This window comes from Leuresthes tenuis, unplaced genomic scaffold (assembly GCF_036924035.1).
Source record: "Leuresthes tenuis unplaced genomic scaffold, fLeuTen1.0.hap1 SCAF_21, whole genome shotgun sequence".
Lineage (NCBI taxonomy): Eukaryota > Metazoa > Chordata > Actinopteri > Atheriniformes > Atherinopsidae > Leuresthes > Leuresthes tenuis.
Genome location: NW_027325375.1, coordinates 1272609 through 1326526, shown reverse-complemented (window position 1 = coordinate 1326526; position 53918 = coordinate 1272609). Strand labels below are relative to the sequence as shown.

The 53918-nt window shown below is 44.7% G+C and overlaps 3 protein-coding genes across 3 annotated transcripts; 1 reads left to right on the top strand and 2 right to left on the bottom strand.

The window, feature by feature from the left end:
- Positions 1-23434: 23434 nt before the first annotated feature.
- htatsf1 (HIV-1 Tat specific factor 1) lies at positions 23435-29824 on the bottom strand. The gene is made up of 10 exons (XM_072375364.1): positions 29623-29824; positions 29035-29199; positions 28575-28785; positions 28442-28489; positions 28209-28363; positions 27970-28133; positions 26379-26475; positions 26208-26297; positions 24153-24290; positions 23435-24013 (listed from the first exon to the last, which is right to left on the bottom strand). The coding sequence occupies exons 2-10, from the start codon at positions 29197-29199 to the stop codon at positions 23741-23743; spliced, it is 1341 nt and encodes a 446-aa protein (XP_072231465.1). The 5' UTR covers positions 29623-29824; the 3' UTR covers positions 23435-23740.
- A 142-nt stretch (positions 29825-29966) lies between these two features.
- Positions 29967-49314, top strand: LOC140280299 (uncharacterized). The gene is made up of 9 exons (XM_072375599.1): positions 29967-30199; positions 30298-30422; positions 31079-31291; positions 31440-31554; positions 43519-43690; positions 43758-43898; positions 44658-44800; positions 46743-46954; positions 48522-49314. Exons 1-9 carry the CDS (start codon positions 30050-30052, stop codon positions 48841-48843), a joined length of 1593 nt encoding a protein of 530 aa, XP_072231700.1. The 5' UTR covers positions 29967-30049; the 3' UTR covers positions 48844-49314.
- A 577-nt stretch (positions 49315-49891) lies between these two features.
- bnip1b (BCL2 interacting protein 1b) lies at positions 49892-53561 on the bottom strand. The gene is made up of 6 exons (XM_072375512.1): positions 53464-53561; positions 52678-52770; positions 52494-52585; positions 51423-51530; positions 50276-50394; positions 49892-50190 (listed from the first exon to the last, which is right to left on the bottom strand). The coding sequence occupies exons 1-6, from the start codon at positions 53545-53547 to the stop codon at positions 49994-49996; spliced, it is 693 nt and encodes a 230-aa protein (XP_072231613.1). The 5' UTR covers positions 53548-53561; the 3' UTR covers positions 49892-49993.
- Positions 53562-53918: the final 357 nt, after the last annotated feature.

Below are 53918 nucleotides of genomic sequence, written 5' to 3'. Positions count from 1 at the left end.
CCAGTGTCTTGACTCAGTTCTGACAGATATCTTCCTGTTCGTGTCCACCGCATTCTTGCATTTTTGGGCATTCTTTCCATTTCCTATGATGAATATGTATGAGTGGATGGAATCCACCACAAACAGGTCACAGAGGACTCCCAACGCACACACCTGCATACCTGAGTGTCAAGAAATGCATTACAACACTCAGCTGTAGCTGGAAATTACAACCAAAGATATGCCAAGACAAGAGGAAAAAAGATAGTTAACAATGACATGCGAAAAGTGCAGAAAGTGGCGTGCTTTTTAAACTCATTGCTATGCCATTATGTTGAAAATGAGGGTCTTGTATTGTTTTGATTGTGTGTCTTGGTATGGATAGAGCTGATTTTACTTTTTTATTTCTTTCATTCGAAAGTACTGTGTGGATTGAATTTTTTTTATTCTTAATTCTTAAAAACTATGCTTTTAAAGAGGCTATATTACAAATAAAACTCCACTTGGGCGCATGTATTGTGTTGCTTCCCAACTCTAGCATTGGTACAGCTTGGAAGAGGCTACAAGTGGAAAACAAGCTGTTGTTCTGTTGTTTTCTGAACAGTACAGTATCCATCATGACACTGACCTCCAGCCTGAGAGAATAAAAGAGTCAAGTAATTAAAAATACTCTTAGTAACTGCTCGCAAAAAGTATTTCAAGGACAATAACTCAGCTTTATGATTTTTTTGGCTGTTAGCTAAATAAACGCGTTAGCATGATAGTTCAGTTTGGTTGGTGGTAGCATAGACATTATAAAGAGTAGACATTTTTTGGCTGTTAGCTAAATATTGGTGGGTGGTAGCATATACATTATAAACAGTAGACATTTTTTGGCTGTTAGCTAAATAAACGCGTTAGCATGATAGTTCAGTTTCGTAGGTGGTAGCATAGACATTATAAAGAGTAGACGCCGCATCGACCGTTGGGGCGCGACAAATACGGCCGCCATCTTGGACCGGTCATCCTACCCATAGCAGAGTATTCATGATGCCAGAGCACTGTATTCCTGTGCAAATCGGCGGACGATTGCTTACAGGGGTCGGGGATTACTTTTCATAAGTAAAATTCAACATTATTATTGGTTGTATTTTTTAATAGAATATTATTGTACTGTATTTATTTCCGCCACCGAAATCGTAGTCAGCAAACGTTAAGCTAGGCTATGTTTATAGCTGGTGCTATTAGGCCAACTGAGACTTTATAAGTCATATATCCAATAACACAGGCTTATATTACAACTGACACAAGAGTGCTATTGTCGAAATAATGCAAATTTTGCTGATATAACATTGAGCAGCGCATTTTACTCAGGTGACACAGGCTGTATTATTCACAAGTAATTCTTTCATCCTAACAAAAGTCAGATACCTCTCATGTCTCATACCCACTTACTTAAAAATACAGACAACAGAGCATCTGACTGTGGAATAGTTTGCAAACAAGCTTACTTACAATCTTAGCAGCTTTGGTTTATTACCAACAGATATGTGTCAAAATGGGAGTTTTGTTGACCTGAAACCTCTTAATAAATTTGAAGGAAGAAAATAAACTCGACCTCCTTTTTAAAATGTTTTTGTGGTGACTTTGTCGAATCTCCCGTTTTTAATTTGAAGGTTTCCCAAAGATAAATACACGAGGAAGAAGTTGCTCTGTGGAGGGAAGGATTTGAGTCATGAGGCTTCACCACATTGCCAAACTCACCTCTGCTGACCTGCAGAAAGGCAGAAAGAAGCTCTGCAAACATTTCTTTCAGGGCTTTTAGCTCAGTTAAACTTTCATGAGCATCTTTGTGCAAATAGGGTTTGAGGTGGGGTGGCGTCATGTTCTTGTGTTTAACTTGAAAATTTACATTTATTTAGGATTTACATTTATTTCTCTATCGTATATCTGTCTGTCTTCATTTTTTCTGATATATATATATATAAAGATTTTCATTTATTTCAGATAGAGAGATAGAGAATAATCAAATAATGATTAATGTAAATTATTCAGTGTAATTATATTATGATTTAATTGTATTTCGGTATGTTTTGCTTTCAGCAACAATGGTCGATACCATTCATGCCAATAAAGCCAATTTGAATCAATCTTGATATAGATTTTCATTTTTCTTCTGATATATAACTTCTCTCTATTGTGTTTTATCTTATATATGGATGTATAATGTATTATTTTTAAATTTTTCAACTTATTAAAATAGCTGAATTGTACACAATCTACTTCTCTATCATGTATTAGTTTTTATATATGTGTGTATTATATTATATTATAAGTCGTGTGTATTTTGTAAAATAGCCAACCTATCGTCACATACCAGAATATTCTATTACTGATTACAAATTTACTATATTTACGAAAATTAAAATACGCCAAATCATGTGTCTGATATCATAGAAAACCCAGTGAAAATCAGTTTTGTATTCAGTGAGTTATGACATATATATATTAAATTAAAAATATATTAAATGCACTTTGATTAAATTACACTGAGTGGAGCGGGTGACCGGTCCAAGATGGCGGCCCCACGGCTCGTCAGCGCCAATAGGCAGCAGCGGTCGATGCAGTTTCTATTCTTTATACGTCTATGGGTGGTAGTGTGGTCCAAGTTTGTTGTGTGTGCCTATGTGAGCTCTTAGGCTATATACTTTAGGCTCTCTCATACTTTAATTTGACTTTGGCTGCAGTGTAATGGTGTAATTTGTGTCCAAAGTCTGCTGAGCTCACTCCACACCCTAAAACTAGCTGCTCTAAACAGGGCTGCTTAACAGGGTAAAGATGGATGCTGCTTTTTCTTTAAGTTGATGTGTCCCCAGTATGGACTCGGCTGGAGTTTTGTTTCAAAACTTCCAATGATTGTTACCCAAAGCAGAATCATGCAGTAATTTAGCATCTTTTGCCCCTCGGTTTGACAGGAAACAGAGAGAAAGCACCTATTGTGAAACAGTTGAGCTCAGGAAACAAGCTGAGTGAGAAGAAGTTGGAAACACCTTTGATATGACACACTGATGAGGTGAGTATCCACAGCTTTTTTCCTGATTTTTGCAACAGCAATTTCCTTTTTTCACCTCATTTTGCACAGCTGGATGCACACGCACACATTATACAAACATATTGACAAAAGTTCCACTGAAATAAGACGTGTTACATGCACTCACCAGAGCTGCAACACTGTGATGTGTGACAATGATGAGGAGCATCATTAGAGAGGCAAGGCAAACTATTTTTGTTCTGCAAAAACAAAACAAGATTCAACACTTAGTCGCATTCTGTTCGGAGATAAAGTATAAACAAGCAGTGTAATTATGGGCTCATTTTGAAGCAAACAAACCAGTGTCTGTGTCGCTGTTGTGCTGCAAACAAACACAACTACCTTCTTTATCATTGACGAGATGAGACAAAAAGGATGAAAGATACCCCGTCTCACTTGGCAGATGATAAATAAATGACACACACACTGATGCACGCATACACCCACATGCAAACGTGCAAAAATCCCATGCTGATGCACGTTCCAAACAAACGTGTTTGTAGACTGACAGAAGTCTCACATTCAGTCGTTACACAGCTCACGGCTGTCATTTTATTGTTTCTCATCAATACATCACACAGACAAAAGTGTGTTCACACACACTCCTGCCACAGCAAGCTGACAAAATCCTACTAACACAAACAGTGTGACTGCACAACCAGGGAGTTACAAAACAAACTGCCTTTTTAGTTCTGATGAGGCTCCAACAGCAAGCGCTAATGAATACAAACACAGTTAAGATGGATAAAAGGATGTGTGCTCATATGGGGTAAGATTAGCATCAAAAACTGTCAGCTGTGGGCTCTCATGGGAAAGAGACACCACATGCACACATATGATGGCTTTTCTGAGTAAATATCACAAACCATTCAATAATCCCAATTATCAGTGGTTTTTCAGTGGTTAGTTAAAGGTCCATCAACATTTTAGGACTAATTAGTGCTTTTAGCAGCTAGCAAACACTCACTGGAACGCCTGTCGTTTCATAACAGGCTGTGAAATAGTTGGTTTCTTCACCACTTTTGTCCCCCAAGTTGCAACATAGAAAAAGTGGCATTTTTACCCTGAAACATGAAAGAATGACCAAAAAAAAAGGTCTCATCTTGAGTCCTTTGCCCTTTTAGGAGTAAAAAAAAAAAGGCTAAATGAGAGGTGTGTCCCAGCTTTAACAAACACGCCTGAATACTCTGGATCGTGCACGATGTGTTGCACTGTAACGTTTGACATGACTGCATGTTGGCAGACTGGAAAGGATGATGGACAGAGCCATACTGCCCCCTGTTGTGTTAGACAAAGCAGGACACTATAGATCCTCCAACATGAAACGGATCACATGCAGCCCAGGTTTTAGGTGAAGTCATGTCAGCTAACAGCTGAGAGAGAGGGATTTGTCTCAGCTTGACTAAATCTATTCTATTCAGTACTAATATACGCAGATACAAGCAAGTCTTGAATTCAAAATCTCTATTAATCTCAGAAGATTTCCTCATTGATACGGACTGGATTCTGCAGGACAGATGAGTTTGTCTGGAAGCAAATGGAAGCAAACATTAAACTGACTTTGCAGAATCACTTGGATGAATTCCAAGAGGGTCAGATTCTCCTCTTTTTCTTGAAGATTACTTCAAAGTTTATACTGAGAACTGAGAACTGGCGAGGAGACGAGAACAGGTGAGCTGTTGGAAAGGAATAAGCAATCAGAGAGAAGGCCGGCAAACCAGAGGCAGCTGGCGTAAAACAGTCAGGAAACAGAGAGGAAAAGGGGAATTTATAAGAGTTTTTCACAGGCAGTGAAGTGCAAGAGTACAGAAAACAGCTCCAATCGTTAATATTCTTAACAGCAAAATGTAATAAATGCATCAAAAGTATTTAGTTTGATGAAAAATGTATCAGTGGTTGATGCTTTATCATCAGGTTAGTGGGAAAAACTGATTGGGAGGCAACCGCTTCGATCCACTGGGTGTGATTACTAATCACACCAAACGTATCTGTACAATTCATTATTTATGGACAGATAAACAGTTGATAAACAGTTTTGTACTTTATATGCAGTCAGGTGGTTTCGGTCCCCATTCTGGAGCCAGAATCAGGCCTTCGGGGGGGTTCAAATGATTAAAAAGAAACTGCTTGTAAAATGAGGTTTTTTCTTTTTCTTTTTATTTTCGTCTTTGTATTTTTGTTTGTGGCTTAATTTAGAGGAAAAATTCATTCAGATCTGCTAATATCTGAGACGAATCTTTATCAGGTTCATCTCACTTCGAAAGTTCATTTTAATCTGGTTTAACAGCACAGATTAAAAATAAATAAAGTACCTTGAATGTTTGCATAATCTACTTTATATGCAGGTGGTTTCGGTCCCCATTTTTTATTCTGGAGCTAGAATCAGGCCTTCGGGGGGGTTCAAATGATTAAAAATGAGGTTTTTTCTTTTTCTTAATTTATGAAAATGTGTTTACATTTATTTGTGTCCCAAAGAGGAAATAATTCATTCAGATCTGCGAATATCTGAGACGAATCTTTATCAGGTTCATCTCACTTTACTCTGGTTTAACAGCACTGATTAAAAATAAATAAAGTACCTTGAATGTTTGCATAATCTAAGCAAAGCAGAGCGGGACAACAAGTGTTTTATCATTGATATAAAATACAGATGCAGCCGGTATTATTTTCCTTCAACTCTCAAAGTAAATCTCCCAGAAGAATGTTCCGAATAAACCCACATTGCTCAGTTTCCCTCTCTTCTTCTCTTTCTCTGGTAAATGTATTCAAACTTGGCCTGCTTGCTTGCTCCTGCAGCAGCAGAGAGCTTCACTGACAGAGAAAAGGGAAGGTGTGGGAGGGAGGAAGAAACTAAATGAGACAAAGTAGAGATGAAAAATAGTCACTTCTGACAGATCAGCGACAGAAAACAGAGACTCGAACGGAGAGATTGATAGCGGGCCGAGGGAAAGATAAAGAAAAGACAGACAGAGGCTGGAAGGAGGGAGATGTGTGATGAGAGATGAAGCTGGCAGCAAAAGTGAGTGAGAGGTTGTGGAGAGGAGATGAAAAAGTGGAGGAAAGGTTCATCTCTCTCCCCCACTTCCTTCGAAACCCATCCCTCCGTCTCTGTTTTGGCCGGTTGACAACTTAGTAGGAGTCAGACGACCATCTGTCTGTTGGAGAAAAGTCTTAACAGCTACTCCTTCTCTTCCCACACACTCTCCTCCTCCTTCTCGGGAAGCTCTTCCTCCCAGTTCTGACGGCACTCGGGAGAAAGAAAAGCAGACAGAGCCAACTGACAGACAGGATGCTAATACTCTAATATGTTAATCCTGCTTTGCACTTGTATGCCATCCATGCTGTTTGAAAATGTGTGTGTGTGAGACCTGGCCCCTGGGTAATAAACCAAAACAAAGCGAGCTTTAGGCCTGCTGGGCCTGCAACAGTACTTGAATACCAAATCAGCCAGCAGAGATCACTGGGGGAAAGGTGTGCTGAGAGAGAGAGAAACTGTGTGTAAATGTGTGTGTGTTTTTCTGCAGATTGCGGAAAGCAGCCTTGTTTTTCCAGCAGTGACCGTTGTTCAGTAACTCCTGCTTCTAAAAGTAGGAGAGCAACTTCGCAACAGCTTTGGGCACAGATGGATGCGTTTCTAAAAAAGAGAGGGAGATTGATGATGGGGGTGCATGAAAAGCAAACAAGAGCGGGTATTTATAAAAAGATATAGACTGCCATGGAAAGGATGGTACAGTTAAAATGCTATTTCCACCAGTTTCACTTCTCTGTTGCCTGACACACACACATGAAAACACACCCATCGCTGCTTTTTTCTCCTCTCTCTCGCACCCTTGTCTGTCAGCCAGCCCTTGCCTTAATGTACCACACACACAATTACTACTGATTAATCCACCACTTAACTTTCTGACCCCACTCAGGCAGCACACATGGATACACGCACCACTTAACATGCTGGCCCTGCCCCGGATCGCTGGCCTCTCAGGTACCCAGCATGGAGCAGCGATGCTCCGGGGCAGCTCCGCTGAGACCACTGCTGCTTGAAGAGGAGAGTAAAAGTGTGAGAGAGAGAGAGGGAGATGAGAAGATGCCGGTGCCAGCCCCAGAGGGACTCGCATGCAGTCCCTATCCTCAGGGAGCCTCGGCACTTTAGGAGTGGCACTACAGGGAGTTGGATTGGGAGAGGGCCCGGATCATCCTCAAGGGGCCCAAAGGGAGGATGGATTGAGCTGTGGCAAGAGGAAAAAAAGATTCAGTGTAATGAAGGAAGGATGCGTGTAACGCCATCAAAGACCTGCTACATCAAAGGTAAACTAAGCAGACGGTATCCTCACCGAAGTGGGAAATATTAACACAGATGGAGAAGGAAATTAAAATGGGTAATTACTCCATTTGTGTTCCCGAGTTATCTTTCATATTGTGCTAAATTCAGTGAGTAACAGGTTCAGTGTGGAGTTATCGGGGAAAATCAATTATAAACTTGAACAATAACCCGCTTAAAGACTCAGGGAGCACTGGAGTTAATGCAAAATGCTACGGGAACAACCCCCGTCACAGTCTCCATAAAGAAGTGTCCAACAAACTCACCGGGCGGTTTCCTGACGTCGGGCCTCAGTATTTCAGAACTAAGTAACCAGAGATCTAAGAGCCAAAAACAGCAACTGAGATCTTCCAGGTTTGCCTCAGAAAGCAGCCATCTTCTGCCCTTCATCGCTCCTCTGATAGATTGCAAGCTTCTCAAAGGAGATTCTGGTTTCCTCTACTTTGAGGGTCACAAAAGCAAGAGGAAAGCAGCGATTTTTACAGAGAGAGATACTTGCTCTGTACTGGATCATTTTACTCCATCTCTTTCCATACTGTTTTACTCCAGAAGACGTCCTGCAGGGGGACAGTTTGTGCAGTGGAAACTCCTCACCTAAAGTATTTTCCAACCATGGACAGTGATACATCTGTAATTATAAAAATGACCCCTCATCTTCTTGCAAGTTAACTTGGCAAACAGGGATATATCTACCTCTTTAGCAGCTTCTTGCCCCATTATGTTCACCAGCCTGCTGTTCAACCAAGCTCTGGCTCCACTGTCCATATCATTCACACACTGTTTACTATGCCTGTTACCCTGTGATTCTACGACTGGTCAAACTGAGTAAACAGTTGGGCTGAGGTTCACAGTTTGAGCCTGTTACCCTATGATTCTACGACTGGTCAAACCGAGTAAACAGGGGCTGAGGTTCACAGTTTGAGCCTGTTACCCTATGATTCTACGACTGGTCAAACCGAGTAAACAGTTGGGCTGAGGTTCACAGTTTGAGCCTGTTACCCTATGATTCTACGACTGGTCAAACTGGGTAAACAGGGGCTGAGGTTCACAGTTTGAGCCTGTTACCCTATGATTCTACGACTGGTCAAACTGAGTAAACAGGGGCTGAGGTTCACAGTTTGAGCCTGTTACCCTGTGATTCTACGACAACAAAAGAGATGTAAGAAGTAATTAAAGTAAGAGTCCTTTTTCCTGCGTGGTGTTCACAGCCCCAGGAAACATTAACGCCATGAGAACAATCTAAAGCTGAGCCGTGGTTTTACATGTGAAATACATCCCGACCTTGTTGGGAAGGTGTCCCCTTTTCTTTCAGGGGTCATGGAGAGGTCATCTGCCGCAATGCCCTAATATATGCGAGGAAATCATTCTAATAGTCTAATAATCAGTGCTGCTGTCTCTTTATGTTGCTTTCTCACCTGTTCTGAGGTCATGAAGTAGATTTCCTGACACACAAATCATATGTGATCTGGATTTGTAGATGTGAGCCGAGAGGTTAAAGCAGCTCAAGGAGCAGAGGGAATTCAGTGATGTGAACGTAGTAAAGAGAGAGAAGCGATTCCTGGATAAAAGGCTTCAGTGTGACAGAAAGGTGGCAGAGAGGGAGCAATAGATCAAGGCCTGCTGGGACCACAGGGGCAAAGCATGGCTGGGGCGACAGTAAAAGATGGCAGGAGCTTGTGAAGCAGAGAGGATACTAATTATTTCCAAGGCACTGATGTGAACACATCTGGGCCTGATGTTCTTATGATGGATCTGTGAACATGTATATCACGGAAACCCAAGAGGCCTTTCTCGGGCAAAAGAACTACGATGGTGTGACAGTTCAGGGGTTTGGTGGGCTTCAGCATTTCCCTCGACTCCCATTTCATGTAAGGGGCACAGACCCCGAATACTGAGTAGAAATTGAAATAGATAAATAATATTCGTGATTCCAGGATCATCACAAAGGGTGACAAAGATGAAGGAGCAACATGGAAGCTGAGACTTTTCCTTTAGGCCTTTTTGAACTCATATAAAGGCTTATGATGGCCACTTTCTCTTCTTGTTGTTCCTCATTCAAAATCCCAGTTGTTAGTCATGCATTACATAAAGGAAACTTGTTTTTATCTATTCTCATATGCTAAACATGGAAAGAGGCTCCGATTATCTCAGCATCTTCAATAGAATCTAACCCCTGAAACATCTTTTGGTTTTCTTTGGTCATTTGTGGAAGATAAACGAGTTCAAACTTACTTAAGATGTAAAATTCAACAACTAAAAGTGAACTTTGCTTTGAGAAGCTTGTTGTTTTTCCGCTAACCTTGACTAAGCACCTTTAATACCTAACAAAGTGGCTGCATTTACAGAAAGAAGGAGGTCAAAATGAAGGTCAAGATAAGAAAAGGAGGTGAAAATGCTCGGAGTTGAGAGTCCATTCCCTTCTAACTCCTTGGTCTTGGTTATTTGGTTAATTGTTGATAAGCCAGCATTGTAGAATGATGTTTTTCCCTTTTCCATTTACATAATATCCGTTATTGATTGCCTCAGAACCATAAATGACAATATGCAGCTGTAAGTAATTTCCTGTGCATTGGAAATGGACTCCAAGAGATAATATGTGTATCAAAAAGTGACAGGAAGGCCTTAGGAATGAAAGCGAGTTGGAAAAACTTTGTTTGAAGCTTCTTATCGTGTTTCAAATATCTACTTCAACATCTTTAATTATCTTAAAGGGGAACTGCGGTGTTTTTAAACCTTATTTCTGGCATGAAATACGTTGAAATCTAGTCACTGAGAACAGTTTGGTGAAAGTCGGCGTCCTTCGGAAGATATTTAGATAACTGGAGATCCATATAACGGAGTGAACGGGGCTTAGAGGATGCAGCCTCTAAATAAGGCATTATTTGTCTTTATTTCACCAATACTTTAAGAAGAATGAATGAATGAACGTGTGCTATAGCTCTGTTAGCTCATAGCTGCTGTTATGTGGCTACTTGCAGCTATAGGAGAGCTAACGGAGGGATTTCTACACAGGCACTCTACTGGGACCACTTCATCCACACGCCCCCCTGCAGCACAGTTTATTCACTCCGTGCTCTGTGACAGTCGGCTAACTTCACACAGAGTTTGCTGCTGATAGTTTTGTGCAACATGGCAGGATATTTATCAGATTTTAACAACGTGAACGACGACTTTGAGTAAGATGGACGTTCTTACCGGAGTGAATAAACTGTGCTGCAGGGGGGCGTGTGGATGAAGTGGTCCCAGTAGAGTGCCTGTGTGGAAATCCCTCCGTTAGCTCTCCTATAGCTGCAAGTAGCCACATAACAGAGCTATGAGCTAACAGCAGCTATGAGCTAACAGAGCTATGAGCTAACAGCAGCTATGAGCTAACAGAGCTTTGAGCTAACAGCAGCTATGAGCTAACAGAGCTATGAGCTAACAGAGCTATGAGCTAACAGCAGCTATGAGCTAACAGTAGCTATGAGCTAACAGAGCTATGAGCTAACAGCAGCTATGAGCTAACAGAGCTATGAGCTAACAGCAGCTATGAGCTAACAGAGCTATGAGCTAACAGAGCTATAGCACACGTTCATTCATTCATTCTTCTTAAAGTATTGGTGAAATAAAGACAGATAATGCCTTATTTAGAGGCTGCATCCTCTAAGCCCCGTTCACTCCGTTATATGGATCTCCAGTTATCTAAATATCTTCCGAAGGACGCCGACTTTCACCAAACTGTTCTCGGTGAGCAGATGAACGTATTTCATGCCAGAAATAAGGTTTAAAAACACCGGAGTTCCCCTTTAATTTTTGTCACTGCACAAAGTAAACTACCATGTTGCTAATTTTCTTCTCATGTGGATTCAGAAGCTAAAACAGCGCCTCTCACAGAGAAATACTGTCTTGAATCAAGACTAGCCTCGATGATATGGACAGTTCAAGCCTTACACAGTAAGTATTTAATGTTCACAGGGTTCGATACAGCAGCAGATCTCTTGTGTTTTATCGTTTTCATGCTCACAGGAGGCCCTCTTTATTTCCAGGGATCTTATTAGATTACAGAAACACTTGCGTCGCATTTCAGTGAGACGTGAGCCGCTGCTTCTGAACATTTGCATCTTCTAACTCAGCTGCACTTCCACAGAAAGCTCAGGCAGGAACTCTGCTACGGTTTCAATAAAAATCTCACGGAAAAACACCAGAATGTGGGCAAAAACCAGAGGTTGAACAGGAATCCTGCACCGAACAAAGCCGACAAACTCTGAAATGATATCTGTGTGCAGTCCATTAATGAGATATTGACTCCGTTGCGACTGTGCTCCATTGTTTATCCCACTTATTTATTTATGAACTTTTAATGTGCGAGTTCAGCCGAGTTCCTGCAAACACATGGCGAACAAGTGAGGCAGAGCGATCAGTGTGTGCCATTAACTCAGGATTGTTTTTTTATGTTATTTTCATTTGGAAAACGCAGATCCACTGTTCATTTCCATTTCCACATCCCTCATTCTCCTGCGATTGATGCCAGCAGTGCTTCGTACCTCTCAGTGTGGCTGTCTTCCACCCCCCCCCACCCACGCTACACCCCACCCGGCCCGCTCTCTCCTGGCTGCGTCAGCACCAGCACTCGTTGGGTCTTTGTGTCTACTTCATATCATCTTGTTAAAAATTAAAGTGATTCTACTTCCCTCCGTCTTTCTCCCTCTCTCTCTAATGCTAATCTGCTCCCCGTTGGACCGGTATGCAGATGAGACGCAAATACAGCGAAGGCTGATGAATAGTGATGAGGCCACAGCGCACGTACGTGCACACACCTGAGCAGCCCTGGAATGCCCTGTGGTTTACCTGCCTGTCTGTCACTCAGAGCGGCGGCCTGCTGAAAGAAGCTTTGTGTGAGAAAAACCCTTTGAAATAACTCTTCAAACCAAAAAAAGTACAATTATGACCAAAAAACGACTCCTTTGTATGAGTTTCATTCATAAATTATTATTATTGTTATAAATTATCAGATGATTTTATGTCCATGTGACATTATTGTGGTTATTAACTTGTGTTTCCCTGTTCCAGCAGGTATCCTTTGAATGGTGTTATGGTGTTTTCCCCCCTCTTTTCCCTCTTTTCTGTCTTCTCAAACCCCAGCTGGTCGAGGCGGATGGACACCCTTCCTGGTTCTGGTTCTGCCAGAGGTTTCTTCCTGGTTCTGGTTCTGCCAGAGGTTTCTTCCTGATTCTGGTTCTGTCAGAGGTTTCTTCCTGAGTCTGGTTCTGCCAGAGGTTTCTTCCTGGTTCTGGTTCTGCCAGAGGTTTCTTCCTGGTTCTGGTTCTGCCAGAGGTTTCTTCCTGAGTCTGGTTCTTCCAGAGGTTTCTTCCTGAGTCTGGTTCTGCCAGAGGTTTCTTCCTGGTTCTTCCAGAGGTTTCTTCCTGGTTCTGGTTCTTCCAGAGGTTTCTTCCTGGTTCTGGTTCTGCCAGAGGTTTCTTCCTGGTTCTTCCAGAGGTTTCTTCCTGGTTCTGGTTCTGCCAGAGGTTTCTTCCTGGTTCTGGTTCTTCCAGAGGTTTCTTCCTGGTTCTGGTTCTGCCAGAGGTTTCTTCCTGGTTCTTCCAGAGGTTTCTTCCTGGTTCTGGTTCTGCCAGAGGTTTCTTCCTGGTTCTGCCAGAGGTTTCTTCCTGGTTCTGGTTCTGCCAGAGGTTTCTTCCTGGTTCTGGTTCTGCCAGAGGTTTCTTCCTGGTTCTGCCAGAGGTTTCTTCCTGGTTCTGTCAGAGGTTTCTTCCTGGTTCTGCCAGAGGTTTCTTCCTGGTTCTGCCAGAGGTTTCTTCCGGTTCTGTCAGAGGTTTCTTCCTGAGTCTGGTTCTGCCAGAGGTTTCTTCCTGGTTCTGGTTCTGCCAGAGGTTTCTTCCTGGTTCTGGTTCTTCCAGAGGTTTCTTCCTGAGTCTGCCAGAGGTTTCTTCCTGGTTCTGGTTCTGCCAGAGGTTTCTTCCTGGTTCTGGTTCTGCCAGAGGTTTCTTCCTGGTTCTGGTTCTGCCAGAGGTTTCTTCCTGTTAAAGGGAGTCGTTCCTTTCCACAGTCCCTCAGGCTCAGGACGGGAGATTGGACTGAAGACAAGTTTCGGTCCAATCTGTTGGTTTCCTTAGCTCGGATATTATTTTTGAATTGGCTCCATATGAATTAATTGGATTATGATTACAATGAATTGAATTCCAATTGGCTTGAATTTGACTTTATTACTTAAGTGCCTTGAGATGACAATTGTTGTAATCTGGCGCTTTATAAATAAAGCTGAATTGAATTGAATTGAGTTTCATTCATAAATGATGGTGAAACCCAAAGGTACTATCGAGCTTATTCACTAAATCTCACCTTTGTCCATCTTATTAAAAACAGAAACCTACAAACCAGAAGTAAAACAAAGCCTGTTAGTTTGTTTATGCATTTAGCAGATGCTTTTTTTTAGGGTAAGGGGGTCTTGCATAAGGACCCCTACTGGAAATAGTACCTTTCATGCAGGGGATTTGACCCCAGATCATACCACTAAACTATCCAGTCCCATTACATTAGTTACATTTACTGTGAACCCCACTAAAGTACGTTCCTCATTGCTTCTTCTCTCCCTGAATACCTCTGAAGGTTGAAAATCCCCTTTGCCCCATGGGAAATGTCTGGTTTCTTGCTTGGGTGACCCGTGTCGTGCTCTGCTACATACATAGAAAACAAAAGTAAGAAAAGCCCATCTGTTCCCACTAACATTGTGCTACTTATTGGAAAACAGAACGTTTTCTCACAGTCAACATTACTTGTATTAGTGATTAGTGACACTAATTAAGAGGAACGACGAGAGAGTTGGAAAATATTTCCACCACTTAAAGATCACTGCAGAGACTGTGGAGAATCCAGCATCGATACGTAACACCAGAAGGTTTCTCTAACTGCAGGAAGCCAGGCTTAAAACATGTAGGAATGGGCCCTCCGTGGGAAATAAGCAGGTTTCTGCAAAGGAAAGGAAAGGAAATCACAAACAGAGTCTGTCATGCAGAGAAAAAGAGACAAAAACAAGATGTAGAATTTCATTTAGGATGGACCATCCTGAAACATCCCATAGTTCTGCTGCTATAGGCCCAGCCTGCTGGGGGACCTCATCTGTCACACCTTTCCTCTCTTTGCTCTCTTTTTAATTTCTCAAATGATTTTATGTCCCTGTGACATTATTGTGGTTATTAACTTGTGTTTCCCTGTTCCAGCAGGTATCCTTTGAATGGTGTTATGGTGTTTTTCCCCCTCTTTTCCCTCTTTTCTGTCTTCTCAAACCCCAGCTGGTCGAGGCGGATGGCCACCCTTCCTGGTTCTGGTTCTGCCAGAGGTTTCTTACAAAAAAAAGCGCCAGATTACAACAATTGTCATCTCAAGGCACTTAAGTAATAAAGTCCAATTCAAGCCAATTGGAATTCAATTCATTGTAATTATAATCCAATTAATTCATATGGAGCCAATTCAAAAATAATATCCGAGCTAAGGAAACCAACAGATTGCACCGAAACTTGTCTTCAGTCCAATCTCCCGTCCTGAGCCTGAGGGACTGTGGAAAGGAACGACTCCCTTTAACAGGAAGAAACCTCTGGCAGAACCAGAACCAGGAAGAAACCTCTGGCAGAACCAGAACCAGGAAGAAACCTCTGGCAGAACCAGACTCAGGAAGAAACCTCTGGCAGAACCAGAACCAGGAAGAAACCTCTGACAGAACCAGAACCAGGAAGAAACCTCTGACAGAACCAGAACCAGGAAGAAACCTCTGACAGAACCAGGAAGAAACCTCTGGCAGAACCAGAACCAGGAAGAAACCTCTGGCAGAACCAGGAAGAAACCTCTGGCAGAACCAGAACCAGGAAGGGTGGCCATCCGCCTCGACCAGCTGGGGTTTGAGAAGACAGAAAAGAGGGAAAAGAGGGGGGAAAAACACCATAACACCATTCAAAGGATACCTGCTGGAACAGGGAAACACAAGTTAATAACCATAATAATGTCACATGGACATAAAATCATTTGAGAAATTAAACGGGGGAAAAAGAGAGCAAAGGGAGGAAAGGTGTGACAGATGAGGTCCCCCAGCAGGCTGGGCCTATAGCAGCAGAACTATGGGATGTTTCAGGATCACCTGAGCCATCCCTAACTATAAGCTTCATCAGAAAGGAAAGTTTCAGCCTGATCTTAACAGTGGAAAGGGTCATAGCAGCCGGTTCTTTCACAGTCTTGTGTCCTGCATTCATACAGAATGGTGCGGCTGCTGCGGTGCACAGTGCCACCTAGGCTCATTTGGCTGTTACTGCATGCATCTGCAGCCTCTTTTTCACAGTAACAGCAGAGTTCTGCTGTTAATGACAAGCATACATATAAATACTCACACACAGCTGCAGAGTAGGCTGTTTCCTGTATGCCGTTCTCAGTGTGTCCACATTGCTGTTCCATCTGCACAGGCATTTCCTGTCCGACCTTGAAATCAGCCCAAACGTCACACACATACGCGCTCAATCCCCATTTCCCAACATGCTCATCCCCCGACAAACAGGCCCATACGTTCACGTAAGCTCTGGCAAGACTCAGATTCAAAAGCAACTTGGCAAAAACAGATGAATAAACACAACAAGCTTATAATCCGCCATTATAAAACAATAAACTCAAAGTCAGGGCAATATTTTCATGCCTAGAAGCTAAAATACAGCACAAGCTGCTACTTTACAAGCGCTCCGAGTAACTCTAATCTGCCACTTTCACACTGGGAAGCTGTGATGTCATCAATGAGCAACCCAGTGCCGCCACATGTGTTTCTGTTCAGCAGGAAAGTTATAGCAGAAAAGGTCAGGTCACAGATAGTTTACCACAATATTATTCATGTAAGGGAAAGTGGAAATGATCCCTGTGTGTGACTTCACTCTGTTTACACGAGCGTGCCCCACATGCACTGATATCGCCAGCAACTGAAACCACCTACACACACAGGGAGAAACTGGATTTCATAAGGTGATGGAAAGGAACCGAGCCAGAGTCCGACAATTAGCAAAGATTTAGAATAACAACTGAGGGCCCGAGGCGCAGTGTTAAAGCAAAGGAGACATAATAAGGGTCAGAGTTATGATTCCAATTTACAGCAGAAACAGAGACACTGTTGTAATGTTTGAATATTCAATGCCAAATGCTTGCTAGCTTTCGCTTGGACATGCATTCTGGTTGTATTTAACACTGACTTGATGAGGAATATTAATTAAAATGCTCCCCGTTAAGTTTTAGTTATAGGTATTCTATAAATGAATGCCACTGGCTGAGTTTTAAGACCAAGGGGGGCAAGAGAAACCAATAGATATACTCAGAGGAATACCTGAAACTAAGATTTCTATTGTTTTATAAAAGATTTATACTGATTTATACCGCTGGGATAGGCCCCCCGCAACCTGACCGGCGGATTAAACCGGACTTTCTCCTTCTAGGAGACAAAGATCTAGTCCAAGATCATCTACCAAAGCTTCAGTGTGTAACAATTGAGGGTTTCATGCATCACCTGACAGTACTTTTCTGTCAAAGTATCACATAATACTGATTATTTTAGACAAAGATCTAATATACCAGATCCAAAGTATACAGTCTCTATTAATTCCAGCCATATTTTTGGCTCTCTTAACAGTAAAATCACATGATAATCACAATCTCTGTGGTTTAGAATCAGCTTTTTATATCTACCGGCCAAATGCTGGCTCCAAAGATGGACAAATAGTTTTAAAAGGATTTTTCTGACCTGCTTGGAGGCGTGGATGAGGTGGTGGGGTCTGGTTGCTAACCATCTGCAACTCATTTAGGTGTCATTATATCCTGCCCACCAAGCCATTAAGAGTTAAGTCTCTGTTAAGTTGCTGTTAAAGGGGAACTCCGGTATTTTTCAGCCTCTAAATAAGGCATTATCTGTCTTTATTTCACCAATACTTTAAGAAGAATGAGTGAATGAACGTGTGCTATAGCTCTGTTAGCTCATAGCTCTGTTAGCTCATAGCTCTGTTAGCTCATAGCTGCTGTTAGCTCATAGCTGCTGTTAGCTCATAGCTCTGTTAGCTCATAGCTGCTGTTAGCTCATAGCTGCTGTTAGCTCATAGCTCTGTTAGCTCATAGCTGCTGTTATGTGGCTACTTGCAGCTATAGGAGAGCTAACGGAGGGATTTCTACACAGGCACTCTACTGGGACCACTTCATCCACACGCCCCCCTGCAGCTCAGTTTATTCACTCCGTGCTCTGTGACAGTCGGCTAACTTCACACAGAGTTTGCTGCTGATAGCTCTGTTAGCTCATAGCTCTGTTAGCTCATAGCTCTGTTAGCTCATAGCTCTGTTAGCTCATAGCTGCTGTTATGTGGCTACTTGCAGCTATAGGAGAGCTAACGGAGGGATTTCTACACAGGCACTCTACTGGGACCACTTTAGATCTAATTGTATTTTCAACTTTGTTAAATCTGTTTTCTACGGTGTAGTTTAAGTCCTTTAGATGTTAAGATGTATTCCTTTAGATTTACAAGTAATTTGTTTATTTAGTTATTTAGTTAATTCTTTGTTTGAGTGATTATTAGATTAACTGTTAGGTTCTGTTTCTTTATTTGTTAGTATGTGTTCAAACTTGGTCTGATCAGCCAGTATTTAAGTTCTCCTTTGTTTCCTGTTTGTTAGGTCAGTTTGGTTCTTTGTTAAGTTATTTATCATTTGAACAGTTGGTTTGAAGTTATTATAACTTTAATTTGTTTTGTTCATTTGACCTCTTTTAAGCTATGAGCTAACAGAGCTATGAGCTAACAGAGCTATGAGCTAACAGCAGCTATGAGCTAACAGAGCTATGAGCTAACAGAGCTATAGCACACGTTCATTTATTCATTCTTCTTAAAGTATTGGTGAAATAAAGACAGATAATGCCTTATTTAGAGGCTGCATCCTCTAAGCCCCGTTCTCTCCGTTATATGGATCTCCAGTTATCTAAATATCTTCAGAAGGACGCCGACTTTCACCAAACTGTTCTCGGTGAGTAGATGAACTTTCAGGCCAGAAATAAGGTTTAAAAACACCGGAGTTCCCCTTTAATGGCTTCATCCAAATGTCCACCCAAAGGAAGGATTACCAAACCTCTTACAGACTCACCTGAGGTCACAGCTGTGGAGCTTCAGGTGAGTTCATGAGGGCTGGAGATGGTGTGAAAAACACTTTCAGACAGCACAAGCCGTCTGAAACAAAGTCTCATCTATTATGCATTTCACAATCAGAACTTTAGGCTATTAATAATTTCCTGTTTGTACCATTTTAGCTGAATATTTTAGATGTTGGCAAAATGTCAAAAGTCCCCCCAAAAAACCCCAGACTTAATAAATCCTTTATGGATGTTGGACCGAACACACAAACAGCTACAAATATGTGATGAATAACCATCCCAGCCAGCAGCAACATGCATAAACCTTTATCTGGTAGATTCCCAACTCCAGTCTTTATACGTAGCAATGTGCAGAAAACTATTATATTATATGTATATTCTGGTTAAACAAACTTCCTAATTGGTTGCAAAGGATCTGTTATGACTTTGATGAATGCTACAACATTGTCAGTGGTGACAATAGCCAGCTTGAAACTTTAGGACCTTTTAATCTCTCACAAACAATGTTTGCATCTATAACCTCACACAATAAGGTGTAGCGGACCTCGAAGGCACCCAAAAACAACCTTAAAAAGGCTTGTAACAATAGAATAAAACCCTTTTATACATGCGTACCTCTTACTGTTAAAGGCTTTTTAATTAGTTTTATTTATCATGGATTCCCTTTCATTTATGTCCATCTGCTACAGGTGCAGATTCTTACTGGAGTCCAGTGATTTTGATGTTGCTGAAAGTCAATTTGCCTGATTTATGGACCAATATTCCACAGACTTCAGGTAGGTACATTTAAAGAAGATCCCCACAGGGTTTAATAAAGACTGAACCTGATGAATTAAAGGTTTCTACCAGTGCTAAGGTCACTTATGTCACTTATGGCCTCTTCAGCGGGTCAAACTTTGTCTAAAAAATGGGAGAAAAGTTTTTTCACAAACCCACACACCAACAATAAACACACCCTTTTCCATAAAAGATCAACTTTGTGTAATTTTCCCAGTGGAGTGGAGCATCTGCAGTGGATCAGCCCTGCATTTCCTTCACTCCCTCTTTTCTCTCTCTATCTCCTGCCCACTGGTTTCCTCTCTTTTTCTCCCTGTTTTTATTCTATTATTATCCTCTGGCCTTTTTCTCTGATAAGCAACAAGTGTAACTGGTCAGAAATGTCTAAACTCACTGGCTCCAACAGCTGGGTAGAGACACAGGAAACCATCTCCACCCGTATTCTTACAGATGTGTGTTTTCACTTAGTGTTTGCATTGTGTGTCCTTGTGCTTTTCTTCAGCCATTTCCACGGCTTTCTTAGACGGTTGATGCAGTTTCAGTTCATTATAATCAACTGCTTCTCTGGTGGATAGATTGTGGGAAACAGATGCACAGAAGGACATTGGTTGGTGCTCTTTGGCTTTGGCTTGCTAACAGCCTGCACTGCCAGCTTTTAAGCTCGGTGCATGACTTTTTGAACACCCCACATGCTAAAACTCCTGGCTCACGCCGTGGAAGTCCCCTCTTTGCATGCTGCTAATGGAGCGGACCTGTCTACACACAGAATTTCCCATGGCTGATCATCATCTACAGTCATGGGCGCCTTCCACCCCCTCCGTGTCGCCCAGCCTCCATCCCAATGCAACAAGGAAGGAAAACAAATCAAACAATTCAGTGTTTCCCATTATTCTCTCTGTCAGCATATGGTTCCAATCAGCAGAGTGTGTGTGTGAGACAGCATGTGAATGTTTTATTTTCCATACATTACTCCTCAGATACAAAGCTCTTTGTTCACACTCTCTCTGGCTCCTCCTTCCTCTCACGCCCTCGCCATCTTCCATCTCTCCATCTCTCTCCAAGTCTTTGATTCTCAGATATAAAGTCTCTCTTTCGCTCTCTCTCCCTCTATTTTAGTCTTGCTTTTCTTGGCTGCAACTCAGACCTCAGGCAGACCTAGAGGTCTTTTTCCCAAGCGATCTCCAGGGTGGACTCCAGGGAACAGAACACACACTCACAAACACACAGCTCCTCACATGCTCTGTCCATTTCCTCCTCTGTCTCCGCTGCTATCCCATATCATTCCCTGTCTGCACCTCCTTGTTGATTCATACGTTGCTGCTGTGAAAGTGTGTTGGAGTCGTGGTTTACTGGAACACAGTGTTCACAGTCCAGCGCTGAGCTCCAGGCTTTGAATAACTTCTGCACCATTCTGCACATTGTGTTAGAGTTTGATGTGTCCAGGTGACATTTTCTGGAAGTTAAGTTCTCTTTTACAACAGAGACCTTTTTTACAACTGCAAATACAGACAAATGTGGGCTGAGCAGACCTGTAGCTGGACTGAGGAATGCTTCACAATGAGTTTAACAATCAATACTCAAGGATATTCTGAGAACCGACTTGTTTAAACTGCAAAAGCTTTGCGTTGAACTTAGCTCGACTAAATGTGCTCTGCCAGCGGTAAAGTTATTCAGATCAGTTAATGTTGATCGTGACTGAGCTGGGAGAGAATCCAGTTCAGGAAGGGTTCGGTTTTAGCACAAAGTGACGCTTTCCCAACCCTAACCAGGCACTTTTATGCCTAAACCTAACTTATCCACTTCCAAACTGCGGCTGAAAGAGGGAAGTAAAGTCTGACTGAAAACAAAAATTAGCTTTCAAAGTAAAGTTCTTGTAGAAAGTGTCACAAACTCCTCCAAATGCGTACGTTTTTGACCTGTTTAGTGTTATAATCGTTGCTTTTATGACACCTTCCAGAGGTGCTAAAACCAGAAAATGTGTCCCAGGACACCTGACAGAAGCATAGCTTAGAAAAGGCAGTTCTTTACTTTAATGTTTGCCAACCTGCCTCTAACTTGGCTGCTTGGTTCAAAACACGTGGGAGACTAATCATAAACAACGCATTTATCCATCTAATATCATAAAACAATGCAAACTCATGCAAAATGTGTTGTATCAGAGCAAAATACAGCTTTTTAATACAGTTTGTTGTGTGGTTAGATTAAAAAGCGTCTCTATCTCTTCAACATTATTAAATTATTCACACTTTTTTCTGTTGTTTGAGACTCCAACAGAACTTAGATTATGTCATAAACCCTGTTTCCTGCATGTCTTGCTGTGGAAACTGGAAGCATGGTAACCAGCACTGAAACTGAAGCTTTCCACATGGACTATAAGACAAGAAGCTGCCCAGTTCAGTTCAGTCCGAACCTGCTGGACAGTCAATGCAGACTCCCAGAGACCCACACTGTGCCAGACCAGCCATCCTGGGCCTGAAGGATGAAGCTCAAGAAGTGGAACTTGCTGCCATGAAGGAGCAAAGTCCAGCAAAGGGAAAAGCCCAAATCTGAACCCAGTTCTGCTGTCAGGAAATGAGCTGATCTGGATGAGAGTTGAAAGCTGAGAACTTCAGAAACACCTTCAGGAGGCCCCCGACAAACCTCTAATGGCCTTAAATGTTGAACTGGACAGGAGGAAGGGCCGAGTGAGCATTAACACGAGGACAAGGTGAGCTGTGAAGTGAAGGAAAAGGCAAAAAGGATCACAGGAACGATGGAGCAGGAGTGAAGAAAAACGAGGGGCGCAGACCTCCTTAAACCATCACAATCTGAGCCTGAAACCTGATGGTTTTCTGGAAAACTGTCCACTAAACTGTATTAACTAATGTAATAACTAACAAACTACTTAAAAGGTAAACCTTCTGCTCTGTTTATCAGTGATTTCAGTTAGAAATAAAACTGTGATTAAAGAGTTATTCAAGCCACCTCACAATGGGGATTAGATCATTTTACTGGTGACACATCGAGTCATAACAAAGCTTCAGAAAGCTCGTGCAAAAAGCTAAAAAGGACAAAGCAAAGAGGGATAAAAGAGGATGAAAGAGAGACAGGAAAGAGAGAAACAAAGGCGATGAAAGACAATGAGAAGACAGAGATAACAAGAGGAAAAAAGGAGAGGGGGGGGAGGCAGGATGGGACGGGAAGAAAGCATCAAATCCAACATTTTGGGTTTTTTCCTGGTTCAAATGTTCATTTCATGGTGAAAGCTGATGATGGAGAAAATACCAAACTAGAGTCATGATTTATCAGCTTACTGACACTTTTACAAGAGGTGGGTCAGGCTTGCAAATTCAGCCGAAATGATCAAGAAAATGGATTCATTGGCATTTTTTATTGAGACAAGAAGGCTCAGAAATGGTCAGAGCACACGGCTAAAAGTTGGGAGAATTGGGTTTTTTGGGGGGGAAACTTTAAAAAAAAAACCTGAAAATATCCAGATTTTTGTTCTCTTGCTCTATTGCAAATGTTTGAGGGTATCTGGGGTTGTTTAATATGAAGGAAACCTGTCTGAGAAGATGTCTTCTGAAGGAAAATACCTCATTTTGCATATTGTCAAAGAATTGGTCAGAAATAGGAATTAAAACCGCGGTTTTAGTGGACAGTCCAGCCGTGAACCTGAGGAGAAAAGCTGAAATATACCGAGGATGAGAGGCGGCTTTGTCCGAGGAAACAGCGGGGTTACAGCGCCCCCTAGTGGCGAGGCGGGGTCTTTACATTTCTTCACAGAAATCAGTGTTTTTTCATTACCACGAAGTTGTTGGATTCTAGTATGTTTTATAAGAAAATATCTAAGCTTTCGCTGCCATAAATATACATATTTGGGTCTGCTGTGATTGGAGGAATAATAATGATTCTTATCATCAATAATTACCCTTTGAAAAAGCTTTGGTGTGACCGCGCTCTCTAAGCCTGAATGCTGTAGAAATAACATAAACCCGATGTTACACAGCCACACAGGATCGTTTTTATACCGGTTTCTATTCCAATGCTCCAAAACCAAAGATTTAAAGCACGTCTGAGCTGAGTCTGTCTTCCATCTGCACAGAACAAGTGTTGGAGGCAACAAAAGGCCTTTATTTACATGTGAAACATGACCCAGCAACATGAGTTTACACCCAACAGTCCCTCTGAGATGCAGTTTCAGGGAGAAAAAGCTGCTCAGTGTGAGCTTTTGAGTCATTTATTCAGTTCTGGGATCTGCACTGGTTCCGTTGCTGAGCTGCAGATCACATGAAAGACAGAAAGAAACGGCAGCCAATCAGAGTTTAGTCTCACCGGTTCACTCATATGGAGCTCAGGCTGTCTAACCAACAGGAAGCAAGGAGAGAAGACAAAAATCATTTATTTTCTACATTACAACACAGCTTCTCCCCAATTCTCAACAAATCCCTTTAAAGCTGGAGGCTGGTTCCCTCTAAGGCTTCAGAGTCTCGGCTTTCTCCTCGTCGTCACTTCCTGCCAGGCTGCTATCGGTGGAGTCCACCTCCTGCTCTGAGGGCGGCGGCTCCGTCTGTGGCTGCTGCTCGGGTCGGGCGGCGCTGGACGCCTCTCTGGGCTCGCTGGGCTCTGTGGCCGGGCCGCTCTCTGCTGCTTTCCCAGGAGTGCCGTCGTTTTTCTGCTGCCCTGCATCCAAGAAGGTCGACCAGCCCTTTAGCCGCTCCTCCCGCTCACGCGACGTCTCTTCGACCTGCGAATTCTCCGCAGTTTAGCATGTTTTCATCCACCCGACCGGTTTCACGTTAAAGAAGATTAGAACGTTTGTTTCTACCGCTGTGGAAGTCCAACTCCTCCAGCCGAGAAAGCTGAAAATGAGCAGAGAATCTCACCTGATAGTCTGTTACTCCATCCCACAGCTGTGCAGACAGCTGCCTTCCCCCAAACCAGCGGCCGTTGAAGGACAGAATGCACGCATCGGCTTGCTCCGCCTCCTTAAAAGCGATCGATGCCACGCCGTCCGGGTGTCTCTGCAGCACAAACACAACCATCCTGAAACATCCCATAGTTCTGCTGCTATAGGCCCAGCCTGCTGGGGGACCTCATCTGTCACACCTTTCCTCACTTTGCTCTCTTTTTCCCTGTTTAATTTCTCCAATGATTTTCTGTCCATGTGACATTATTGTGGTTATTAACTTGTGTTTCCCTGTTCCAGCAGGTATCCTTTGAATGGTGTTATGGTGTTTTCCCCCCTCTTTTCCCTCTTTTCTGTCTTCTCAAACCCCAGCTGGTCCAGGCCGATGGCCACCCTTCCTGGTTCTGGTTCTGCCAGAGGTTTCTTCCTGAGTCTGGTTCTGCCAGAGGTTTCTTCCTGGTTCTGGTTCTGCCAGAGGTTTCTTCCTGAGTCTGGTTCTGCCAGAGGTTTCTTCCTGGTTCTGGTTCTGCCAGAGGTTTCTTCCTGGTTCTTCCAGAGGTTTCTTCCTGGTTCTGGTTCTTCCAGAGGTTTCTTCCTGGTTCTGGTTCTTCCAGAGGTTTCTTCCTGGTTCTGGTTCTGCCAGAGGTTTCTTCCTGAGTCTGGTTCTGCCAGAGGTTTCTTCCTGGTTCTGGTTCTGCCAGAGATTTCTTCCTGGTTCTGGTTCTACCAGAGGTTTCTTCCTGGTTCTGGTTCTGCCAGAGGTTTCTTCCTGGTTCTGCCAGAGGTTTCTTCCTGGTTCTGTTTCTGGTTCTGCCAGAGGTTTCTTCCTGGTTCTGGTTCTACCAGAGGTTTCTTCCTGGTTCTGGTTCTGCCAGAGGTTTCTTCCTGGTTCTGGTTCTGCCAGAGGTTTCTTCCTGGTTCTGGTTCTGCCAGAGGTTTCTTCCTGGTTCTGGTTCTGCCAGAGGTTTCTTCTTGGTTCTGGTTCTGCCAGAGGTTTCTTCCTGGTTCTGCCAGAGGTTTCTTCCTGGTTCTGGTTCTGCCAGAGGTTTCTTCCTGGTTCTGGTTCTGCCAGAGATTTCTTCCTGGTTCTGGTTCTACCAGAGGTTTCTTCCTGGTTCTGGTTCTGCCAGAGGTTTCTTCCTGGTTCTGGTTCTGCCAGAGGTTTCTTCCTGGTTCTGGTTCTGCCAGAGGTTTCTTCCTGGTTCTGCCAGAGGTTTCTTCCTGGTTCTGGTTCTGCCAGAGGTTTCTTCCTGGTTCTTCCAGAGGTTTCTTCCTGGTTCTGGTTCTGCCAGAGGTTTCTTCCTGGTTCTGGTTCTTCCAGAGGTTTCTTCCTGGTTCTGCCAGAGGTTTCTTCCTGGTTCTGGTTCTGCCAGAGGTTTCTTCCTGGTTCTTCCAGAGGTTTCTTCCTGGTTCTGGTTCTGCCAGAGGTTTCTTCCTGGTTCTGGTTCTGCCAGAGGTTTCTTCCTGGTTCTTCCAGAGGTTTCTTCCTGGTTCTGGTTCTGCCAGAGGTTTCTTCCTGGTTCTGGTTCTGCCAGAGGTTTCTTCCTGGTTCTGCCAGAGGTTTCTTCCTGGTTCTGGTTCTGCCAGAGGTTTCTTCCTGGTTCTGGTTCTGCCAGAGGTTTCTTCCTGGTTCTGGTTCTGCCAGAGGTTTCTTCCTGGTTTAGGTCTAGTTTCGGTCCAATCTGTTGGTTTCTTTAGCTCGGATATTATTTTTTAATTGGTTCCATATGAATTAATTGGATTATTTTGAAATTAATTCATTGGATTTCATTGGATTATAATTACAATGAACTGAATTCCAATTGGCTTGAATTGAACTTTATTATTTAAATGCCTTAAGATGACATTTTTTGTAATCTGGCGCTTTATAAATAAATGAATTGAGTTGAATCGGTATGAGCTGGAACTTACCAAAGCTTTTAAGGCAGTAACATTGTTTTTAGTTGCTTTTAGCTTCCATAACTATAAATAAAATCATAGTTTGATATAATTATAATATAAATAAACTGGATTGAACTGGACCCAGACTTACATCAAAAAGGATGACCTTCTTCACTTCTCCAAACTTCTCACACTCTGACCGCAGATCGTCTCGATACTCGTTCAGAACCAAAGGGTCTTCCTGTAAGGGTCACCAAAGGTCAAAGGTCAGGGCTCAGGCGCAGTGTGGGGGGGGTGAAAGTGTGTTTGTGCCCCTCTGCACCTCAAAGTCACTGGGATGGAACATGTTCCTGATGATGATGACCTTTTCGTGCCTCTTCCTCAGCTCTCCCTGCTTCTCGGGCCTCCAGTCCAACTGTCTGCATGAACACAAGCAAAGACCCTCAAAAAGGATCAAAAAGGATCAAAAAGGATAAAAAAGGATCAAACCATCTCCCTCTCAGGATCTATGTCGACTCAACCAGACAAGACGCCATTTTCATCTCTAAGAGGTAAGGTTGAAAGGCTTTATTAGGCTCTGCTGGACACATTTAGTGATTACTGACAGCGTCTTTAGCTGGTTTTATCTCATGGATGCAGAGATAAAACAGAACGGATCCGGATCAAATCAAGAGTTAAAAGATTCCCCCAAAGGTTGGATTTTCTGTTACGCTGAATATGAAAGTGTCGCTGTTTTCTTGCTTAATGCTGTGAGATGGCGAGACTTTGGGCCATTATCCCTCCATCTCTTCTCTTTCCAGTGGAAGGAAAACGTTTTACTGCACATGCAGCCTCTAAATAAGGCATTATCTGTCTTTATTTCACCAATACTTTAAGAAGAATGAATGAATGAACGTGTGCTATAGCTCTGTTAGCTCATAGCTGCTGTTAGCTCATAGCTGCTGTTAGCTCATAGCTCTGTTAGCTCATAGCTGCTGTTAGCTCATAGCTCTGTTAGCTCATAGCTGCTGTTAGCTCATAGCTCTGTTAGCTCATAGCTCTGTTAGCTCATAGCTGCTGTTAGCTCATAGCTGCTGTTAGCTCATAGCTCTGTTAGCTCATAGCTGCTGTTATGTGGCTACTTGCAGCTATAGGAGAGCTAACGGAGGGATTTCTACACAGGCACTCTACTGGGACCACTTCATCCACACGCCCCCCTGCAGCACAGTTTATTCACTCCGGTAAGAACGTCCATCTTACTCAAAGTCGTCGTCAAAATCTGATAAATATCCTGCCATGTTGCACAAAACTATCAGCAGCAAACTCTGTGTGAAGTTAGCCGACTGTCACAGAGCATGGAGTGAATAAGCTGTGATGCAGGGGGGCGTGTGGATGAAGGGGTCCCAGTAGAGTGCCTGTGTAGAAATCCCTCCGTTAGCTCTCCTATAGCTGCAAGTAGCCACATAACAGCAGCTATGAGCTAACAGCAGCTATGAGCTAAAAGAGCTATGAGCTAACAGCAGCTATGAGCTAACAGAGCTATGAGCTAACAGTAGCTATGACCTAACAGAGCTATAGCACACGTTCATTCATTCATTCTTCTTAAAGTATTGGTGAAATAAAGACAGATGATGCCTCATTTAGAGGCTGCATCCTCTAAGCCCCGTTCACTCCGTTATATGGATCTCCAGTTATCTAAATATCTTCCAAAGGACGCCGACTTTCACCAAACTGTTCTCGGTGAGCAGATGAACGTATTTCATGCCAGAAATAAGGTTTAAAAACACCGGAGTTCCCCTTTAAGCCACCTGTGGCTTTAAAACCGCCCGCAGACCAACAAATAAAGAGAATAAACATCATCTGACAGAAATGCTTAACAAATAAAGACCCGTCACTCTGGTTTTTAAAGTGAGAATAAGAAGAAGCGGCTTTACTTCTGCTGCTGCTGGAGCCTCTTCCTGTAATCTTTACTTTTCTTCTTCTTCTTGCTGGCATCGTACTGGCCTTTGAGCTCAAACCGGGCCGATTCCACATGGACTCTATAGCCCCGGAGCTCCGACTCATCGATCAGACGCAGGGCCAGCGCCACCGACTCCTTCTGCAGGGAACCACAAGCACACGTGAACATCGTCACCTCACGGCAGCGGCGTCCCATCAGCACCGCCAGGCTAACCTTGAGATAGCAACAGAGGCCGTCTCCCTTCAGGTTTCCCTCTCGGTCCTTGTAGAGCTTCACTTTGTACTCCTCGGTGATGGGGTCCCGCATCACGATGCCGCACTTGGACATCAGCTCGATGAACTCATCGGGGGTTATGTCCGGCGGCAGGCCTGAGGAAAAGCAGGAGGACGGCGAGACGTTAAGAGAGGAGGCGGCGGCACAAAGGTGCCGGCGTCGGAGGAACAAACCTGACACATAGACGTTTGTGTTCTTGTCCTGGTCAACATCGAACCATCCTGCAGAACCAGAGAGAGGAGGGAAAGCATCAGAAGCAGCGTTCGCCTGAAGCTGAGCGGCACAGAAAGCTGAGGATGTGTTTACCTGGCTCTGCTTTCCTCTTCTCCCCCTTCGCCTTGGCTTCTTTCTCTGCTATCGGACCGCTGTCTGCTGGCTTCTCCTTTTCCGGGGGCTTGCTCTTCGGTTCAGGCGCCGGGGGGTCCGAGCTGCTCAGAGCTGCATTGTTAGCATCTGGATCTCCTTCTTTAGTGAAGCCGTAGTTGGCCTGGTAGGCTGCGATAAAGTCCTCCGTTATCTAGAGACACAAAGCAGACCTGCTTAACATTAACAAAGAACGCTTTTGCATCAAAAACAAACTTATTGGTCAAATTAAAGTCAGGCAGTGGAGCTGGGAATAGAAACAGGTGGTGTGTTTTTATGGGTCTAGAGTTTGGACCAGCCACAGTCAGCCAAAAGGACAAAAACAACACATCTGGCTTAAAAAACAGGAACAAACAAGAAAGACGTGAAGCACAGGGATCCCATAGCTGGAGGAAGGTCATACTTTGGGGAACCAGGCCTTCTTTTCGTGGTCCCAGTCATACACAGTCCCATCCTCTGGATCCGTGTAGGTGTAGGGATCAGATCCGTCCTCCTTTCTCTGCCCGTAGAGCTCCTGCATCCGCAGCTGCTCCATAAACTCTCTGTTTGCATTGGGTTCACTGCTCATCTGCAACAACAGAGACACATGTCAGAGTCCTGGGTGTCCTGTGCCTTTCAGCAGAGCATCTCAGCTGCTGGACCTGTCTACCTTCAATAAATAAATCATTTATTGACCACTTTCCACACATCACAAGAGCAGAAACTCTGATGTTGTACTGCCAGAGTTAATAAATGCAAATGTATTTGTTTGAGAGAGAAAACGTGATGTATTCTTCGTAGTAAATGTACATGACCGAGCTGCTGTTCTGCTAATATCATGTTGTTACCAACCCTGCAGCTCATCCCATTACTGACTGGGCTCAATGTTAGCTCCCTCAGGCATATTAAACCATACGCCTTCACCTGGGTGCTGGGGTTCAGTTCAAATGGCGATCATTTGCTCATACAGGGTAGTAAGATTGTGCATGTGAGCCAACACGACGAGCGTTACCTTCGGGCGGCGCGAAAAACAACGAAATACACTCCTGCGGTCGGGTGCCGTCGCAAATTCAACGCGACTTTTGTGTTTTTACGAGGGTTTCGAATAATTATTTTGTGTATTTCCAACTGAACGGCATTTACAGCCTGCTACCCCTTGGGTTCATCCTCAGTCCGCGACGATAATTGAACGTATTTGTATACTTTATAAGTGTTTCCGAGGTCAGGATTTACTGCGCATGCGCGGCAAATAGAAACGAGGCGTTCGATTTGCTTTTCAGCATCTACCGATTTGAGCGTTCTGGGCGCAGAGCGAGCAGCCGCGGTGCCCGGGGTTTGTCGACAAAACCAAATCGAACGCACCCATCTTGTAGCAGTTAAGCTAGGCTTCCTTCAATGCAGCTAACAGATAAGTAAGAATATATCCAGTTGGGTTTGGAATGGCGGAGGGCAGCAGTAATGTGAACGTTAACCCGGGCACCCTTCCTCCGGGAGACCCGCAGCTCATCGGTATGATTGTGGAGCATCTGAAGAACAGAGGGCTTTTTGACGAGTTCCGTCGGGACTGTTTGGCTGATGTTGACACAAAGGTACGACATTATCTCTGCTTCTGGCTTTAACTTCAGAGTAAGTGGAGCTCCAGGGGGGCTTTTGCTTTTGGCTGAGCTGACCCAGCTGTCTTTTCCAGCCGGCTTATCAGAACCTGCGGCAGAAAGTTGACAACTTTGTGGCCTCGCACCTGAGCACGCAGGACTGGAACCCGTCCATCAACAAAAACCAGATGAGGAACGGACTGAGGCAAAGCGTCGTCCAGTGAGTGGGAACTTTCACTTTTATACAATATACTTTCCTTTCTGGGTTGTGGTGCTGCATCAGCCTCTCGTGCATGTGATCTGGTGTATTTTTGTCCTTCAGATGCTCGTGTTTCGTGGCCCAGATGTGTCGAACCTGGCCTGTTAAACAGGGAAATGCATTATTAAACTTCCTCTTGTGGGGAAAACCAAAGTTTTACACCATAAAAATGTTTGCAGATGTTCACTCAGGTGCTTTAAGACTTAAAACTGCACACATGTCGCTACATATTGAATATGTATAGTCCCGGATATAAAGAAATCACCTTAAAGTATTCTTAAAGCGCTCATTTGAGCCCTGATTACAGTTTCCTTCCTTTACTTTGCGGCTCCAGCGGAGAGGTTTATACGCTTTGATGTCCCAGAAGCTTTATTTTTCACTTCTTTGTTTTATCTGTTACTTCATGGTGCAAAATTAGGCATTTCTGGGAGAAAATGCCTCGTTTTGCACACTAAAAGCTGTTTAACAGCCTCATAAATGGGGGAATAACCGAACTATCGCTTTCATTATCATGCACCTGATTAAACTTCATGGATACAGACTCCAGCTGCTCTTAGTTCTTGTTATAGTTTGAGAAAAAGCTTTGCTTTTGTCACCCCTTTGTGCTTTTCTCTCAGGTCAGGCATGCTGGAATCGGGTGTGGACAGAATCATAACTCAGGTCGTGGATCCCAAGATGAACCACACCTTCCGGCCTCACATAGAAACCGCCATCCACGACTTCATCTCAGGGGACCGGCGGGAGGACGGCGCCCCGAGTTCCAACTCTGCAGCACCTGAACAGACAGAAACCCAGGAGGCAGCCTGTGGCTCCGGGCCCAAAACCCCCTGAAGGGGAGTCAGAAAAACTGGGGAAAAGTGCAGGTTCAGGATGAATTTAGAGACGGAGTTAAGGACTCCTTCCTTTCCCTGTTGCTCCAGGCGCACACGGCGTTCACGGCTCACGCATAAATCTGTGTGACCTTTGACCTTGTGAAAGGTGCAGCGTCAGAGAAGATGCCGGAGGCGCCGATTTTCTTCTGCCTCTGTTGAATGGATTGGAATCGGGAGCCTTTCATTGGCCGTCTGTGCTGCGAAAAACTGCCGCTGGGGAGGTTTGAGCAACGCCAAATGGCGTGCTGTCACGGCGCTGCACGGCTCTGCCTTTTGGATGCGTCAGGATTAGGATTTGTCTGGTTCTGGCCTTTTTACGTGTTCTTGGACAGATTTTTTTTTTTTAATTCAGTTGTATATCATACACATTTTCCAGTAATATGCTTTTAGGCTTGCGAATAGTTTGGACTGATCCAAATGATGCGGGAATCAATCAGAAATGGGTCATTTGTTGCAGATTTCTCTCTCTTGCATCACATCTCATGTTTCCTTTTCTCGTGCATGTATTTAGCATCGATGGTGCACACTATTTGCTCTAATAAAGACACCTGAGCTCATGTCTCTGTCTTCTTTTACTGGTTCAGTGGCTGTCAGAAAGTGTTGTTTCAGGCCCATAAGACTCCATCACCATCAGATACACTCGGTGGGGTGATTATTCAAAGAGCAAATCCACCAAAAACCTTTCCTTTTTGATAAAGCTTATAGTTAGGGATGGCTCAGGTGAGCCTGAAACATCCCATAGTTCTGCTGCTATAGGCCCAGCCTGCTGGGGGACCTCATCTGTCACACCTTTCCTCTCTTTGCTCTCTTTTTCCTCCTGTTTAATTTCTCAGATGATTTTCTGTCCATGTGACATTATTGTGGTTATTAACTTGTGTTTCCCTGTTCCAGCAGGTATCCTTTGAATGGTTTTATGGTGTTTTTCCCCCCTCTTTTCCCTCTTTTCTGTCTTCTCAAACCCCAGCTGGTCCAGGCGGATGGACACCCTTCCTGGTTCTGGTTCTGCCAGAGGTTTCTTCCTGGTTCTGGTTCTGCCAGAGGTTTCTTCCTGGTTCTGGTTCTGACAGAGGTTTCTTCCTGGTTCTGGTTCTGCCAGAGGTTTCTTCCTGGTTCTGGTTCTGCCAGAGGTTTCTTCCTGGTTCTGGTTCTGCCAGAGGTTTCTTCCTGGTTCTGGTTCTGCCAGAGGTTTCTTCCTGGTTCTGGTTCTGCCAGAGGTTTCTTCCTGGTTCTGGTTCTGCCAGAGGTTTCTTCCTGGTTCTGCCAGAGGTTTCTTCCTGGTTCTGGTTCTGCCAGAGGTTTCTTTCTGGTTCTGGTTCTGCCAGAGGTTTCTTCCTGGTTCTGGTTCTGCCAGAGGTTTCTTTCTGGTTCTGGTTCTGCCAGAGGTTTCTTTCTGGTTCTGGTCCTGCCAGAGGTTTCTTTCTGGTTCTGGTCCTGCCAGAGGTTTCTTCCTGGTTCTGGTCCTGCCAGAGGTTTCTTCCTGGTTCTGGTTCTGCCAGAGGTTTCTTCCTGGTTCTGCCAGAGGTTTCTTCCTGGTTCTGGTTCTGCCAGAGGTTTCTTCCTGGTTCTGCCAGAGGTTTCTTCCTGGTTCTGGTTCTGCCAGAGGTTTCTTCCTGGTTCTGGTCCTGCCAGAGGTTTCTTCCTGGTTCTGGTCCTGCCAGAGGTTTCTTCCTGTTAAAGGGAGTCGTTCCTTTCCACAGTCCCTCAGGCTCAGGACGGGAGATTGGACTGAAGACAAGTTTCGGTCCAATCTGTTGGTTTCCTTAGCTCGGATATTATTTTTGAATTGGCTCCATATGAATTAATTGGATTATAATTACAATGAATTGAATTCCAATTGACTTGAATTGGACTTTATTACTTAAGTGCCTTGAGATGACAATTGTTGTAATCTGGGGCTTTATAAATAAAATTGAATTGAATTGAAACCTTTTTTAATTAAAAACCCTTCATTCTTTTTCTTTTTATGTCAGGAGTAACATTGAAAATACAGATATTTACTTAATCGCTGCCTCTTTGAACCACGAGGCAGAAGATTATGTCATGAAAGGGCAAATATATCAAATTACAGTGGTACTTACTGTGCTTGAAGATATTTTTTTCAAAGAAGATTTCACATCATTTGTTCTGTGACTTTCCCAACAATGTAGGATGTAACACTTTAGCTGCATTAAGACCTGGGAACCGTTTCATTTTGCATTCACATGAGTCGGGGACCTCAACAGGGAGAGAAGAAAAACAACAGCACCAAGAAGCTAACATGGAGAGCGAGGAGGCCACCGTGTTCATGGTCTGCATGGCGGTGATATTAATCATGGACGATCACATCAGGCGTCTAAGATGGAGGCTGGAAGAGCGGACAGCAAGAGTCAGGAGACGAAGAATCCAGCAGCGGGCGATACTTCTTCCTTTCATGGAGGAAAGAAGGAGAGCAGAGCGCCGCAGACAAAGGAGACGAAGTTTAACTTATTAAACAGGCGCCGGTGGGGTCCGTGTCGTATGAGTAAACATTTCAGACAAGGGGCGGAGCTACCAGCCACCAAACACCTACGTCATGTTCCTGTGGAGCCCAGAAAAGACCCTGAAGGAGCTGAAATGGTTCCAGGAACTGAGGGCCGCGGTCCCTAGTTCCTGAGGGCCGCGGTCCCTAGTTCCTGAGGGCCGCGGTCCCTAGTTCCTGAGGGCCGCGGTCCCTAGTTCCTGTATGTCCGAATGCACGAAAGAACGTCCCTATTTCTGAAAAGGTTCTAGGAACTGCAAAAGGTTCCTACAGTGGGAATGCACCTATGGAGTTTTTCGGATAGTGTTTGTCTGGACCTGTTCTCCTTGGGAGACACTACCAGGGGCATTTAGCTCCAGACAAAATACCTCTGGAGATCACTAGACCATGCAAGCCCTTCCAGACCCGGCAAGGCCACGATCCAGGAAGGGCCAAGTAAAACCATGATTCATTATTCAATCTGTGTATACCTTTGATTACACCCCATATGTAACCTCATAATGTTAAAACCACTACAGTTCAGCTCATAGTTACGAAAGTGAAAGTAGCTGACATCCTTTCCCTGGTTGGGTCAGGATTGCTCGCTCTGTGGTTGTCTGTCCCTTTCTCACAATCTAGCTTGTCTTGAAAATTCAATTTTAAAAATGGCATTAAAAATATATCTGCGCCCAAATCAATGTATTCTCTGTTCACCTGTTGAAGAAGCAGCTATGAAATCATGAAAATGCTTTGGCATGTACAAGTCTCCTTTGTACAAGCATGTACAAAGGAGACAAAGTTTAACTTATTAAACAGGCGCCGGTTGTGTCCGTGTCGTATGAGTAAACATTTCAGACAAGGGGCGGAGCCACCAACCACCAAACACCTTCGTCATGTTCCTGTGGAGCCCAGAAAAGACCCTGAAGGAGCTAAAATGGCTCCAGGAACTGAGGACCGTGGTCCCTGGTTCCCAAGGGCCGCGGTCCCTAGTTCCCGAGGGCCGCGGTCCCTAGTTCCCGAGGGCCGCGGTCCCTAGTTCCCGAGGGCCGCGGTCCCTAGTTCCCGAGGGCCGCGGTCCCTAGTTCCCGAGGGCCGCGGTCTCTAGTTCCCGAGGGCCGCGGTCCCTAGTTCCCGAGGGCCGCGGTCCCTAGTTCCCGAGGGCCGCGGTCTCTAGTTCCCGAGGGCCGCGGTCTCTAGTTCCCCAGGGCCGCGGTCCCTAGTTCCCGAGGGCCGCGGTCCCTAGTTCCCGAGGGCCGCGGTCCCTAGTTCCCGAGGGCCGCCGTCCCTAGTTCCCGAGGGCCGCGGTCTCTAGTTCCCGAGGGCCGTGGTCTCTAGTTCCCGAGGGCCGCGGTCCCTAGTTCCCGAGGGCCGCGGTCCCTAGTTCCCGAGGGCCGCGGTCTCTAGTTCCCGAGGGCCGCGGTCCCTAGTTCCTGTGTGTCCGAATGCGTGAAAAAAACGTCCCTATTCCTGAAAAGGTTCTAGGAACTGCAAAAGGTTCCTACAGTGGGAATCCGCCTCATGTGGGAGAAGCACATAGTTCTACGGGTCCCAAACTTCAGTGATTTAACTTCAGCTAAAACATCAGATTTTTACTGAGATCCTGAACCCAAATAAACAGTTGGGACAAAAATACTACAAGTGGTCATTTACCCGTGAATACAATGATGCAGTCTTACATATTTGTGTGGCAAAAGTTAATAAACCTCCTTATTTAACGGCCGTTGAGATGGCAATCAGGTGCGAGTGCATACCTGTTGCACATTTGTAAAAGTACTGGCATCCCACCCAGGGTGTTCCCCGTCTTTCCCCTGATGGCAGCTGGGATAGACCCCTGAACCCAGGTATACAAAATGGAAGGATGGACGTTAGTAAAGGTGTGTCATGGCAAAGTCAAAGAAGGTCTATGAGGTTCTCAAAAGTCCACAATCAGACAAATAAAGACTATCTTTACTCATCCAAGGCGGTCGACCAGCAGCGAGTCAACACAGGATAACTAACAACCGAAAGCACTCGAGTCCACGATCAAAAGAATAACAATGGCGTGCATGCAGGGCTGCAAGGAGAAAGCCTTCAGTCCTCAGAATGAACCTGCAGCTCGCCACAGATCCTGTGGCCAAGCCAGATTTATTTTCCTTTCTTTTTTTAACAGAGAAACTGGCAAGAACTTCAATCAACACATAATGAAAAGATGGAGCTGCTGCTTCTCCTGTATTACGCAACACACTGGAGGGGAAGGTAAGGTTCAGCATCTTGGCCAAGAACGCTTCCACTTGGAAAGCTGCAAATCTGAGCAGCCATCTTCCAACCTAAGCCAGCCACTCTCCTCCTGAGCTTCAGCCTGCTGCACATGGATTTCAAACCAGATTCTGAGAATAAATGGCTCGTGGAAAAGAACGATAAGTCATGATACCACAGCAATTAATGGGATACTTTTGTCTTATTCTAAAGTTCTCTTCATCGACTTTTAGGAGATGTTGGAAAAGAAAATGCACTTTTTCTTCACTTTACTTTTGTCCTGTTAGTAGAAAAAACCATCAGCCCACAAAGAACACATGTGAGAAGTGCAGTTTGATGCAGTTGCCACAGATTTAGCTGTTAATCCTGCTCTGGGATCAGTTTCAGAGAAGCGGAGTCGTTCAAACACAGGACTTAAGTGCAAACATGAAGGGTTTAAGAGCGGCCGTTTTTGTAGGGCTTCCCAAACTTTGCGTAACTATTGATTTAAGGGCTTGTTTTCAGCAGGAGAGAGATCTACGGGAACGTCAATATGTGTCTCTGTAAAGCACCGAGCTTTGAATTTAGCCGTTGCCATCTTTGTTTTTCACATCAGAACTAACACTCAAAAGATAGATCCGCACATCTGGAGGCACTTGAATGCAACTCAGAGCTGCAATCCCATTAATTAACGGGTACTTTTAGGCTTTAAACAGATGATTTAAATAAAAAGTCATCACTAAATGGGTTTTTATGAATGGGGACATTAGCATAAGAGGCTAAAACTTTTTTTGTATCCGGCTAAAAACATTCTAATATTTCCATTTGCATATAAAGGAAGGAATACCCAAAAGTTTATCCAACTTCTTAGTGGAAAACTCAGTTAAAACTTTGCTTTAAAGCAGTTTATGCTTTGAATTAAATCAAATGAAATCAAGTGTAAATTAAAACAAGCTTTTAAAAAACTGAGGAAATTAAAGGAGGCGCATTTTTACCGTAGCTACACCTGAGAAAGTTAAAGGAGGCGCGTTTTTACTGTAGCTACACCTGGGAAAGTTAAAGGAGGCGCGTTTTTACTGTAGCTACACCTGAGAAAGTTAAAGGAGGCGCGTTTTTACTGTAGCTACACCTGAGACAGTTAAAGGAGGCGCGTTTTTACTGTAGCTACACCTGGGAAAGTTAAAGGAGGCGCGTTTTTACTGTAGCTACACCTGAGAAAGTTAAAGGAGGCGTGTTTTTACTGTAGTTACACCTGAGAAAGTTAAAGGAGGCGCGTTTTTACCGTAGCTACACCTGAGAAAGTTAAAGGAGGCGCGTTTTTACTGTAGCTACACCTGAGAAAGTTAAAGGAGGCGCGTTTTTACTGTAGCTACACCTGGGAAAGTTAAAGGAGGCACGTTGTTACCGTAGCTTCACCTGAGAAAGTTAAAGGAGGCGCGTTCTTACTGTAGCTACACCTGAGAAAGTTAAAGGAGAAGCATTTTTACTGTAGCTACACCTGAGAAAGTTAAAGGAGGCGCGTTTTTACTGTAGCTACACCTGAGAAAGTTAAAGGAGACGTGTTTTTACTGTAGCTACACCTGAGACAGTTAAAGGAGGTGCGTTTTAACTGTAGCTACACCTGAGAAAGTTAAAGGAGGCGCGTTTTTACTGTAGCTACACCTGAGGAAGTTAAAGGAGGCGCGTTTTTACTGTAGCTACACCTGGGAAAGTTAAAGGAGGCACGTTGTTACCGTAGCTTCACCTGAGAAAGTTAAAGGAGGCGCGTTCTTACTGTAGCTACACCTGAGAAAGTTAAAGGAGAAGCATTTTTACTGTAGCTACACCTGAGAAAGTTAAAGGAGACGTGTTTTTACTGTAGCTACACCTGAGACAGTTAAAGGAGGCGCGTTTTAACTGTAGCTACACCTGAGACAGTTAAAGGAGGCGCGTTTTTACTGTAGCTACACCTGAGAAAGTTAAAGGAGGCGCGTTTTTACCGTAGCTACACCTGAGAAAGTTAAAGGAGGCGCGTTTTAACCGTAGCTACACCTGAGACAATTAAAGGAGGCGCGTTTTTACCGTAGCTACACCTGAGAAAGTTAAAGGAGGCGCGTTTTTACGGTAGCTACACCTGAGAAAGTTAAAGGAGGCGCGTTTTTACCGTAGCTACACCTGAGAAAGTTAAAGGAGGCGCGTTTTTACCGTAGCTACACCTGAGAAAGTTAAAGGAGGCGCGTTTTTACCGTAGCTACACCTGAGAAAGTTAAAGGAGGCGCGTTTTTACTGTAGCTACACCTGAGAAAGTTAAAGGAGGCGCGTTCTTACTGTAGCTACACCTGAGACAGTTAAAGGAGGCGCGTTTTTACCGTAGCTACACCTGAGAAAGTTAAAGGAGGCGCGTTTTTACCGTAGCTACACCTGAGAAAGTTAAAGGAGGCGCGTTTTTACCGTAGCTACACCTGAGAAAGTTAAAGGAGGCGCGTTTTTACTGTAGCTACACCTGAGAAAGTTAAAGGAGGCGCGTTTTTACCGTAACAATAACCTGAGAAAGTTAAAGGAGGCGCGTTTTAACTGTAGCTACACCTGAGAAAGTTAAAGGAGGCGCGTTTTTACCGTAACAATAACCTGAGAAAGTTAAAGGAGGCGCGTTTTAACTGTAGCTACACCTGAGAAAGTTAAAGGAGGTGCGTTTTTACCGTAGCTACACCTGAGAAAGTTAAAGGAGGCGCGTTTTTACCGTAGCTACACCTGAGAAAGTTAAAAGAGGCACATTTTTACCGTAGCTACACCTGAGAAAGTTAAAGGAGGCGCGATATTACCGTAGCTACACCTAAGAAAGTTAAAGGAGGCGCGTTTTTACCGTAGCTACACCTGAGAAAGTTAAAGGAGGCGCATTTGTACCGTAGCTACACCTGAGAAAGTTAAAGGAGGCGCGTTTTTACCGTAGCTACACCTGGGAAAGTTAAAGGAGGCGCGTTTTTACTGTAGCTACACCTGAGAAAGTTAAAGGAGGCACGTTTTTACCGTAGCTACACCTAAGAAAGTTAACGGAGGCGTGTTTTTACTGTAGCTACACCTGAGAAAGTTAAAGGAGGCGCGTTTTTACTGTAGCTACACCTGAGAAAGGTAAAGGAGACGTGTTTTTACTGTAGCTACACCTGAGAAAGTTAAAGGAGGCGCGTTTTTACTGTAGCTACACCTGAGAAAGGTAAAGGAGACGCGTTTTTACTGTAGCTACACCTGAGAAAGTTAAAGGAGGCGCGTTTTTACTGTAGCTACACCTGAGACAGTTAAAGGAGGCGTGTTTTTACCGTAGCTACACCTGAGAAAGTTAAAAGAGGCGCGTTTTTAACGTAGCTACACCTGAGACAGTTAAAGGAGGCGCGTTTTTACCGTAGCTACACCTGAGAAAGTTAAAGGAGGCGCGTTTTTACCGTAGCTACACCTGAGAAAGTTAAAGGAGGCGCGTTCTTACTGTAGCTACACCTGAGAAAGTTAAAGGAGGCGCGTTTTTACCATAGCTATACCTGAGAAAGTTAAAGGAGGCGCGTTTTTACCGTAGCTACACCTGAGAAAGTTAAAGGAGGCGCGTTTTTACCGTAGCTACACCTGAGAAAGTTAAAGGAGGCGTGTTTTTACCGTAGCTACACCTGAGAAAGTTAAAGGAGGCGTGTTTTTACCGTAGCTACACCTGGGAAAGTTAAAGGAGGCTTAGGTATAGCATGTTTTTACAGAGAAGGCATCCTGGTGACTCTTAACAAAACTGATGAGCTCTCTTTGAACTGTTGCACTGAAGAAATAGTGCCAAAATGAGTTTTATTAAGCAATTTTCTTCTGTGAAACGTTTAAATGAATCTATTTTCTATCCCCTCTTAATCCAATTCAGGTCACGGGGGAACCTGGAGCCAACCTATTATTAAAGATAATGATACTACTCATAATAAAGCAGAATAGTTTGAGTGTTATCTCTTGCTGTTAGCTAACCGCTGCTGTAGCGTCTCTTAAAAAGTACATAGTTTTCTGTCAGTTCTGCGAATGCACAGATGCAGACATGCAGAATGCTGTTTACAGGACATGAGCATGTGGGCGTGAGTACTGTTTGCACAGTCTGTGCATTAGTGTCCCATTTGGGATATATCTGTGTGTGTGTATATGTGTTAGGTGAGGGGTCATTGTATGGGTGGTCACCAGAGGTTGTGCGACTGAAGCTGTGTTATTTTGAAGCAGATGGAGCTTGAACAAGCAAAAAAAAAAAGGTTTTCCAGTGAAGATATGAGCCCCAACAGGGCCCCCAAACGGCCACACATCTAAACACTTTCTGTTCTTCTACCTTGACCCCCCACTGCCACTCAAGCCCAGTTGTGGTGCTACAGAAAACCACTTCTGTAACACGGTTAAAGCTGTATAAGTCATTTAATTTAGTCCAGATATATTAGGAGGACAGTGCTGGTTGGTTGTGCCTCCATGTTGGTCCATCGGTTCTGACAGGCCTTTTCTCTAGTTGCATTTATGATATTCCAGAATGGCGCCGCCCTGGAGGCAGGCGGCCTGCTGCAGTGGCTCTTCTTCTTCTTCAGATTTTCTTCTTCTTGAGCTTTTTTTTTTAAAACACAGTTTCTCTGTGCTGGTTTGGATGCTGTGCTGCTGAAAGGAAGCACTTCTGCTCGTAACTCTGGCATTATTTTGCATCCGTTATGATGGATAACCATGGCAACGGGAGAGTTGTTAACCCTTCGGAGCAGCTGACTGAGCTTTCCAAAGTCAGAGTCAGATTTATCTGTAGCACATTTCATGTACAAAACAATTCAAAGTGCTTTACATCAAATAAAAGCCAAAAAAATAAAGCATTAAAAATATGTAAAAGAAAGAAATAAAATAATTAAAATGAATAAAAACAATCAACAGTCTCCAAAGCCACATAAAAGCCTGGAAAAAAATACCTCAAATCAAGATGAGTTGAAGAGGAGACGTCCGGGATACAAAGTGGGAAGAAAATGGAGAAAATGGTGAAAGAGGGTTAAACCCTGTTTTTGCCTTGATCATCACCTCGCTGTTGCCAAGCAACAAAAACAACACCCCAACCACCTTCGGACTTTAACACTGGTTCATACTGCAGCAACATAACTGTCCTCTGGGGATTAATAGGGTTTTATTGTGCTGAATTTGAGTGAATTTGCACCAATTCAATTCAATTCAATTCAGCTTTATTTATAAAGCGCCAGATTACAACAATTGTCATCTCAAGGCACTTAAATAATAAAGTCCAATTCAAGCCAATTGGAATTCAATTCACTGTAATCATAATCCAATTAATTCATATGGAGCCAATTAAAAAATAATATCCGAGCTAAGGAAACCAACAGATTGGACCGAAACTGGTCTTCAGTCCAATCTCCCGTCCTGAGCCTGAGGGACTGTGGAAAGGAACGACTCCCTTTAACAGGAAGAAACCTCTGGCAGAACCAGAACCAGGAAGAAACCTCTGGCAGAACCAGACTCAGGAAGAAACCTCTGGCAGAACCAGAACCAGGAAGAAACCTCTGGCAGAACCAGGAAGAAACCTCTGGCAGAACCAGAAACAGGAAGAAACCTCTGGCAGAACCAGAACCAGGAAGAATCCTCTGGGAGAACCAGAACCAGGAAGAAACCTCTGGCAGAACCAGAACCAGGAAGAAACCTCTGGCAGAACCAGGAAGAAACCTCTGGCAGAACCAGAACCAGGAAGAAACCTCTGGCAGAACCAGAACCAGGAAGAATCCTCTGGGAGAACCAGAACCAGGAAGAAACCTCTGGCAGAACCAGGAAGAAACCTCTGGCAGAACCAGAACCAGGAAGAAACCTCTGGCAGAACCAGAACCAGGAAGAAACCTCTGGCAGAACCAGAATCAGGAAGAAACCTCTGGCAGAACCAGACTCAGGAAGAAACCTCTGGCAGGACCAGAACCAGGAAGAAACCTCTGGCAGAACCAGGAAGAAACCTCTGGCAGAACCAGAACCAGGAAGAAACCTCTGGCAGAACCAGGAAGAAACCTCTGGCAGAACCAGAACCAGGAAGAAACCTCTGGCAGAACCAGAACCAGGAAGAAACCTCTGGCAGAACCAGGAAGAAACCTCTGGCAGAACCAGAACCAGGAAGAAACCTCTGGCAGAACCAGGAAGAAACCTCTGGCAGAACCAGGAAGAAACCTCTGGCAGAACCAGAACCAGGAAGGGTGTCCATCCGCCTGGACCAGCTGGGGTTTGAGAAGACAGAAAAGAGGGAAAAGAGGGGGGAAAAACACCATAACACCATTCAAAGGATACCTGCTGGAACAGGGAAACACAAGTTAATAACCACAATAATGTCACATGGACATAATATCATTTAGAAATTAAACAGGGGGAAAAAGAGAGGAAAGTGAGGAAAGATAAGAATGATGAAATGATGTAAAAGTAACTTGTGCTGTAATTTCTCCGTTATGTGAGGCTGAGTCCAGACAGAGTTAGTCTTGTTCTGGTGGGTTCTGATGTGTTAAATCCATCCCTCTGAGGCCAGGAAAGCTCCTGCTCTGAAGTGGGAGCTGAAAAAGACCCTTTAAAAACATAATGAACAGTCAGCAACAGTTTAATATCCAACCTTATACATGCTGTGGATTTCTGCTGTGGTTTAAAACTAAAGGACCCTGCCCTCCATAGAATATTATTTACTGATCAAATAAATCAGGTGAGATACGGAGTATTCCCTCATAACGTGTCTGTTTGACTTCTATGACAGAATATAACTGAATCAAACAGCTGTGGAGGCTTTCTGAGTCTTATGGGGACTCGGGGGTCCCCGAGGGTCATGAAGGGGAAGTTCTTACTCACAGGAAGGAGCTGAAAATTAATCTAAATAGTTTCTAACATTTCACCAAACATCTCATCTGTGTGCACGTCATCTAAATAAGGCCCAAAAACAAGGAGTCCACTAGATTTGCGGGGCCCAAAGGTGAGGCCCTCGTGTTTAAAGGGATTTTTGAGGCTGAACGCTTGGTTTCATGGTGTTAGAATAAGGTTAAAGTCATGAAATGCAAGTGTGTTTTGCACCTTTGGGCCACCGTAGTTTATTTAACGTAATTTAACAGAGTTTTAAATAATTCCTCAACATGTGGCATAAATAAAGCGTTATTTACAGCAGATCATCCCTTCATCAACAGGGTCTTGCTGTAAAGTGCTTCAGTTTCATATGAGAAAGCTTTGGTTTGATAGAAGTGGAACAAACGTGATTTGAGGAATTCAGGAACAGTTTAGAGAACCTGACCCTCCTCTCGTACATTTCGCTCATTTGCGTCATACGTTCCTCTCCTCACGTCGCCTCCCGGCCCGGAGAGCAGCTGTGAGCCTTCCGACAGGCGCGCGCGCCAGCTCGAGGTTAATTGAGAGCGCTTTTCTTGAGTGTCTGACCCCCACAGAGAGATCCCCCCCCCCCCCCCCCCTGCAGTCCTCGCCCTGCCTGCTCGCGCTCAGTTGGTTCTCGGCACATTTCATGCCTCAGCTGAATTTTTACCTCTGTAAATCCCCCACTTATCTACGACAAACTTTCAGCTCCACGTGTGCTGCGCGTTCACGGGGCTGCGCTGTGATTGGTGCGGGCTCCAGCTGCTTTCACCTCGGTGAACGCGCAGTTCTGCGGCTTTATATCCCTGCCTTCATGCCGCTGCCGCATTGTGCGGCCACACTCCTGCTGAACATCCTGAGCAGAGAAAGCGCGTGAGAAAGGCTGAACTGTCACAGACATGCGGCTGAATCCGTGCGCTGCGCTGCTGCTGCTGCTGCTGCTGGCGGCGTGCCCGCGGCTGCTGGCTGTGGATCTGCGTGATGTTGAGGAGAAACACGGGAGCCACGTCAAAAAGCGCCTTTCTCTGCAGAGCACAGGTGAGTTCCAGCCGCGAGGTGACACTTTTCTCCACACTGCAAGCCCGCGGCGCGTTAGAAATGAGGATACGGGCAACGTGCACGTTTATCTTTGTTCCTCAGGTCATGATGTGCGCGCCTCAAAGCGCTACTTGCTCGTGCAAAGTTTGGGAAACGGTTCCTAGAACTTCCCTGCTTCTGTCAAGCTTTAAAACGCGTTAGGGATCTAGTTCCCGCTGCATACGGCCGAAAGCATATCGTACACAGCCGTGCGTGTGGGCAGTGGCGCGCGCTGCTCTCTGTGGACACTTGTGCTCTGTTGACAGCTGTAATCCAGCGACTTCATCCTGTCCGGGCAGCTCCTGCAGGCTGCACATCATCAGCAGCAGGATGGTGGAGACCTGGAACAGGAAGAAGCCCCAGAGCTGCCTAAAGATCAACCAACCCCCCCCCCCTCCCAGGGAGGGATTCAAGACAATAGTAGTTGTTTAAAGTTAGAAAAAAGACTCCTGTGGGATAAGTAACTCTGATTAATCGTCATTTAGTCTTTAAACAAGCACCAAACTGAAGTGAAGCGTCCATGAAGTCGGAACCGCCGTTTGGTCACATGCTTTGAGCTTTAAGGCAGCAGAAACCTGCAGATTATAGCTGATGTAGTGCAGTGTTGGAACATGTCATTAGTGCACCGTGTCATTGTGATAGCCTCTAAATTTAAGGCGTGCGATGCCAGCTCTCCTCTGCTGGCAAGTTGCAACGTATCCCTGTGTCTTTCCCCCCCAGCGGAGATCCAGAGCTGCCTGGTGGGTTCAGGGGACGTCGGCTGTGGGATGTTTCAGTGCTTCAACAACAACTCCTGTGAGATTCAAGGGCTGCACCACATCTGTCTCACTCTGCTGCACAACGCCGGGCGCTACGACTCCCAGGTGGGGATCAGCACCTCCAAAGGTTGGTCATCGGTGGCTCTGCACTCACCGGCTGCAGGAAACCGAGTTCAGCTGGAAGTTTGTGCAGGGTCAGATGAGACCTACCCGGGTACATGTTTTAATTTCCTTTAATCCCATCAGTCGTTCAGCTCATTTGTGAGGAATGTTTGTTGAATGAGGATCACTGTATAGCTATGCATGGGAGCATGAGGTGCAGAACAATCTGAGAGGGCATCTGAAATGAGAGAGGGAACAGCTTGTCCACTTTACTAGAATAGAAATGTACGAGAAAGTAATGCAAGTCTTATATGTCCCCAGAGTGACCGGGAGCAGAAGATGTCCTTCAGAAACCGTATGTCAAGGCATTTCGCTCAGATTTTTATCCAGAATATCTGGCTAAAGTAAAGGCACAGAAGCTGCCAAAAGTAAGAAAAAGCTCAGTTTTAACCACGTCTGCAGGAGCTGAGTGGAGTCCAGGAGCGTCCCATCCATTAAAAAAACTAAATGTTTACTCAGAGTCTGGTCCTCTCAAGAGAGATTGATTGGTGTGAATCATGCCTCAATTACAAAGGATTCCACTGGACCTTAAAGGGGAACTCCGGTGTTTTTAAACCTTATTTCTGGCATGAAATCCGTTCATCTGCTCACTGAGAACAGTTTGGTGAAAGTCGGCGTCCTTCAGAAGATATTTAGATAACTGGAGATCCATATAACGGAGAGAACGGGGCTTAGAGGATGCAGCCTCTAAATAAGGCATTATCTGTCTTTATTTCACCAATACTTTAAGAAGAATGAATGAATGAACGTGTGCTATAGCTCTGTTAGCTCATAGCTGCTGTTAGCTCATAGCTGCTGTTAGCTCATAGCTGCTGTTAGCTCATAGCTCTGTTAGCTCATAGCTCTGTTAGCTCATAGCTTTGTTAGCTCATAGCTCTGTTAGCTCATAGCTGCTGTTATGTGGCTACTTGCAGCTATAGGAGAGCTAACGGAGGGATTTCTACACAGGCACTCTACTGGGACCACTTCATCCACACGCCCCCCTGCAGCACAGTTTATTCACTCCGTGCTCTGTGACAGTCGGCTAACTTCACACAGAGTTTGCTGCTGATAGTTTTGTGCAACATGGCAGGATATTTATTAGATTTTGACAACGTGAACGACGACTTTGAGTAAGATGGACGTTCTTACCGGAGTGAATAAACTGTGCTGCAGGGGGGCGTGTGGATGAAGTGGTCCCAGTAGAGTGCCTGTGTAGAAATCCCTCCGTTAGCTCTCCTATAGCTGCAAGTAGCCACATAACAGCAGCTATGAGCTAACAGAGCTATGAGCTAACAGAGCTATGAGCTAACAGCAGCTATGAGCTAACAGCAGCTATGAGCTAACAGCAGCTATGAGCTAACAGAGCTATAGCACACGTTCATTCATTCATTCTTCTTAAAGTATTGGTGAAATAAAGACAGATAATGCCTTATTCATTCCCAGTAGGAGGAGCCGAGCTTCTACCAGAATGGAAGACATTTGAGTACCTTTGACCAAACCAAGTTAAATTTTGCTGTTGTTTTAGCATCCATATAGTGCTGCGGGGAAAAGGCTGCATTTCATCATTGAAACATGAAAATTTCATAAAAATGCTATAATCCAAGATGGCCGCCACCCCGTGACGTCACCTATCAGTTTTAAGATATAGCCTTTTGAAATTTATTTGTCAAAATCAAGGATTTTCGAAAAACCTCCATTTTATCTCATTCTCTACAAAAGGGGATCTTTAAAGTATCTTAGCTGATGCTGCTGTAACTGTATAAAACTTAAATGGACATCAAGGATCTACAGAAGCTAACAGAAAGGTTCCAGCAGAGCTAAATCGCCATGAGAATACTACAGATGAGTAAAAGGATGTTGGTACTGCTCAGAGCTGCCCACTGACCCCTCCTCTTCATCCCAGGGTAAGTCCTTTGTGAAGGACGCGCTGCGGTGCATGGCGACGGGACTGCGGCAGCGCTTCAGCTGCGTCAGCCGCCGGTGCTCGGCAGTTAAAGAGCTGGTGTTCTCGCTCCAGAGAGAGTGCTACACCAAGCACCATCTTTGCCTCGCCCTGCAGGACCACGTGGACACCATGGGGAACTTGGTCCAGTTCCACCTCATGTTCCCCTCAGGGTGAGACACACACACATGTGAACGGATACATGCAGCAGGCTCTTATTAGCGTGAGATTTTAGCTAATTATGGTCAGGAGATCAGGCCAGAGGAGTCGGACTCACCTCGGCAGCCTCTTCTGGGGAATTTATTCTGAAATTCCCAAAGACAGCAGACTGTATCCTCTTCCATGTTCGGACAACATGGCCGGGGTTCAAACCCCCGTGCTGTGACCGCCACACGTGCCGCCCTCAGTCCGCAGGCAGATTAGTTTGAACATGGAGCGCAGAGCTGTTGTAATTTGTACAAAATGGAAGAACGAGGATTTTCAGTGTCTTGATGAGGTCAGTAAAACCTTCCCTGTCAGATTGATCATCTGGACAGTGTGACGCAGTGTTAGCGGTGCCGCTAACGGCAGGAGTTAGTTAGCGGTGCCCCGCTCACCGCAGGAGTTAGTTAGCGGTGCCCCGCTCGCCGCAGGAGTTAGTTAGCGGTGCCGCTCACGGCAGGAGTTAGCACGCAGGAGTTAGCGGTGCCGCTCACGGCAGGAGTTAGTTAGCAGTGCCGCTCGCCGCAGGAGTTAGTTAGCGGTGCCCCGCTCACGGCAGGAGTTACCGTGCAGGAGTTAGCGGTGCCCCTCGCCACAGGAGTTAGTTAGCGGTGCCCCTCGCCACAGGAGTTAGTTAGCGGTGCCCCTCGCCACAGGAGTTAGTTAGCGGTGCCGCTCACGGCAGGAGTTAGCACGCAGGAGTTAGCGGTGCCGCTCACGGCAGGAGTTAGTTAGCAGTGCCGCTCGCCGCAGGAGTTAGTTAGCGGTGCCCCGCTCACGGCAGGAGTTACCGTGCAGGAGTTAGCGGTGCCGCTCACGGCAGGAGTTAGTTAGCAGTGCCGCTCGCTGCAGGAGTTAGCGGTGCCGCTCACGGCAGGAATTAGCACGCAGGAGTTAGCGGTGCCGCTCGCCGCAGGAGTTAGTTAGCGGTGCCGCTCGCCGCAGGAGTTAGTTAGCGGTGCCGCTCGCCGCAGGAGTTAGTTAGCGGTGCCGCTCGCCGCAGGAGTTAGTTAGCGGTGCCGCTCGCCGCAGGAGTTAGTTAGCGGTGCCGCTCGCCGCAGGAGTTAGTTAGCGGTGCCGCTCGCCGCAGGAGTTAGTTAGCGGTGCCGCTCACGGCAGGAGTTAGCGGTGCCCCTCGCCACAGGAGTTAGCGGTGCCCCTCGCCACAGGAGTTAGCGGTGCCCCTCGCCACAGGAGTTAGCGGTGCCCCGCTCCAATATGGATGCCAGACTGCTGGGTTCTTCTCTAGCTCTGAGGGCACAACATTAACTCCTTAACCGAAGTGTGTCAGAGTGCAGAACTCTTCAGCTTTACTTCTGAAAGAGCCAGACAATTAACTTAACCGAAGTGTGATGTTCCGTCAGTCGTTGCCCCCCCATCCCAGCGCTTTTTAACGTCTTTATATTCAAAATGAGCATGCATTAATAAAAAAACATCGTCTGTACCGTCCACAGTTAAAGGCTGAGTTTGAATCATTTACATTTGAGGCGTCACAACTTCACCTCTGAGTCAGCTGTTAACTTGTGCCCCCCCCCCCAGGCCCTACGTGGAGCTGATGAACTTCCTGTTGAAGTGTGGCGACGGCGTCCGGGCGTGGGTCGGACGCCGGCTACGGGGACAATGCGAGCAGCACTGGGGTGCGCTGTGCGGCAGCTTCACCAACCTCTGCCCTCAGAGCCAGCCCGACGGCCCCCAGCTCACCACCACCCCACAGGCCACCGTAGCCTGGCCCATCACCGCCCGGCAACAGCTGCAGCAGCCAATCAGAGCGGTGGAACCGGCGGACGGCGTCCGGCAGACTGACAACGCCACCGCATCTGGTTCCCCTGTGCCTGAGCAACCCAACGCCACCGCTTCATAAGCCAGGCGGCTCCCAGAGGTGCACAGGGTTTAGAAAGCACTTATAGCGGCTGTAGAATTGGTAAAAATGCTTTTTGAAGAGTTTTCAGTGTCTGAAATCAGGGCAGCGTAACTTACTCAGTCTGTTGGGTAAATGTCTCACATTTACTTCTCTGAACATGTGATTTTGTACCTGGATAAAAGCCAGTTATCTACCTCAGTCCAACCTTACAGTTACCCACAACCCACCTGCTCAGGTGCAGCTTATGGATCCAGATCAGAAACCCGTCTATTTAAGTCTGTTTTTGTATTTATGGGCTTTGTTATTCTGAGCCCAGGCTGCAGGAAAGTGTTTTTAACGTGTTTTTTAACAGTCACAAAACAGGCCACGGCAAAGAGATGTTTGTTGTTTTTTATTTTTATTTAAATGAATCTTCAAAACTCAACTGTAAGGAGTTTTAATTGGAATTAAACAACGATGACATTAAAGTGACAGATGTGTTAATTAAGTTCCTGTTTGGTATCTGAAATGGTTTTGAGCGTCCCTCCACTGTCCTTCTTTACTGAGACGGAGCTTTTGTTCAGCCTCTACTTCGTCTGACTCCAGCTGCAGATGCTCTGCAGGACCCAGGCCTGTGAGCCAATGGGGTTTGGCGAAGGATTTCTACCCCACGCCACTCGATAGAGGCAGTTATCAGCTGTGCTTCGTGTCTCAGAGCTAACCCAGAAGCCTTTCCTCTCTCTCTGAACATTTAAGGTCAAGTAATCTGTTGAAAAGCAGCCTGACTGAAGGGAAAAAGGCACATCGATCTGTAACGACAGCATCTTTCCAGCAGCTAAGCCACTCTGTCCCTCCTGAACATACGTTTAACTGAAATGGAAGAAGGTTACTGCATCCTGGGAAGCTTTACGGCTTTAAAGTCCTAAATCTATATCCAACAATCGTATCAGCTTGTGTCACATTTCATGAACTCCTGAGGGGACAAACTCATGATTCAATCCAGATAAAACCGCATCAGGCAGTGGGCAGCTTCATTCATTCCAGTTTAGGCCGGTTTGTAAAAAGTAAGTTTCACACCTGATACAAAGTGAGCAGTTTCCATGAGAAACAGTCCAGTCTTCTGTGGTCCAAGCTTCGACTTTATACCTCCTAAAACCAGAAGGACACGCATCTAAATGAAGGGGAACAGACGCTTCTTGAGGATGTACAGCACGGTGGCGAAGAAGAGGGCCAGAGCCAGGAAGATGAGCAGCTTGTCTGTCAGCTCTCGTCGGTTGTACTTCAGAATCAGCTTCCTCCCCAGGTGGATGGTCCCCGTCATGCTTTTAAACTCCTCGTTGGTTTCCTGCACGGTCCTGGAGGAAGTGGCTGCAGCGAGGCAGAAGAAGACGAATGAAAAGTGGATTAAAGACACTTCAAACATGACAAAGAGAGTTGATCTGTTCATGCTTACCCAGAGAGCCAATGGTGTCCTCACTCTGATTCACCTGCTCAGCCATCATCCTGCTTATCGACATCAAACTCTCTGTGATGTTGCTGCTGGTTTCCACCAGACTTTCTTTTGTTGCCTTCCTGATCGAAACACACCAAAGATGGAAGAAGAGGGCGTTATCTTCAGAGCCCAGAGGTGTGCCACTGAGAATGTGTTACATTGTTCTTAGAACTAAAAGCTTGTTGTTCAGAAAATCTGTTCATCAGGAAGCAGCTTTATATCTGGCTTTATTTGCTTTTTGAATCACTTGAGTTGTTGGATGTAAAGTCAAAACGAATCAGTAAAAACCAGAGTGACGTCATAAAAATCAGAGTGATGTCATAAAAAGTGACATCATTAAAACCAGAGTGACGTCATAAAAATCAGAGTGATGTCATAAAAAGTGACGTCATAAAAACCAGAGTGATGTCATAAAAACCAGTGTGACATCATAAAAAGTGACATAAAAACCAAAGTGACGTCACAAAAACCAGTGTGACGTCATAAAAAGTGACATAAAAACCAGAGTGATGTCATAAAAACCAAAGTGACGTCATAAAAAGTGACATCATAAAAACCAAAGTGAGTCATAAAAACCAGAGTGATGTCATAAAAACCAGTGACATAATAGTGACTCTTAACGAGGCTGAGCGGACAAGCAAATATTTCTGCTCCTCTCTCAAAGTTTTCTTACATTTGAGGTCCTACTGAGATCCCTTCTTCCAAGGAGTAAAACGACAGAAAGTTTTAAAACAGGACCAGGAAACTGATTTTTTTTTTTAAAGATGATGTAATAATTACAAAGCAGCTTCCACAATTTAAGTAAGAAGTTTGGCCAAATGATGCTATAACGCTCCACATTAGTCTGTGTGACATAAAACACGATTTAATTTGTAAAAGATTAACTGACCAATCAAAGCCAGCTGGGGTCCTTTAAAGGTCAGGTGCTACAGAACAGAACTGCTCTTTTTTTACATTTCTGCAGGTGAAAAACTGGATTCTGAACCTTTAAATAAGCATCGACTCCTCCCTTCCTGTTCAGTAACCCAGTGACACATTTCTGGGCTCTGGCTGCTCAAAGCTAACCGGCTTCATCACAGGAAGAGAAACGCCGCAGAGCTTTACTCACCTCTGCCTGGTGCTTGGGTTTTCTCCACCGTCCAGCAGCTCATTCTTCGCCATGTTGTCGATGGAAAGCTTACAGGCCAAGTTAGCTTTCCTCCAAGCTGTCTGGTTACTGGAATTCACAGAAAAGGAAACATGGAAACCTTAGAGATCTGCAGGTGGAATATTTTTATGCTGCTTAAACAGATCAAACCCGGCCCAAAAGCTGTCGTTTAGACTCCCAAAGTCCTTTCAGCTTCAGAAATTAACCGACTGCACATTATTATATTTATGATACTAAAAAATTAAAAAAAAAAAAAACATTTTATGAGATTAACTCGTCTGGTTCTGTCTGTGTGGATCTGCAGGTTCTCCCCGTGTATGTGGGGTTCTCTCCGGGTTCTCCGGGTTCCTCCCACCATCCAAAAACATGCTGTTAGGTTAACTGGTGAATCTAAAACTGTCCTTAGGAGTGAGTGTCTCTGTGATGGCGCCCTGTCCAGGTGACCCCGCCTCTCGCCCCATGACCGCTGGGATAGGCTCCACCCCCCTGCAGCCCGACCGACGGATTAAGCGGGTAGAGAAGATGGATGATTATTGTGGTTATTAACTTGTGTTTCCCTGTTCCAGCAGGTATCCTTTGAATGGTGTTATGGTGTTTTTCCCCCCTCTTTTCCCTCTTTTCTGTCTTCTCAAACCCCAGCTGGTCGAGGCGGATGGCCACCCTTCCTGTGTCTGGTTCTGCCAGAGGTTTCTTCCTGGTTCTGGTTCTGCCAGAGGTTTCTTCCTGGTTCTGGTTCTGCCAGAGGTTTCTTCCTGGTTCTGGTTCTGCCAGAGGTTTCTTCCTGGTTCTGGTTCTGCCAGAGGTTTCTTCCTGGTTCTGGTTCTGCCAGAGGTTTCTTCCTGTTAAAGGGAGTCGTTCCTTTCCACAGTCCCTCAGGCTCAGGACGGGAGATTGGACTGAAGACAAGTTTCAGTCCAATCTGTTGAAGCTTCTTTGGGTTTAATCATATAAATTAAGTCAAGCAGGAAGTTGAATGGTTTGTGTGTGTGTGTGTGTGTGTGTGTGTGTGTGTGTGTGTGTGTGACTGTAAACCTCAGCATCTGCCTCCGCTGGCTCTCAGTCTCTGCCATCATGGCCAGTCGCTCCGACTCTCTGTCCTGCTCTCTGGCCATCTGCTCCAGATCCTGACAGCAACAACGTGGCATCAAACATTTCCAATTTCATGCACGAAATGTAACAAACGTCCCGCTGCGTGCACGTGTGACAGCGGCCTGACCTGTATCCTGAGCCTCAGCATGTAGAACTTCTCTTTGACCTGAGAGTTAAACTCTGTGAGCGCTGACTGAGGTCCAGGACAGTCCCTGATGTCCTGCAGAAACACACAAGCAGATATGATCAAATTAGCCGTTTATTACCGTTTCTAAAAGTGTTACCATTAATATCAATTGATTAGATAGTTTTCTTTTTACCAAATAAAACAGCTGCATAGACATTGTCACAAAGTGGTGATTCCATTTCTTAAAAGTAAGCAGATTATTTCTCTTTTTTAATAAAGTAAATAATTCATTTTCTATGACTTACTTTCACTAATGTAGCACCGAAACCTCAAAGATTAGTTTCAAAAGTGTTTGATAATAAAAATTAACGCAATTAGCGTTTCTTTTAATCTTCAGATTATTTCACGACAAACATTATGTGCAAATCCCCAAAATCAAATCTGATCAAATTCTAGTTTTGTCTGCCGGAATCTCAAAGATTTTATTTTATTTTTTTTACAAACTCTCCTTTAACGAGGCGGCACCACAACATTTTACCAGTCCAGAACAGAATAAAGATGATAACCCGCTTATTAAAGCCGCTCCTGACCGACTGGACACGGTTAAATGACAACTAAAACAGTCCCAGTGCTGATCAGCTCCAGTCTGCACAGCGCCCTGAAGGCGTCATTTAAGCTAACGTTAGCTTCAGTTTTAGACTTCCCGCCGTTTCTCCACAGCGACACGCGCATTTCAAGCGCGAGGGGAAACACAACAGTGGATAATTCCCACGCCGGTGCTTTTACCTGAATCAGAGCCTTTATTTCCAGGTCATATTTGACAATTTCTTGTCCGCAAATTCGGACGTGAACGTTAGACGAAGACGCCATTGTTGTTTTTCTACGGCAAGCAGGAGGCTCAAAAAGCACGTTGTTCCGCTTGAGGCGAAGCAATCAGCTCAGCGAACTTTTTCGGTCGTCCTGTAATCCTCATCATTAACGCGACATCATCTGATTTTATAGTGGAATAAAAAATCCCCTCAAAGGCTAAATGATTGAATTCATTTTGAAAAAAGGGGAAAAAAACCCAACTTTTAATTAAATTACAATCGCTCTTCAGTATCTGCACGAGTGAGTCCAAGGTGTGCGCATGATGAAGCGCCGCTGTTTGTCATTTAGGAGCATTTTCAATGTAGATTTATAACCAAATATCCTGAAAATGTGTATGAAATTATATTTTTCATCCATTTAAACCAAAAAAG

Excerpts from the sequence above, each read along its gene's own strand:
- htatsf1 (XM_072375364.1), bottom strand. The coding sequence starts at position 29,199 with ATGAGCAGTGAACCCAATGCAAACAGAGAGTTTATGGAGCAGCTGCGG. Across the intron at positions 28,786-29,034 it reads AGAAGGCCTGGTTCCCCAAA|ATAACGGAGGACTTTATCGC; the intron begins GTATGACCTTCC and ends TTGTGTCTCTAG. Across the intron at positions 28,134-28,208 it reads GCCTCTGTTGCTATCTCAAG|AAGGAGTCGGTGGCGCTGGC; the intron begins GTTAGCCTGGCG and ends GGTTCCCTGCAG.
- bnip1b (XM_072375512.1), bottom strand. The coding sequence starts at position 53,547 with ATGGCGTCTTCGTCTAACGTTCACGTCCGAATTTGCGGACAAGAAATT. Across the intron at positions 52,586-52,677 it reads TGCTGAGGCTCAGGATACAG|GATCTGGAGCAGATGGCCAG; the intron begins GTCAGGCCGCTG and ends TGTTGCTGTCAG. Across the intron at positions 50,395-51,422 it reads AACCCAAGCACCAGGCAGAG|GAAGGCAACAAAAGAAAGTC; the intron begins GTGAGTAAAGCT and ends TGTTTCGATCAG.
- LOC140280299 (XM_072375599.1), top strand. The coding sequence starts at position 30,050 with ATGGCGGAGGGCAGCAGTAATGTGAACGTTAACCCGGGCACCCTTCCT. Across the intron at positions 30,423-31,078 it reads CTGAGGCAAAGCGTCGTCCA|GTCAGGCATGCTGGAATCGG; the intron begins GTGAGTGGGAAC and ends CTTTTCTCTCAG. Across the intron at positions 46,955-48,521 it reads CACCTCATGTTCCCCTCAGG|GCCCTACGTGGAGCTGATGA; the intron begins GTGAGACACACA and ends CCCCCCCCCCAG.